This window comes from Monodon monoceros, unplaced genomic scaffold (assembly GCF_005190385.1).
Source record: "Monodon monoceros isolate NGI ecotype Baffin Bay Population unplaced genomic scaffold, NGI_Narwhal_1 Super_Scaffold_6, whole genome shotgun sequence".
NCBI lineage: Eukaryota > Metazoa > Chordata > Mammalia > Artiodactyla > Monodontidae > Monodon > Monodon monoceros.
The window spans coordinates 52,433,258-52,505,346 of NW_021703783.1; positions in this window are offsets into that span (position 1 = coordinate 52,433,258).

Consider the following 72,089-nt stretch of genomic DNA (forward strand, 5'->3'; position numbering starts at 1 on the left):
ATTGGAGGTGGCATAAACTAAGCTCTGTTTTCACTATAATGAAAATGTTTGTGCTCCCTATTAGTTATGGGCAACGCTTTTCTAGGATCCTGTGGGTCTATAGACTAGTTTAGGGGTGGCTGGTTGTCTCAACATGTACACTTAAGGGGGTTTCAGCTCGACGCTGGCTGTTTGCACTGCCGGGGTTCAGTCATGTCTGGGCTTGTTTGGCAAGCTGGTGGTGACAGGCCTCAGAAAGTTGAATTCTAATGAAGTTTTTGGTTTTGAATAGTTGAAGATAAAGGAGGCTGTGGCTGTGGTGAATGAGACAAGTAGGGAGTGGGGACAGGAAGGGAACTTGAGGGTAGTGATGCCTAAGTGAACACGTCCTCACTCTTCTGGACTTCTCAGCACAACTGGACATGCTTCCTACACTTGGAGAATTCCCACCCCCTTGGCAGCTAGGACACTGGGCTAAGACACGGGTCCCCACTAACACATACACCTGAGCAAGGTTTTGAATCACTGCAGAGAAACAAGTGACCCCTGGGGTCCACTCTGGTGAGACAGGCAGCCGGCAAATCCAGCTTCCAGAGGAGGGGTGGCTAAGGTCACACACCAGCCAAGACCAGGCACCAGCAGTGAGTCTGTGCCCAGCAGAGGCCACAGAACAGTTTCCAGCAGAGCAATTCTTCAGTGTGATTCTGGGCATTGATCCTGGCCAGGGAGCCTCCCAGCCTGCTTTCTGGCCTCTTGGGATATCCTGTATTCACTAATAAATTCCTTTTCTCCTCACACTATATCTCAATTAGCTGCAGCTGAGAACTGACAGGGACCGGTGGGGTGTTTATTTCCAGTCTAACCCAGGGACCAGGCCCGACACCTCTGGAGAAAGGAGCTGGAAACCAAAATGGCAGAAATTAGTTTAATAAGCAATTCTGTGAGACTGGGAGCATGCACGGTAGTGCTTTGTTCCCCAGGTGACAGAATTCTACACTGAGCAGGAAAATGAGCCCTCGCCCACTTTTCCTTGGAACACAGCAGAATCCAGGCACCAGGGAGACCCCAGAGAAATAGTCTTCAAACAACTTTTAGAAGTTCTAATTCTTCTTTAACGAAATCCAACACAGAAACAAACCCCCTATGAACTGGATAAAAGTGGACTGCTTTGGTCGGGGTGGGACCTGGCATCCCTACCATGGGGTGGGGGGCTTACAGATCCCTCTGCCCACTTTGCAGTCAACCTCTAGAACTCAATGATGGTGTCGGGCAGGAAGCTCACAAAGTCTGTGACACCCAGGCGACCATGGAGAATCACCTGAGATGACACCTGGCAGGTGCATGCCAGAAAGGCAGCAGTCCCAAGTGAGCAGATTTATTTCTGGGGACATCACCTAAGGGTTCCCATAAGACTGGTGGGGAGGCCACTGGGCCTTGTTTTAGGGACTCCAGGCCTTGCTTCAGAATGTGGGGACAGTTAACCAGAGGGATTTGAACATTACATAATGTAATGTCTTTTCTAACACAATCTAGTAAAACCTGGAGAAATTTTGGTTGCACACCTGTTTACTCAACTATATCTTACCAGTGGTACATTATGCATATTCAAATTACTTAACTTGCCTTAAAACTTAGTAAATTTGTTTATTAATTCATCTTTGGGGGAGAGCAATTTAAGTTGCTCACAAGTGCCTCTCTGCCTGCATCTCCAAGCGTTTTCCATACTCACTCACCTACCCCACTGATGGACCTCTGAATTCTAAATGCTTATCAGAGAGCCCTGGGCATCTCCTAGCACAAGGCTCTCCTGATCCAACCTTTGCCCACTGGATTGGCTCCCCTTACATCACCTTAGCTGCCTTTGTTAACCAAATGCCTGTGGGTATTACAGTGGAATGTGTGTGAGTGCGGGATAAATTTGGGGTTCAAATTCTTACTAGCAATGAGATTTTCAGAGAGTTGTTTAAGCTCTCTGAGCATCCGAATAGATAAAATAATACTAACCTTGTTATGAGATAAGGTACTTAAAGTAACAAGTAGGAAGTCTTGAACCTGGAAGTTATACAAAAACATTACCCACTTCTGTGAGGGCACTTACTTTCTCAGGACCACACTTAACCATTATAGGTTTGACCCCTCTCCGTGCCTGTGGTCACCCAGTCTGATAGCCAGGACCAAGTGATAGGAGATCCTATAGACTTAAAAGATTTGCTCACTTCATGTCTCTTGTCACATTTTGGTAATTCTCATAATTTCAAATTTTTCATTATTATATTTGTTGTAGTAATCAGTGCTCTCTGATGTTACTATTATCACTGTTTTGAGGCACCATGAACCACACCCATATAAGATGGTGAACTTAATCGGTAAATGTTGTGTGTGTTCTGACTGCTCCACCAACCAGCCATTCCCCCATCTCTCTCCCCTTCATCAAGCCTCCCTATTCCCTGAGACGCAACAATATTGAAATTAGGCCAATTAACAACCCTACAACACCCTCTAAGTGTTCAAGTGAAAGGAAGAGTTGTACGTCTCTCACTTTAAATCAAAAGCTAGACATGATTCAGCCTAATGAGGAAGGCATGTCAAAAGCCAAGATAGGCTGGAAGCTCTGCCTCTTGTGGCAGTTAGCCAAATTGTGAATGCAAAGGAAAAGTTCTTGAGGGAAATTAAAAGTGCTACTCCAGTGAACACACAAATGACAAGAAAGCAAAACAGCCTTATTGCTGATACGGAGGAAGTTTTAGCAGTCTAGATAGAAGATTAAACCAGGTCACAATATTTCCTTAAACCAAAGCCTAATCCAGAACAAGGTCGTAACTCTCTTCAATTCTAAGAAGGCTGAAAGGGTTGAAGAAGCTTCTGAAGAAAAGTCTGAAGCTAACAGAGGTTGGTTCATGAGGTTTAAGGAAAGAAGCTGCCTCCATAACTTACAAAGCTGGCTACACTAAACAAATTTTCAATGTAGACAAAACAGCCTTACATTGGAAGACAATGTCATCTAGGACTTTCATAGCTAGAGAGGAGAAGTCAATGCCTGGTTTCAAAGCATCAAAGGACAGGCTGACTCTCTTGTTATGGGCTAATGCAGCTGGTGATGTGAAGTTGAAGTCAATGCTCATTTACTATTCTGAAAATCCTAGAGCCCTTAAGAATTAGGTTAAATCTACTCTGCCTGTGCTCTATTAATAGAACAATGAAGCCTGCATGACAGCAAGTCTGTTTACAACATGGTTTACTGAATATTTTCAGCCCACTGTTGAGACCTACTGCTCCGAAAAAAATATTTCTTTCAAAATATTACTGCTCATTGACAATGCACCTGGTCACCCAAGGGCTCTGATAGAAATGTACAACTATTATATTAATTTTGTTTTTATGCCTTCTAACACAGCATCCATCCTGTAGCCAATGGATCAAGCAGTAATTTCACCTTTCAAGTCTTATTATTTACGAAATACATTATATAAGGCTATAGCTGCAAGCGACAGTGATTCCTCTAATGGATCTGGGCAAAGAAAATTGAAAATTTTCTAAAAAGGATTCAGCCCTAGATGTGATTAAGAATACTCATGATTCATGGGCAGAGGTCAAAACATCAACATTCACAGGAACTTAGAAGAAGCTGATTCCAATCCTCATGGAAGACTTTGAGGGATTCAAACTGCAGATATGTTGGAAATATGAAGAGAACTAGAATTAGAAATGGAGCCGGGACTTCCCTGGTGGCACAGTGGTTAAGAATCCGCCTGCCAATGCAGGGGACACGGGTTTAACCCCTCATCTGGGAAGGTCCCACATGCCATGGAGCAACTAAGCCACAACTACTGAGCCTGAGCTCTAGAGCCCACGAGCCACAACTACTGAGCCTGTGTGCCACAACTACTGAGCCCACGCACCTAGACCTGGTGCTCCACAACCAGAGAAGCCACCGCAATGAGCAGTCCGTGCACCACAACAAAGGGCAGCCCCTTGTGGGGGCAGCCAAAAATAAATAAATAAATAAATTTATAAAAAAAAAAAAAGAAGTGGAGCCTAAAGATGTGACTGCATTGCTGTAATCTCATGATACAGCTTGAACAGCTGAGGAGCTGCTTCTTATGAATGAGCAAAGAAAGTGGTTTCTTGAGATGGAATCCACTCCTGGTAAAGATGCTGTGAAGACTGCTGAAATGAAAACAAAAGATTTAGAATATTACAAAAACTTGGTTGAGAAAGCAATGGTGGGGTCTGAGAGAACTGATTCCAATTTTGAAAGAAGTTCTACTGTGGGTAAAATGCTATCAAACATCATTGCCCACTACAGAGAAATTGTTCGTGAACGGAAGAGTCAACTGGGTCAGCAGGCTTCATTGCTGTCTTATGTTAAGAAACTGCCACAACCTCCCCACCCTTCAGCAACCACCACCTGATCAGTCAACAGCCATCAACATCGAAGCAAGACCCTTCACCAGTAAAAAGACTACAACATACTGAAGGCTCGGCTAATAGCATTTTTAGCAGTGAAGTATTTTTTAATTAGGGTATGTACATTATTTTTTAGACAATGATATTTCACACTTAAGAGACTAAAGTATAGTATAAATATAACTTTTATATGCACTGGGAAACCAAAAACTCATGTGACTCGCTTTATTGCTATATTCGCTTTATTGAAGTGGTCTGGAACCAAATCTGCCATGTCTCTGAGGCATGCTTGTATATGGGAAAAAAGAGTTCCAAAACCCTACAAACAGTATAAAACCATTTTAATAAAGCTCAAAACAACTAAAACTACATGGTTATATATGTATGTGTGCTAAAATTATCAATTAAAACAGGCAAGGGAATGATACCCATAACTTACAGGATAATGGTTGCCTCTTGCGGGGAAGCAGGAGAAGGAGAGAACATGATACGAGTAATGCATTGGTAATATGTTATTTTGTTTTAGGGAGGAAGGGTCATGTGTGTATATTTTATTATTATGTTACTGTATTCTTCTGTATATGCCAAATACTGCATAATAAAAATATTTAAAGGGTGACCAATAAAGCTAGAGTAGTTAATTAAAATCAGTAGAAAACAGGCAACCTTCTAGAAATGGCACAGATTCTGTGTCCTGTTAGGGAAGGCTGCCTGAATCCAGCCTTTCACTTTCAGGTGTTGAAGACCTGCTCTTGACTAGCTATGAGAAACTGACTCATGCTCACCAAAACAAACATGAGCCAGAGGAAGACATCAGAATGCCAATGGATATGTTTATAATGAGAAGCACAACTCTCACATACTCGACAAACTCATCTAGCATGGTTAGCACATCCTTTACCTGTAGGCAAACTACACAGGAAGCCAAATTATAATCAGAAGCCTCATTACTGACTTCTCACAATAATTCTTGCTCAGAAGGGTGGGCTTACTGGTTTCAGCAACACATCATGCAACACTGAAAATAAACTGCAGCCTCACAGAACAATATGAATACATCTTAGAAACACGAGTAATACAAAAAAGATAGTTTCACCCTCATGCCTGTAGAGGCAAACCTGCTTGGGAATCAAAAGTTTGCTTTATGAGCATGGATAAGAATTCAAGGATTAGGCAAAGTCAGAATAAAACAAAGCAAAGCCTCAGCTTCCCATTGTCTGCAGTAGAGTTCAACATAGCCCAGCACACACGATGCCACTCTCACTTCTCATGCCCAACACATACACCATTCGTGGATCAGGGATTTTTTTTCCCAGGGACTGCCTCAGGATCCTTCTCAAAGCACTCCAGATAGCCACTATTAATTGGGTTGGCACATGAACTAAAAGCTATTGTTTGTAAACGTGGACTAACAGCTAAAATAAAAATTATTTATACTGTCATGAGACTTACAATCTGGCCACATACTACTCTAACTCTTTTGGCTCCATTTCGAGTGGTGTCCTCACTGCCCCCCAAAATGTTCTGTACTATTCTAACATGCTCATCTGTGCTCACTCAAGAGCCTCCTACCCACACACACACACCAACCTGAAATGTCCTTTCTTTCTTCTCTGTCCTGCTTGAATCCAACCTCTTCCATGAAGTTTCCCTGACCATCCCTGCCAGAAATGCTGTCCCTCTTCTAAAGACCTGCTATTTACATGTTTCTGGCATTCACTATCTGGCATGGGTAGCTGTGTTTTCAAGTATTTCTGTATTACAATTCATTTGGTTTTTAAGCTGCTTGAGAGAAGGACTATACTTCTTTGGATTCCCTACAAAACTAGCATGGCATCTCACATTCTTTTTTTTTTCCCCCCTGCACTTAATACCCAACCTGAAACATGAAAAAGATAAGAAAGTCCCATGTAGTCCTCTGCTCTAAAAAGAGAAGAAAGAAATGAGTAAAAAAACATTTCAGAAGATATATGTTCTAATTGCATTTTTAATTGAATTTTTCATCAGGAAAGTGGGAGGGGGTTGGGAGCAGTATGGTGAATAGCAAATTAACTAAAGCAACCAAGAGGGTAAATGGGTCAAATCCCAGAAAAATTTTGCATAATTTCCCCATTTTCTCTCTTATATGTAAAGCATTTTTAGTGAAAATATCAAGATAATACATTAAGTAAAGAGAAGTTATGCCTACTCTTTTGTATTTACAAATATTTATTACCTTTATAATGTTCACTATAGAAAATTCAAAAAAAGAAAAGGGAAAAAAAACCAAGCAGGAGTCCTCAGAAATCTCACCATCCAAAGATAACCATAGTTTGGTATATATCCTTTTATTTATTTCTAAATGCATGTATGTATTTGAAATATATACCCCTTTATGTTATAGGGTCATGTTTGCTTACAACTTGCTTTTCCACCCAGGAATCTATTATGGAAATTTTCTTACATTCAGAATATTGCTATGCATCATCCTCTCTACTACTACATTGTACTATGTTGCATGTGCATTTGTTTTCAAGTAACAGAACCCAAACATGAATTGACGTTAACAAAATAGGAGGCTAATCAGATCATGGAATCCAAGGAAAGGCTAAATAACTGAGGAAAGGGCAAGGATGCAGTGGAACCTCAGGAAAAAATTAGGAGGAGGGACTCAAACAACATTGACTTCTCTTCTCCTCATCTGTTTTCTTTCTTGGGTTCATTTCATGTTCTTTCAAAGCAGTATGGATTTCTCCACACAGTAGGAAACATTGCTCTGACTGTACTGACTATAATTTTTAGGGCACAATGTTCAAAATCTCAAGGAAGGGGCTAATTACTTAATTTCCACCCCTGTGCCAATCAGCTATTAGAATACAGCAACTCCCATAGTAGCCATGTGAATGGACAAAGGCAGGTCCTATAAGGACAGAGCTACTGAGCAGACAAAATTATAGATGTTCATCATAATTCACATAATCAATACCCTATTAACGGCCACAGAGGAGGCTTACAACTTTTTTTCAGTGTGCTAGATATTAACACATGTATTTTATGATCAATAAAAGGTTGTTAATTATTGGTGATAATGATATTATTTTTTTAAAAATTTTTATTGGAGTATAGCTGCTTTACAATGTTGTGTTAGTTTCTGCTGTACAGCAAAGTGAATCAGCTATACATATACATATATCCCCGTATCTCCTCCCTCTTGCATCTCCCTCTCACCCTCCCTTATCCCACCCCTCCAGGTGGTCACAAAGCACCAAGCTGATCTCCCTGTGCTATGTGGCCACTTCCCACTAGCTATTTTTTTTTCTTTTAGGTTGTGGTTCAGTTTTACCTTGTTGTTGTTGATTCATTTATATTTTTATTTTTTCTAATTTTATTTTATTCCGTATACTTTGTTATTGTTCTGCTCCTTTTGGCTTTTACCCTTTTTTTTTTTCCTCTGTTGTGGTTCTGTTCTACCTTGTTGTAGTTGCTTCACTTATATTTTTATTTTTCCTAATATATTTTTTATCTTTCTAATTTTATTTTATATTCTGTATTATTGTACTGCTCCTTTTTTTTCTTTTCTTTTTCCATGCCACGCAGCTTGTGGGATCTTGGTTCTCAGGCCGGGGGTCAGGCCTGAGCTCCTGAGGTGGGAACACCAAATCCAAACCACTGGACTAACAGAGAACCTCAGACCCCAGGGAATATTCATCCGAGTGAGGTCTCCCAGAGATGCTCATCTCAACACCAAGACCCAGCTCTACCCAACTGCCTGCAAACTCCAGTGCTGGATGCCTCAGGCCAAATAACCAATAAGACAGGAATACAGCCCCACCCATCAAAAAAAACGAGATGACAAAAACATATGTAACAGATGAAGAAGCAAGGTAAAAACCCACAAGACCAAATAAATGAAGAGGAAATAGGCAACCTACCTGAAAAAGAATTCAGAGTAATGATAGTAAAGATGATCCAAAATCTCAGAAATAGAATGGAGGCACGGATCGAGGAAATACAAGAAATGTTTAACAAAGATATAGAAAAACTAAAGAACAAACAAACAGGGATGAGCAACACAATAACTGAAATGAAAAATACACTAGAAGGAATTAACAGTAGAATAACTGAGTCAGAAGAACGAATAAGCTGGAAGACAGAATGGTGGAAAAACTGCTGAGAAGCAGAATAAAAAAAAAAGAATGAAAAGAATTGAGGACAGTCTCAGAGACCTCTGGGACAACACTAAACACACCAACGTTCAAATTATAGAGGTCCCAGAAAATGCAAAAGAGAAAGGGTCTGAGAAAATAAGAGATTATAGTCAAAAACTTCCCTAACATGTGAAAGGAAATAGTCATCCAAGTCCAGAAAGCACAGAGAGTCCCATACAGGATAAACCCTAGGAGAAACACACCAAGACACATATCAATCAAATCATAAAAAATTAAATTCAAAGAAACAAAATTAAAAGCAGCAAGGGAAAAGCAACAAATAACATACAAGGGAATCCCCATAATGTTATCAGCTGATTTTTCAGCAGAAACTCTGCAGGCAAAAAGGGAGTGGCAGAAAATATTTAAAGTGATGAAAGGGAAAAACCTACAACAAAGATTACTCTACCCAGCAAAGATCTCATTCAGATTCGACTGAGAAATCAAAAGCTTTACACACAAGCAAAAGCTATGAGAATTCAGCACCACCAAACCAGCTTTACAACAAATGCTAAAGGAACTTCTCTGAGTGGGAAACAAGAAAAAGATCCATAAAAACAAACCCAAATCGATAAAGAAAATGGTAATAGGAACATACATATTGATAATCACCTCGAATGTAAATGGATTAAATGCTCCAACCAAAAGGCACAGACTGGCTGAATGGATACAAAAACAAGACCTGTATATATGCTGTCTAAAAGAGACCTACTTCAGACCTAGGGACACATACAGACTGAAAGTGAGGCGATGGAAAAAGATATTCCAGGCAAATGGAAATCAAAAGAAAGCTGGAGTAGCTATACTCATATCAGATAAAATAGACTTTAAAATAAAGACTGTTACAAGAGATAAGGAAGGACACCACATAATGATCAAGGGATCAATCCAAGAAGAAAACATAACAATTATAAATATTTATGCACCCAGCATAGGAGTACCTCAATACGTAAGGCAAATGCTAACAGCCATAAAAGGGGGAATCAACAGTAACACAATAATAGTGGGGGACTTTAACACCCCACTTACACCAACAGACAGATCATCCAGACAGAAAATAAATAAGGAAATACAAGCTTTAAATGACACAATAGACCAGATAGACTTAATTGATATTTATAGGACATTCCACCTGAAAGCAGAAGAATACACTTACTTCTCAAGTGCACACGGAATGTTCTCCAGAATAGATCACATATTAGGTCACAAATCAAGCCTTGGAAAATTTAAGAAAACTGAAATTGTATGAAGCATTTTTTCCGACCACAATGCTATGAGATTAGAAATCAATTACAGGAAAAAAACTGTAAAAAACACAAACGCATGGAGGCTAAACAGTGTGTTGCTAAATAACTAAAAGATCACTGAAGAAATCAAACATAAAATTTAAAAATACCTAGAAACAAATGACAACAAGAACACGACAATCCAAAACCTATGGGAAGCAGCAAAATCAGTTCTAAGAGGGAAGTTTATAGCAATTCGAGCTCACCTCAAGAAACAAGAAAAATCTCAAATAAACAAACTAACCTTACACTGAAAGCAACCAGAAAAAGAAGAGCAAAGAAAACCCAAAGTTAGTAGAAGGAAAGAAATCATAAGGATCAGAGCAGAAATAAATGAAACAGAAACAAAGAAAACAACAGCAAAGATCAATAAAACTAAAAGTTGGTTCTTTGTGAAGATAAACAAAATTGATAAACCTTTAGCCAGACTCAGCAAGAAAAAAAGGGAGAGGACTCAAAGCAATAAAATCAGAAATTAAAAAGGAGAAATTACAACTGACCCTGCAGAAATACAAAGGATCGTAAGAGACTAATACAAGCAATTCTATGCCAATAAAATGGACTACCTCGAAGAAATGGACAAATTCTTGGAAAGGCACAACTTTCCAAGACTGAACCAGGAAGAATTAGGAAATATAAACAGACCAATCACAAGTAATGAGGTTGAAACTGTAACTAAAAATCTTCCAACAAACAAAAGTCCAGGAGCAGATGGCTTAACAGGTGAATTCTATCAAACATATAGAGAAGAGTTAACACCTATCCTTCTGAAACTATTCCAAAAAAGTGCAGAGTGAGGAACACTCCCAAACTCATTCTACAAGGCCACCATCACCCGGATACCAAAACCAGACAAAGATATCACAAAAAAAGAAAATTACAGACCAATATCACTGATGAATATAGACACAAAAATCCTCAACAAAATACTAGCAAACAGAATGTGACAACACATTGAAAAGATCATACACCATGATCAAGTGGGATTTATCCCAGGGATGCAAAGATTCTTCAATATATGCAAAACAATCAATGTGATATACCATATTAACAAATTAAAGAATAAAAACCATACGGTCATCTCAGTAAATGCAGAAAAAGCTTTTGACAAAATTCAACACCCATTTATGATAAAAACTCTCCAGAAAGTGGGCATAGAGGGAAACTACCTCAACAATAATAAAGGCCATATACGACAAACCCACAGCAAAAATCATTCTCAATGGTGAAATACTGAAAGCATTTCCTCTAGGATCAGGAACAAGACAAGGATGTCCACTCTCACCACTATTATTCAACATAGTATTGTAAGTCCTAGCCACCGCAGTCAGAGAAGAAAAAGAAATAAAAGGAATAAAAATTGGAAAAGAAGAAGTAAAACTGTCACTGTTTGCAGATGACATGATACTAAACTCAGAAAATCCTAAAGGTGCCACCAGAAAACTACTAGAACTAATCAATGAATTTGGTAAGGTTGCAGGATACAAAATTAATGCACAGAAATCTCTTGCATTCCTATACACTAACAATGAAAGATCAGAAAGAGAAATTAAGGAAACAATCCCAATTACCATCGCAACAAAAAGAAGAAAATACCTAGGAATAAACCTACCTAAGGAGGCAAAAGACCTGTACTCAGAAAGCTATAAAACACCGATGAAAGAAAACACAGATGACACAAAGAGATGGAAAGATAAACCATGCTCCTGGATTGGAAGAATCAAAATTGTGAAAATGACTATACTACCTAAAGCATCCCACAGGTTCAGTGCAATCCCTATCAAATTACTAATAGCATTTTTCACAGAATTAGAACAAAGTATTATACAATTTGTATGGAAACACAAAAGGCCCCGAATAGCCAAAGCAATCTTGAGAAAGAAAAACAGAGTTGGAGGAGTCAGGCTCCCCGACTTCAGACTACACTACAAAACTACAGTAATCAAGACACTATGGTACTGGCACAAAAACAGAAATATAGATCAATGGTACAGGATAGAAAGCCCAGAGATAAACCCACACACCTATAGTCACCTAATCTATGACAAAGGAGGCAAGAATATACAATGGAGACAAGACCTCTTCAATAAATGGTGCTGGGAAAACTGGACAGCTACATGTAAAAGAATGAAATTAGAACACTACCTAACACCATACACAAAAATAAACTCAAAATGGATTAAAGACCTAAATGTAAGACTGAACACTATAAAACTCTTAGAGGAAAACACAGGAAAAACACTCATTGACATAAATCACAGCAAGATCTTTTATGACCCACCTCCTAGAGTAATGAAAATAAAAACAAAAATAAGCAAATGGGACCTAGTGAAACTTAAAAGCTTTTGCACAGCAAAGGAAACAATAAACAAGACACCCACAGAATGGGAGAAAATATTTGTAAACAAAGCAACAAAGGATTAATCTCCAAAATATACAAACAGCTCATGGAGCTCAGTATCAAAAAAACAAACAACCCAATTGAAAAATGGGCAGAAGACCTAAATGGACATTTCGGCAAAGAAGACATACAGATGGCCAAGAGGCACATGAAAAGATGCTCAACAGTAGTAATTATTAGAGAAATGCAAATCAAAACTACAATGAGGTATCACCTCACACCGGTCAGAATGGCCATGATCAAAAAATCTACAAACAGTAAGTGCTGGTGAGGGTGTGGAGAAAAGGGAACCCTCTTGCACTGGTGGTGGGAATGTAAATTGATACAGCCACTATGGAGAACAGTATGGAGGTTCCTTAAAAAACTAAAAATAGAACTACCATATGACCCAGCAATCCCACTACTGGGCATATACCCTGAGAAAACCATAATTCAAAAAGACCCATGTACCCCAATGTTCACTGCAGCACTATTTACAAGAGCCAGGACATGGAAACAACCTAAATGTCCATCGACAGATGAATGGATAAAGAAGATGTGGCACATATATACAATGGAATATTACTCAGCCATAAAAAGAAATGAAATTGGGTCATTTGTAGAGATGTGGATGGACCTAGAGTCTGTCATATAGAGTGAAGTAAGTCAGAAAGAGAAAAACAAATATTGTATATTAATGCATATTATGTGGAATCTGGAAAAATGGTACAGATGAACCTATTTGCAGGGCAGGAATAGAAAGGCAGACATAGATAACGGACGTGTGAATGTGGAGGGGTAAGGGGAGGGTGGGATGAATTGGGAGATTAGGTTTGACATAAATACACTACCATGTGTAAAATAGCTAGTTGGAACCTGCTGTATAGCACAGGGAGCTCAGCTTGGTGCTCTGTACTGACCTAGATGGGTGGGATGCAGGGGAGGGAGGTCCAAGAGGGAGGGGATATGTGTATACATATAGCTAATTCACTTCACTGTACAGCAGAAACTAACACAGCATTGTAAAGCAATTATACTCCAATAAAGAAAATACTCATTAAAAAAAATAGAGTGGTGAGAGAGGACAGCATTAAAAAGAGACATTTAACCAGTAACCTGAAGGAGATGAGAGAGATCCATATGACTTTCTGTAGAACTCATTCCAGGCAGAGAAAACTGCAAGTATTTACAAAGCTCTGGGGTGAAAAGATGCACAGCCTGTTCTGGAAAGAGCAGGAGGCTAGTATGGTTAGCCAAGAGGCAAGATACCAGAAAAAAGGTAGAAAGGTGATAGGAGGCCAGATCGCAGGAGCCTTTCAGGCCACCACAAGGTCTTTGGCTGTTGCTGTGGGTAGTGAGAAAGCCACTAGTAGGCTTGAGCAGGGAACTAACGTGATCGAAGCTGGTGCTACCCAAATTGGGGTCCATGGGTCTGTGCCATCTGTAAGCAGTTTGTTACAGGTTGGTGACAAAACAAGTACAGAAATCAAGAATAAGCATTTAGAACTTGTTATAGGAATTTTCTTATCATTGAAATGTAATTTTATACTTGTTGAATCAAATAATAAAAGTCACATGTTTTGCATGTCTTTTTAAATTTAATTTTTCTAGTAGTTCATTTTGTACTGTATTTTACAGAGGCATCAATCTATGATGGAATGAAAATTTTTAAATAGTTCTTAATCACAGATAGTTGAGAAGTACTGCCTTAACTTGCATTTTAAAGGACTGCTCTGGCTTGCCTTGTTGAGAACAAGCAGAGATAAGCATAAAGAGAATAGCTAAGAATCTTTTGTAAGAGAGGTTTTGTGGGTTGGACCAGGATGCTAAGAGAAAAAAAAGTGGGCAAATCCTGTGTGTATTCTGATATTAGACCTTTCAGGATTTGTTAAGGCAGTGGACATGGTATATGAGAGTCAAACCTTTCCCTGAGCAAATGGAGAACAGGAGAGGAGCAAAATAGAGGAGTTCTGTTTTGAACATGTAGAATGAGATACAAATTAGACTGCCATGTAGAATGTGAATTCATGGGAGATTCAACTACATGGATATTTGGAGATTGGGTAAATACAGAGGCTCCAGCAAAGGAGTCTGAGGTGGCCACTGAAGCAGGAGGAGAACCAGGAGAATGATGTCTTATAGGGAAGTGAAGAAAACTCAAGCAAGGAGTGATCAATTATGTTAAATGCTGTTGATAGATAAATAGGATGAGGATGGAGAGATGACCAATCAATTTGAAGAAACTGGCAGTTACTAGTGACTTGGCAATTTCTACGGAGCAGGGAGCGGGGGGCAAAGGCCTATTTAGAACAGGTTCAAGAGGGAATGGGAAGAACAGAATTGTGACAGTGCACATAGATAACTTCTTCACTCAGTTTTGCTTTCAAGGTGAGCAAAGAATTAGGGATATGGCTATCACCAAAAAGACAACAAATAGCAAGTATTGGCGAGGATGGGAAGAAAAGGGAGCCCTCATGAACTGCTGGTAGGAGTGCAAAATGTTGCAGCCACTATGGAAAACAGTATGTAGGTTCCTCAAAAAATTAAAAATGGAATTGTCATTCGATCCAGCAATTCCACATCTGGGTATTTTTCCAAAGGGGAAAAAAAAAAAAAACCCACTAATTTGAAAAGATATATGCACTGCAATGTTCACAGCAGCATTATTTAAAATAGCCAAGATGTGGAAGAACCTAATTGTCCAACAACAGATGAGTGGATAAAGAGGACATGGAATATATATGTAATGCAATACTACTCAGCCACGAAAAAGAATGAAATCTTGCCATTTCTGACAACATGGATGGACCTAGAAGGTATTATGCTAAATGAAATAAGCCAAAGACAAATATCATATGATTTCACTTATATGTGGAATCTAAAAGAACAAATGAACAAACAACACAGAAACAAGCTCATTGATATAGAGAATAAACACGTAGTTGATGGGAGGGGGTCTTCCCAGATGAATATGACAAAGGAAGATAGAGACGAGAGTTAAGTTGAATGTAGATACTAAGAGATTTTAATGATGGTTTATGGACTTAATATCTCAAAGACTGTGAACTTTTTAAGGTCTAAACATATTAGTTTTCTATCACTGCTGTAACTAATTACTACTAATTTCGTGGCTTAAAGTAACATAAATTTATTACCTTACAGTTCTGTAGGCTAGAAGTCTGACACGGGTCTCACAGGGATGACATCACTCTGTCAAGCAACATCATGTCCCTTTTTGGAGGCTCTTGGGAAGAATTTGTTTCTCTGTCTTTTCCAGCTTCTGCCTTTTCCACCTCCTTCCTCCATCTTCAAAACAACAAGAAATGCCCCTCCCAACACTGTTCTACTCTGATCTCTTCTTCTGACTCCCTCTTCCACTTTTAAGGACCCTTTGTGATCACATTGGGCCCACCTGGGCAATCCAGAATACTAAGGTCAGCTGATTAGTGACCTTAATTCCACCTGCAACTGTAACTCTCTTCTGCCCTATAACATATACTCACAAGTTCCAGGCACTAGGATGTGGACATCTTTAGGTGTTTTGGTTCTGCGTCCCACAATACATGATGCCAAAGTGTCCTGTAGAAACATCACACTCTCTCCAGTAGAGTATGAAAGGGACTTATTCACCACTACTTCACTAGTTCTAGGCATTGCTTTTCTTCATTTTGTCAATTTGTCAGTGGACAATGATATCATAAATGGTCTTTATTTGCACCTATTTGATCACTAATGAGCCTAAGAACCTTTCCTATGGAAAGACTTTTATTCTTTTGCAAAGAAAATTTGTGCCCTTTGCAAAATTTTTGAAGGTCTTTTTTCTTTGCTCTTCTAAGAGCTAAAAGAGATTAATTCTGTGCCTAGCATATATGCTATAAATGGGGGGGGGCAGGGTTCCAGCTCATCATTAGTCTCTCAATTTTCTTTTCATTATTACCTAGGCAAATCTGTCAGTTATTTGGGGTGTATTTCTGGCCTCTGTGTTCTGTTTAGAAAAATATTCTCCACTATAAAGAAATAAAATTTCCCCGGATCTCTCAGTGCCCTTGTAAAAAGTCCTAAGCCTCCTGAGACATGGAAATGTATATAAGATAGGGAATGTTTATTTTCACTTTCCCTAGAAGAATTATACTCTGCACATACCCAGAGAATTAGATTCTGTAACCAATTGTCTAGTTAATTGTCCTAATCCAATGATTACAGTCTGGTCTAGGCCTCCAGGGTAGCCCTCAAGGAGTCAGAAAGATGGGAGCTCCAGGTATTTATGTTTTAAAAGGGATGAAGCCCAGACTTTGGACACATTTCTAAGTTATAAAAGCTGGGGACACCCACCGTTTCTCTGACTCTTGGAAAGACATAATTACATTCCAAAAGAATTAGAGAACCTAGGATCCTTTCTACACCTCAATAAGGAGCAAAACGTTGTTTTTTTTAATTCTCTCTCTGTCCTTTCAGGAGGGGAGGGGGACGGCTATCTCTCTCCTGTACATAAATGGAGAAAATCCATGGTAGCCTACAGCTACTCTTGTAGGACATTTGACCTGGCTTTCATCTCATCATCCCTGGGGTAAGATCTGGCATAAACGAGCTATCTCACTTATTTACTGTGAGGTAATAAGAAATCTCCCTCCTACCCAGAACACCTCCTATGCATATTCAGGTTTAAGTTAATAAAGATGAATATTAAAACCCAACAGCCACTCTATAAAAATAGCCTATCTTTTGGTAATTTATAGTTTTATTTCATATATTTAAATGTTGATCCAGCTGTACTTTATTTGGTATATGGACTGAGATTAATTCAGTTTTTTCCCTATAAATGGCTCTCCAGTTGCCATAAGCCCATTTTTGGAAATTTGCAACCTTTCCTCTGTGATTTGAAATATCAGTGAGGTGGGAAGCACAGGTAGAGACATTTCATTCCTATTTGATAATTAGGATAACCAAGGGCCAAAAGATTAAATGATGTAAGATTACCAAAAACATTGGTGGAGCCAGGACTAGATTTTTGGTTTAAAAAAATATATATTTTTTTTCTGTAGTTTCTTTCTGGCAACCACTGGCCTGTTGTACCTAAAAATAATCTAGAGTAAGAAATGATTGGAAGATGATGACATGGTGTGATATGCAGCCTCGATCAGCAGGCAGTCTTGAGGCAAAACAAAGTATCAGTAGCAATTTTTCCTTATAAAGATTTGCAGAACCAATTTCAAAGGGACTGTGTATTTCCTATCTATAAGCAGTCTCTTTCAATGGTAAAAACCTTAGGAAATTCGTAAATATGTACATAAACTATGATACTGATGCCGAAAGCTCAGCCTCTGTGCACCAGTGCCAAACCGAATCTCAGAGACAGAGTTCTGAGTAAAGCAGAAAAGAATAGCTTTATTGCTTTGCCAGGCAAAGGGGGCCACAGCGGGATCCTGCCCTCGAAACAGTGTCCCAACCCAGGAGAAGGTGATGAGGAGTTTTATAGCAGTGGTTCAATGGTGGGGTTGCTGATAAGATTAGGGTGTGTGCAGGACCTGCACTGCTCTAATCTGGTCTCAGGTAATCTTGATGAGCTTCTCTGGTTCCTTTAATGTAGCCTCAGGTGGTCTTTCTCTGGTATGAAGAATGCTGACATTTTAAAGAGCTTAAAGACATTGTTATATGTCTCCCTTGAGGTGGAACCAGGACCCTGCCCCAAGGCTGCACTATTATCTCTTAGCTGCCCCTCCCTTGTCTTTGCATCCCTTCCCTTCCTAGATTAGTAACTGTTCAAAGAATCTGCCCTTTGGAACTCAGGGAAGGTCATGGAGGCTGGAGTCAAGAAACAGGGAACAGAAAGGCTTCCATGCCCAGGAGCCCCACAGGGTCCTGCTCAGCTTCCATACCGATTTAAATAGCCAATTAAAAAAGAAAACTGTTGTCAAAAACAAAAGCTCTAACATCTTCCATATATAAAAAGTAAGCAAAACTGAATCACTTTGCTGTACACTTGAAGCTAACACAATACTGTTAATCAACTATACTTCAGTTTTTTTAAGTCAGTGATTTAAAAAATAATTAACTTATGAATTATTTTTTTCCAAGGACCATTATTCAAAACTCCTTAAGAAAATGGAATTTTCCCTGTGACCAACTTCATGCAATCATAAACACATTATTCTTTTACTTTAATCCTTAAAAATATGTCTCACAGATCAGATGACTTGTTTACATCATTTCTTTCAGGACTCCTATGATTGCAATTGAAATAGGAAAAAAGTACCATGAAAATGTTCCCGCTCCAAGCTGAATGCAAAGTTTGTGGGGGACACCAACAAAGCAGAAACTGAGATACATGTGGACCTGGAAATCCCACCATCTGCTGAAGGTCTCTAGCAACATGAGTTTTGGATATATGGAGACCACCATCCATGTGTGCCTCTATCCTGCTGACTTAACTTTAACTCATAACATGTAAGCATATCTGGTAAGTTTTTGCTTTCTTTTTCTATTTTTTCAGACAACCTTATAACAACATTAAAAAATATCAGATTAAATGGGAAAAGGGCATACATACCACCCTTACAACATCTTATTCCTTTTTGTTTTCAATTAATTCAACCTGTCATTGAATGCTCATTTTGTGTTTCATACTTATTTATGTGTATATATTTTATATAGTTGTAATTTTAGAGTATAAAGGAATAAAAATGTTTTACTCATTTTCATTTAACATTACTTTGAACATTACATTTTCCACACAGTTCTGCTTTTTATTTTATCATAAATTCAGGGGTGATAAAATAGTCCATTCCATTATAATGTATAATTTGCTTGTTTCCCTTTTGTGTTTATTTAAATTATTCTCAGGTTTTTACTAATGTAAGAAGTGTTATAGCATGAATTAAGCGTATTAGCCTACACAATTCTGAATAGTTAACTCAGAATAACTCTCCAGAAATGATATCAAAGGGTCAAAAGTTCTACACATTTTCTGGCTCTTAATACTGCATTATTTCCAAGGCCTCACACCTATTTGCATAGCAGCCAACAAAGTATGAATACACCCATTTCCCTGGCAAATCACTGACTTTGGATTTTAAAATTAACTCTTGAAATTTAAAAAAAATTCTTCATTGTCTCAATTAATCACCTTTTTAAAAATTACTGGCAAATTTGAATGCTTTCACAAATATCTGTTTATTTTCCAAACTTAATTTTCCATGTCATTTTTTCCATGTATCTATTGGGATACTGTTGGATTTCTTATAAAGTTGTATAAGCTTTTCACATACCACAGAGCAGAGGTTCTCACCTTTGGCATTATTGATATTTGGGGCTAAATAATTCTCTGTGGTGGGGCTGTCCTGTGATTGTGGAATGCTGAACAAGTCTCTACCAACTAGATGCCGGTAGCACCCCCCCAAAAGTTGTGACAACCAAAAGTGTTTCCAGAAGTTGCCAGATGTCCCCAGGAGGCAAAATTGCCCCATGAAGCACTGCTATAAATCAACAGAAATAGCTATCAATTACTAGTCACTACCTATCTGACACTGGTCTAAGTGCTTTATTTATATTCACACATCTCATATCTACAACAATGCTACAAGTCCCCCTTTACAAAAGGAGAAACTGAGGCCCAATGAATTAAATAACTTGAACATGTTCACACATGTGGTAGAGGTAGGATTTCTGTCTGACTTCAAGGCTCATGCTTTAACCACCACTCCTGGACCTCTCCCTTCCCATTACAGGCTTCCATTTCTCTATTCTATCAAATCCTCTTTGTGTTAGTTTTAATTTTATAAACAATTTTACATAATCAAAACTGTCCATATATTTCCCTGTGATTTCTTTTTTGCTTTAATTCTCTCAAAAGCATCCATCTCTTTGACATATCTTTCTACTTTAAAAATTCTTAATGTTTTACTCTCCTATGTCTTATTTTGGCACATAGTTCTAACTTAATTTTTCTCCATATTACTATTTATTATAATATTTAATAAACTTTTCTATAGTCTAATTCAATCATATATGTACTACTATACATTAAATTGATTAGCTCTCTATTACACTTCACTAAACACAAATAATTTTAGTGTTTCTATTACACTGTTTAAATATAATTGTTATTACAAATTTTACTATCTGTTAGGAGTGATCTTCTCCCATTATTTTTCTTTCTTTCTTTTTTTTTTTTTTTGGAATATTCCTTGACATTTTCTTGTTTAATTTCTAATGCAATTCAAAAACTAGTTCTGAAAAGAATGATGTTAAAATTTTGCTTGACATTAAAGCTATGAACTAACTGGGTGGAAAACTGTCATCTTTATAAGATTGAGTCTTATTACCCAAAAGTACTGGGTATTTTTAACAAAATAAAGAAAATAAAATAATGGTGTTCACATAATACACGAAATGAAAGTGGGTATTATTCTACCAAGAAAATTTAACATCCACAGTGACTCCAAACATACAAATGCCCTGACTTAGAAACCTGAGTTCCAAACATTCATTTGCAAGTTGACTTTTTAGATCTCAAAATTTTTAGATCTCGAAAAAAAGAGTATTATATAAATATTAATTGGGTTCCAAAAGAACCTCTCTCTTAACATAAGGAAATACCCATAGAGGACCATTACTCTCTGAAATGGGTAACATTTGGAGGTTTCCAGAAATGAGAGTCGCATCTTGAGATGGGGGGGCCCCTGAGGTTCAGCTTCTGTTGCCCCTGAGAATTCCATAGGCGCTGCCTTAGCCAGACACAGTTTAGAGACCTGTACCCCCCAGAATCAAATCCAAGAGCAGAGGTCTAATAGCGCTTCTCTTACACTCTTGGCCCCTTTTAGACCAGGACATCACACTGGAGAAGTCTGACAAGGTTTCATAAGCTTTTTATTTGTCCCATATTATATTTGTTATCCTCCAACTTCTCCCTATTGGGAACAGGGTAACTCTTAAAATGAAGAGAGATTTTCATTGGAGCAACTATGCTCTTTCACAGCATGGTGAGAAGAGGCTGAGGGGCAGGTGAAGAACCTCTGGAGGCCCAGGAAATGGTGGTCTCCACCAAAGATGGAAAAGTTGATGAGCCTGTGGCAAGAAAGGATAATGATACTATCTCATAGGGTCGGGGTAGCAATCAAGCCAGTTAGTATATGCAAACAGCACTGAGAACAGAGCTTGACACATAACTGGGGTTTCATAAAGTTAGCTGGAGTTACTTAGGAGTAATCATGAGGCCTGAGGACAGAAATATCTCCTTGATTTTCCCCACTAAGATAACTGAAATTAATTTGTACTCAGCCTTTAAGCTGACCCAGAGGAATTGTGACTTCTTAAACTAGAGGAAAGGAAAGGCAAACTAACTCAAATGTACTGATGTGTTGAGCTCTGTAGTTGGGACTGATATGCATTAGCTCATTTATTTTCTATGACTTGACCTCCCTAAAAAGGCTCATCTTATCTGATCTCTGAAGCTTAGCAGGATCAGTCCTACCTGGCCCTTGATGGGAAGTCAATCTTACAGGAAGGCTATATGAGTTAGTGGTCAAGTGTAGCAGTGTGGCCATCAGCAAGTTACTAAACCTCTCTGCCTCAATTTCTTCATCTGAAAAATGGGGCTAACAATAGTACCCACTTCGGAGTACCATTGTTACTTCAGGAGGTTCTTTTTAGGAGTAAGTGAAACAATATACATGCCTGACACACAGTCAAGAGCCAGTCAGGCTTAGCTATTATTTCCATTATCATCATTCCTACAATTCCAGGAGTTGGAAATCATTATTTCCATTGATAGAAGAGGCAATAGGTTCAGAAAAGTTAAATAAATTAATAAAGTTACATAGCCACTAGGAAAATAAAGCTAGTATTTTATCCCCAAACTGATTTTAATATCCAGGTCTTTTTCTATTTTTCTCTTTTTTAACTTGAAGCTTCCTTAAGGGAGGACTTGCAGGAAGATGTGAGAGCTGCTTGCAGATGCTTTAAAGGTAGGCTCACAGATGGGTGGGACTAGGCTTTCTTTGTTGCCTTCAAAAACAGATCTGTATCCCAGAAGCAGAAGCTGCAGAGAAGCTCTTTTGGGTTTATTATAAAGAAGAAACTTTTTACCAAAAGGAAAGAAGCTCAAAAGCAGATTGGTCTCTTTAAAGGGGCAGTAAATCCTACGACTTCCCTAACCTCTTCACCTCTGTCGGTATGCAGAAATTAGATGGGCAGCTTGTTGAGGACACTGCAGAAGAGATTTACGTATAATCTATGTCAAAGAGTGTTCTGCCTATGTTCTCTTCTAGGAGCTTTATGGTTTCAGGTCTTACATTTAGGTGGAAATGTAAACTGGTGCCACCATTGTGTAAAACAGGATGGAGGTTCCTCAGAAATCTAAAAATAGAACTACCATATGAACCAGCAACTCCACCTTTGGGTATATAAACGGAAAAAGCAAAAACACTAATTCAAAAAGAGACATGCCCCCCAATGTTCATAGCAGCACTATTTACAATAGTCTAGATACGGCAGCAACCCAAGTGTGCACAAAAGATGAATGGATAGACATGTTGTATACATATACAATGGAATATTGCTCAGCCATAAAAAGAATGAAATTCTGCCATTTGCAGCAATATGAATGGACCTAGAGAATATTATGCTTAGTGAAATGTCATACAGAGAAAGCCGAATACTGTATGATATCACTTGTATGCTGAATCTAAAAAATAAAACAAACAAATGTATACAGCAAAACAGAAACAGATTCACAGATAAAGAAAACAAACTAGTGGTTACCAGTGGGGAGAGGGAAGGAAGGAGGGGCAAGTCAGGGGTATGGGATTAAGAGATACAAACTATCATATATGAAATAGATAAGCAACAAGAATATATTATATAGGATAAGGAATTATAGCCATTATCTTATAATAACTTTTAATGGAGTATAATCTGTAAAAATACTGAATCACTATGCTGTATACCTGAAACTAATATAATATTGTAAACTAACTATACTTCAATAAAAAAGAAGAGATTCATGTAACTGCTTCCAGTGTTCCCTGATCTCCTCCTGTCCTCGGCAGTATCTTGGGGACAACACTACACCAATACCCCCTCTTTCCCCTATTTCAAGGGAAAGTGGATGGACCTCTTGACCAGCATCTAGGACCAAGGATGAGGGAGGCTTTCCTGGAATCTCCAGGAAGAGATAAATATTTCTCCTTTGCTCACTTTAGATCATTTTTACACATCACTATCAGGTGAACGACTCACTATATCTAAATATCCAAGGGTCCTCTAGCTCATGTATGGAAGTCTTTACAGCTCTAGTCTCATGAGCACAGCTTCAGAACCTTTCTTGCACCTCCTAAAGCTCTGGCTCTTACTGCTGGGAAATCTAGGGGAAGGAAGCCCTGGATCTCAAGACCAGTCTACTCCTGTACTTGTTCTCTCTCCAGCTCCTCCCCAGGATCTCGTGGCCAACTCTGCTGCAGGTGCAGAGAACACCACCAGGTCAGGCAGAGCTGACCTCAGGGAATGACTATTGTGAGCCCTGGGGAAGCTGCACTACGGTCTGGGGCAAAATGGGGGCAGGAAGAAAATGACCCACTACACAGCTCTGTTAATCTTTGTCATCAATGCCCCAAAGCAATACTTCTGAAGCCCAGATTCTTACAAAGCTGTTACATTAATGTGGCATTTTATTCTTAACAAAGCATTTCCCAATATTTCCTGTCTTACCCCTCTTCACCCACGCAAGTATTATTACAGATAAAGTATCTATCAATTATGATTAGTTGAAATAAATATAAGAGAAAACTTAACCAATAATAGTTTAATCAAAATATGATTGTATTTTTATCTAAAGTAAACAGGAAGCCTAGGAATGCAAGGCTGATCTGGTGGCTCCACTGACATCAGGGACCCAGACTCTTTCTGCTTCCTCATTTTCAGTGGGTGGTTTCCATCCACAAGGTGACCTCATGGTAACCTAATGGCTGCAGGAGTTCCAGCCATAACAATCTTGCTCTGGGTAGGAGGAGGAAGAAAGGAGAAAGGGTCTATCTCCAAACTGAGTTACTTTCATTTAGACATTCCCCATTAGCCACTCCCACCTGCAAGGAAGGCTAAGAAATGTCCTTTAAATTTTTTTAAAAATCTGGACACAAATCTATCCCTATCAATAGGTGTCTATTACTAAGGAAGGAGGGGAGAATGATTATTGACTAGGAAAATAGTGGTCTCTAACCAAGGAAACTGAGGCTAATTGGGATTAAATTATTTGGTCAGGGTAACATAACTAGTTAGTTTCTTATATAGGTCCTAAGAAATCTTTAAAACTCTCTCCTGTTACTGAACAACCCTCAGGGATATACTGGCCTCATATTCTATATAAATGAAACCCTTATATACCTTAAGGTGGTGCACTGCACGACTTGTATTGGGTTGGCCAAAAAGTTCATTGAGGTTTTTCATAACATCTTACAGAAAAACCCGAACGAACTTTTTGGCCAATCCAATACCATCATAGATGGCGACGTGACTCTTCCTTCTACACTTCGTAAAATTTTGTGTGTAATACCTCTCACCTCCGCCCCCCAGGAATCCATCTTTCCCTGTTCTAATCAGTTGGAGCCGAATATTCAGCGCTGCATATTTTATTAGAGAAGTTAGGGCACTGTCCATTTGTTGGAAGCCCTCTTTCTGCCCAGGGGCAATAAGTCCTCTTCAGGTTTCTGCACACCTGGTCAGGGACTTCCCTGATTAGGAATAAAAATGGGAAGAGGCTACCATCTTTTCACTTCCTCTAAATGGATGAAAAAGTCATAAAGTTTGCACTGCTGGTGTATTTTCTTTAATTGTATGAAAAAAGTATATGTTATGGTAAGTGAAATAAGTCAGAGAAAGAACGACAAATATCATATGATTTCACTCATATGAAAAATAAAACAAAACAAAAAAAAATCAGTGAACAAACCAAACCAAACAAAAACAAACACGTAGATACAGAGAACAGAGTAGTGATTACCAGAGGGGAAGGGGTAGGGGTGGGGTGAAATCAGTAAAGGGGACCAACCGTACGGTGATGGTTGGAAAACTAAATTTTTGGTGGTGAGTGCACTGTAGGATATACAGAAATAGAAATATAATGCTGTACACATAAAACATATAATTCTATAAACCAGTGTTACTTAAATAAAAAATAAATGTTAAGAAAAGAAAAGAGCGTGGGGAGGTTTGGAGAGTTCAGAAAAGTGTGAATATAAGTTTGTCCCACTCCCAATTCCACGTTGGTCACTCACCCCATGCCTGCCAAAAAGAAAAAAAAAAAGTATATACATATATATATATATATTTAACACTGGTTTTTAAGGGTCTCATTTGTTTACTAGAAGCTATCCATTTTAGGCACTACAGGGCTTTTGCTAATATTAATAGAGTAATACTTTCACTTTCATCCAGGTATAATCCTCATGTGTATTTTCCCTTATTTAGAACCCTGAAGGATGGGAGGAAACCGCTAATAATACCATTTTATTATAAATAAAAGGAACTGAGTTTGGAATCTTATTTTTAAAAATGAATCATTATATTTTATGGCTATATATCATAACAGAATACTTTAAAAGTAAATAAATATATTCCTGAAACAGTTCCTATTCTCTACTTTCCCTAGAAGTTGAATTTAAGAAGGGGAAATATTGATTAAAGATTCAGGATTGGGTTGGGTTACTGGAGGTTTCATTGAACAAACTCATAAATGCAATAAACTGGGATCTCACTTTCCTGATAGAATAGGACATGGGTATACTTTCCTAAGTATAGAATTCTATTTTTGAAGATGCTATCACTACAGCCTGAAGTCAGGAAATGAGGAGTCTTCCTGTGGCCATCCTGAGGTCTTTCAGTAAACTGAAAGTAACTGAGTGAAAAGGAATCTCCAAGAGAGGCCAGGGGAGTACCGCCAGCCCACCACTACACAGAAGTTCAAAGCTAAGTCAACTCAGAAAAAACTGCTCAACCACAGGGCGGATGTGCTGCTTTTCACACCTGAGCTATTTATTTGAAAAGCAAAGGCAGTAATTGTTTTGAAGGCTTCACAATGTTAGGATTACTCCGGAAGAAAAGAGGAGATAAAGAAACACTAAGCTTCCCCTTCCAGTGTCTTCCTTGCTCACTTGTTTCTCCCAGGCAGATTCTTTAAACCTTATTTCCTTAACAGGAACTATAAAATTAAGATAATCATTGTTAACCTTTAGGGGTATTCATTTAATTAATGGTTACTATTACATCTATTGTGAAAACAGGAAGAACTCCCTGGGAAGTGAATGCAAGTTCCACATGGATAAATGACAAGAGTATTAATTGGCTTAACATACCACTAAGGCTTTAATTCCAAAAGTCTGTTAAATACATGAGTAATAAGAGATTCTAAAGAGAATCAGACTGTGCTTCAAAAAGCCAAAGTAGTATAATCAATTAAGACTAAAAAAATAAGCCAAGTAAGTGAAAAAAAAAAAGAAATATCCAAATGTCCCTTGATATGTTGGTGTCATCACGTTTTCACTTTCACTACGTCTCCTTACTTATTGCCTAAGAACTAATGTAAAAAATCTTTAAGGTCATTCCCAAACTGCATGCCGTTTAGAAAGGGCAGACGTCTGCTAAAGTATCTACGCAGTTTGGATAAGGCTTAAAATTTACTCAAAATATTTCTCTTGAAAGCATACTTGCATGAGAAGTCACTGGAAAAAATGGTCTGGAAGGGCTGTTGGGGCATAAACTATCACAGGACAGTTTTAGCACCATTTAGCTGCTGCTTGCAACCACACTGATGAGAATGGAAATTCTATACATTCAGTTAAATGATTTGCATACTGGAGCAGTACACAAATACTGGAACAGAGGCCAAACTTAGGTCTCTTACATTTCCCACACTCTTCTCTGAACTCCCGTCTCACTTATGGTCAATACCACATAGCTCACTGCTTAGTCATGCAGTCCTCTACTGTTTGGGTCTCCAAGCAGATTGGAAGCTCCATATGTGACAGGGACCACTGTTATATTAATCATGTGTCTCCCACAATGCCTTTTATAGAAGTAGCCATGCTTACATGCATTCATTCATCCATTCATTCACCTACTGTATACTGGGAGACTATATGCGCCAGAATCCATTCTACAGATATGCTGAGGATATGGACTGTACAAAATCTCTACTCTTCTAGGGCTTAAATTTGAATGAGATGGGACAGTAAACAAACAAGAAAAATACCAGAGGTGAAAAATATGATAGAGAAAATGAAAATAGGGTTCATATAGAGAGAAACTGAGCAGCTACACTGAATTGGGGGATCAGCAACCTCTCTGAGAAGGTGCTATCTAACAGAGAACTGAATGACCAAGGACCTAATGATGAACTGGGTTGGCAGGTAGTATGGAACCAGCAGAGGCCCTGTGTGGCTAGAGCACAGTGAGAGAGGAGGAGTATGATATGAAATGAGGTGGGAGAAAAGCAGGGAAGAGTTTATGATTTTGGAAACCACAGTTATGAACGCTTCTGGTTCAAAAAAAAAAAAAAATGTTCGGCATTTAGAATAATGTGGAACCCACATTTACTCTAAATGCAGGGCTTTACCCAGGAAAATAACATGACCCAATTTACTCTTTTTTTTTTTTTTTTTGCGGTATGCAGGCCTCTCACTGCTGTGGCCTCTCCCATTGCGGAGCACAGGCTCCAGACGCGCAGGCTCAGCGGCCATGGCTCACGGGCCCAGCCACTCCGCGGCATGTGGGATCCTCCCGGACCGGGGCACGAACCCGTGTCCCCTGCATTGGCAGGCGGACTCTCAACCACTGCGCCACCAGGGAAGCCCCAATTTACATTTTTAAAAGATTGTTCTAGTTACTGTATGCAATAGAAAGCAAAAAATGAAAGAGTAATTAGGTTATTATAATAATTCATGAGAAAGATTATGTTACTTGGATGAGGGAGGAATTAGAGCTAGAAAAATATAGATTGAGGAGATATTTTAGGGGTATCTTCAACAGGATTTTCTGATGAACTGAGTTGGAGGAATGATGAAAAGAAAGAAATCAAGGATTACTCAGATTTTTGGCTTAAGTAAATGAATAAATGATGATGATTTTTACTGGGATGGATGAGGAACAGGTGTGCAGGTGAGAGCAGAAGGGGAATCAAGAGTTCTCTTTAGTTTGAAATGCTAATTGAAGATGTCCAAGTTGAAAGGTCCAGGCAGCTGAATATAGACGTCTTGAAAAAGGTTGGTAAGAGGTTATATATCTGGGACTCATAAGCCCACCCATGGTATCTAAACCATGGGGCTGAGTGAGATCACACCCAGTGGTTAGGTAGAGAAGCTAAGAGGGACCTGCTTAGAGGTTAGGAGCCCTTCCAACCGTATATTTGCTGCCTCCGAGAGACTCACTTCAGATCTAGAGACACATACAGACTGAAAGTGAGGGGATGGGAAAAGATATTCCACATAAATGGAAATCAAAAGAAAGCCAGAGTTGCAATACTTATATCAGACAAAATAGACTTTAAAATAAAGACTGTTGGGAATTCCCTGGTGGTCCAGTGGTTAGGACTCCATGCTTCCACTGCAGGGGGCATGGGTTTGATCCCTCGTCAGGAAACTGAGATCCTGCAAGCTGAGTGGTGCAAAATAAATTAATTAATTAAAATAAAAATACTTTTTTTAATTTAAAATTTTTAATTAAAAAAGTGTAATTAAATTTTAAATTAAAAAATAAAATAAAGACTGTTACAAGAGACAAAGAAGGACACTACATAATGATCAAAGGATCAATCCAAAAAAGAAGATAACAATTGTAAACATATATACACCCAATATGGAAGACACCTCAATATATAAGTCAAACGTTAACAGACATAAAAGGAGAAATCGACAATAACACAATAATAGTGGGGGACTTTAGCACCCCACTTACATCAATGAACAGATCATCCAGACAGAAAATCAGTAAGAAAACATAGGCCTTAAATGACACATTAGATGAGATGGACTTAATTGATGTTTACAGAGCATTCTATCTGAAAACAGCAAAATACACTTTCTTTTCAAGTATACATGGAACATCCTCCAGGACAGATCAAATGCTGGGCCACAAAATAAGCCTTGATAAATTTAAGAAAACTGAAGTCATGTGAAGCATCTTTTCCAACCATGCCAGAAGGCTAGAAATCAACTACAAGGAAAAAACTGCAAGAAAACACAAACACATGGAGGCTAAACAATATGCTATTATACAACCAATGGATCACTGAAGAAATCAAAGAGGAAATCAAAAAATACCCAGTAATAAATGAAAATGAAAACACAATGATCCAAAACCTGTGGAATGCAGCAGAAGTAGTTCTGAGGGAAGTTTATAGCGATAAAAGCTTACCTAAGGAAATGAGAAAAATCTCAAATAAACAACCTAACCTTAGACCTCAAGCAACTAGACAAAGAAGAATAAACAAAACCCAAAGTTAGTAGAAGGAAAGAAATCATAAAGGTTACAGCAGAAATAAATGAAATAGAGACTAAAAAAAACACTGTAGAAAAGATCAATGAAACTAAAAGCTGGTTCTTTGAGCAGATAAACAAAATTGATAAACCTTTAGCCAAACTCATGAAGAAAAAAAGGGAGAGGGCCCAAATTAATAAAATCAGAAATGAAAAAGGAGGAGTCACAACCAACACTACAGAAATACAAAGGGTCATAAGGGACTACTACGAGCAACTATATGCCAATAAAATGGACAACCTAGAAGAAATGGACAAATTCTTCAAAAGGTACCATCTGCCAAGATTGAACCAGGAAGAAATAGAACATATGAACAGACTAATTACCAGTACTGAAATTGAAACAGTAATTTAAAAACTTCCAACAAGCAGAAGTCCAGGACTAGATGACTTCACAGGTGAATTCTACCAAACATTTAGAAAAGAGTTAACACCTATCCTTCTGAAACTATTCCAAAAAATTGCAGAGGAAGGAACACCCCCAAACTCATTCCATGAGTCCACCATCACTCTGATACCAAAACCAGACAAAGATATCACACAAAAAAAGAAAATTACAGGCCAATATCACCGATGAACATAGATGCAAAAATCCTCAACAAAATACTAGCAAACCAACTCCAACAATACATTAAAGCGATCATATAACATGATCGAGTGGAATTCACCCCAAGTATGCAAGGATTTTTCAATATCCACAAATGAATCGATGTGATACACCACTTTAACAAATTGAAGAATAAAAACCATATGATTATCTCAATAGATGCAGAAGAAGTTTTTGATAAAATTCAACATCCATTTATGATTAAAAACTCTCTAGAAAGTGTGTGTGTGTGTATATATGTATATATGTATTTATATGTATATATATGTATGTAACTGAATCACTTTGCTGTACACTTGAAATTAATACAACATGGTAAATTAACTATACCTCAATAAAAAAGAAAAGAATTAGTATTGTTACAGCAGGCAGACAGCCAGATATGAGCAGAGAAATGGGGGCAGGGGCCAGGTGGCAGGAAATCACACAGCTTGTAAACAGTGGGGGGTCCATGGGCGGACAAAGAAAAGCAGGAACCTCCAGACCAACAGGAAACCACACATTTTGGGTGATAAGTGTCCTGGAAGCAGACAAAGAAAGGTGAGGAAAGGTGGGAATCTCCTGCATCGGAATGTAGCCTGTTGCTCATTATGCTCTCATTACAATAAAATTAGCCTTGCAGATAAGAAGTACCCATCGTGCACCAACACCATGACACTTCTGATCTAAGCTAAATAAGGACAAAAATCCCTCCTCCCCTCAGGAAGATGGAGATGCGTTGAAAATCAGGGACTATAACCCCCCAAACTCCTAATTCCCCAGTGAATATTCCACCCCTTCATTTGTATGCCCCTCATAACGGGCTTGCCAAAGAAACCCAGGGTAATAGCTCCTCACCTGTCTGTCCACTCTCCCTCTGAGAGCATATTCTTGCTTAAATAAATCCTCAATTCACTTTCTTAACCTCTCTGCCTCGGCTCCAAATTCTTTCCATAAGGAGGCAAGAACATTAAATTCACTGGGAACAGTATCAGATTCCCTCCCCCTTTTAGCAGAAAAGGACACTGATTAATAAGTGGTGGTTTGCTATTTGCACCAAGACATTCGGCATAAGAAACTCTGATCAAAGTCACTGAGTACTGGAAGAATGAACACTCACTGGATTTCTGTCTTAGTAAATACATGTTTCTCATATTTCACAAATTGGACTATAAATGATCACATTATTATTAAACAGAAAATTGAAATGATACCTGCTTAAAAAAGACTTCTGTAATTGCCTTGACCTATGAAATGCAAGAATGAAAAAGCTCATTGGGATCTTAATGTGGTTCCTTTAATAAATTTTATTTGTAATAAATATAAGAAAGCCAAGAAAGAGTGGATGGGTGGGGATAATGGAGTCACTGCCTATGTGAGAAAGTAAAATGCATATTTTTTAAAAGCTTATCTTCTAATTACATAAGAAATATAACATATTGTGATTATTAAAAAAGCAAATATAAAACTAAAGCCCACCTTGACAACACCCCTCAACCTTAGGCCTGTCCCTAGAAGTAGCCATCTTACCAGTTTTGTGTTAACTCCTTGAGTATTTTGCCTGTGTGTCTGTGTTTGTGCCTGTGTGTGCATGTGTATGTGTATATGTGTGTATGCATGTGTGTCACAGATTCTGTTTTGCCCTGCCCAGATCCTCTTTTCTGTTGCTGCCAGAGCTGGCTGAAAGTAACTCAGAGCTTCCTTTTTCTCTAGAGAAATGCCCTTGGCCAAAAGAGAGCTGTGACTAGCCCCCATACCCCTAGGGTCTGGGGGTAGGCCACATATGGTCAACAATGGAATGACCCAGGGATACAAAATAGCTGCAAGGTGGGAACCACCTTGGTGCAATCTGTGCTCCAGAGCACCACTGCAGACTGAGCTGGTCTCCACCAAGACCACATTCCTGCTTTGACTTCCTTCCCTTGTCCTACCCTGCTTTTCTCACTCCCCCTATCCTGGGAGTACTTTTCCAAAAAACTGCTTGAAGAAGAATCACTATCTCAGGCTCTGCTTCTATGGGATCCAACTAAGACAGTGTATTCTATATATCCATATATGCACATGAGAGCAAGTTTTACATAAATGTTAACATAATGTGCATATGCATAATGTAGCTTTCTTAAATAACAATTCTCTTGGAAAGCTGTTGTATCAATATGCACAGACTTATTCCATTGTTTTTAACTGAAATACAATATTACATTGTAGGGAAAAAGATAATTTCTCAAACTTAAAAAATGTTCCAATGCCATAAATGAATGTCATCATTGTTGGTTACATTTCCTTGATTACCAGAAGCAGAGTCATCTTGTATGTTTACGGTCCACTTGTAGCTCCTCTTCTGTGAATCATTTTCATATCCTTTGCCTATTTTTCAATTGTACAGTTTGTCTTTCCCATACATATTAGCATTGGTTCTTTACAAATTTGTCTTGGATAGGTTGCAAACACTTTTTCCTAGTTATCACTGTCTTTTATGGGGTTTTTGTGTGTGTGTGCATGCAGTCTTTCATGTTATTCAGGAGTTTGGTAATTTGTTGAAAAAATTATATTTTATTCTTAATGGACTTATGTACTGTGATTTTCTTTAAGAAGATCACCATAAAGTCATAAACATATCCTCCTATGTTTTCTCCTAGTATTTTAAAGATTTTAGAGTTATTCATTTAATCCACCTGGATTTTTTTTTATGACTGGCATTTACGTGTTATAATTTTATTGAATTTATTTTATTTTTATTTTATTTTACTTTTTTTATTTTTATTTTTTGGCTGCATTGGGTCTTCGTTGCTGTGCCCAGGCTTTCTCTAGTTGTGGCGAGCAGGGGCTACTCTTCGTTTCAGTGCGCGGGCTTCTCGTTGTGATGGCTTCTCTTGTTGCAGAGCACCAGCTCTATGGCGCACGGGCTTCAGTAGTTGTGGCTCTCAGGCTCAGTAGTTATGGCTCTCCGGCCCAGCAATTGTGGTGCATGGGCTTAATTGCTCAACGGCATGTGGGAATCTTCCTGGACCAGGGATCAAACCTGTGTCCCCTGCATTGGCAGGCAGATTCTCCACCACTGCGCCACCAGGGAAGTCCCTCATTCCTGGACTCTTAATCCCATTCCCATTGATCTTTTTTTTTTTTCTTAGTTGAATACCAGATTATATTTACTACCATAGGTTTGCTAAATATTTTGTTTCCTGGTGGGGTATGAACTTTTTTGTTCATTTTGTTTGTTTTTTTTAGTTTCCTTGGCTATTCTTTGTGCATTCATTCTCCCACATTAATTTTAGAATTAGCTTAGGTAATTTCTTTTAGGATTTTGACTGGGATTGTATTGAATTTATAATGTAATTTGGGTAGAAGTGACAGCTTTAAAATATAGTTGATCCTTGAACAACCCAGGAGTTAGGGGCTTAGACCCCTGTGCAGTGGAAAAACAGGTACTGTTGTCCCGTGGTATCTGCTGGGGATTGGATCCAGGACCTGCTGCAGATACCAAAATCCGCACATGATCAAGTCCCATAGTTGGTCCTCCAAATCCATGGTTCTGCATCCTCAGATTCAACCAACCACAGATCATGTAGTACTGTATTTATTGAAAAACATCTATATATAACTTTACAGTCAGCCCTCCATGTCCATGGTTCTGCATCCACAGATTCAACCAACCATGGATGGTGTAGTACCTTAGTATGCACTTGGTGAAAAATATCCATGTATAAGTGGATCCATGCAATTCAAACCCACGTCATTCAAGGGTCAGCTGTACTGAGTTTTCCCATGCTCAAATACTGTATACAGTTGTTTATTTTTAATACATCAGGTATTCTTTTATACTCTTCAGTAAATTTTTATTAGTTTTTCCATAAATATCTTGAATATTCCTTATTGGGTTTATTCCTAAATATTTAATATTTTTCCTGCAATTATAAATAAAATATTTTTTCTAATACATTTTTTTTCTCTTTTTTTTTTCTAATACATTTTTAATTGGTCATTGCTGGCATTTTTAAAAGCTGGAGATTTTTATGTGTTGATCCACACCCCTTTTTAATCTTTCCAATTAGTTCTAATAATTTTTTTTTAATAAATTTATTTTATTTATTTATTTTTGGCTGTGTTGGGTCTTCGCTGCTGTGCGCGGGCTTTCTCTAGTTGTGGCAAGCAGGGGCTACTCTTTGTTGCAGTGCACGGGCTTCTCATTGCGGTGGCTTCTCTTTTTGCAGAGCACAGGCTCTAGGCACACAGGCTTCAGTAGTTGTGGCACGTGGTCTCAGTAGTTTTGGCTCGTGGGCTCTAGAGCGCAGGCTCAGTAGTTGTGGTACACGGGCTTAGTTGCTCCGCGGCATGTGGGATCTTCCTGGACCAGGGCTCGAACCCATGTCCCCTGCATTGGCAGGCGAATTCTTAACCACTGCGCCACCGGGAAAACCCAGTTCTAATAATTTTTGTATTGGTTTCTTGGAGTTTTTACATAGACTATCAGACATGTTACGTAAATAACAATGTCTTGTGTCTTTCTTGATGACAGCTACATCTCTTGTATATTTTTGCTTTGGTATTACACTGAACAGGGCTCCAGTAAAGTATTAAGCAGTAACTGTGATACAAGGCATCTTGACATTGTTTCTAACTATAATAAAAATGCTTCAAATGTGGCATCATGGAGCATAATGCTAATTGTAAGTTTCTGGTATACCCTTCAAGAATTTTCTTCTAAGTTTGCTACAAAGTTTTGACTTACCAACATTAAATTAATGTTGAAGATTAACAAATACTTGCTCAATATTAATTTAAAGGGGTTTCCTCCCTTCATCTAGTTAATGTAAAGAATTTCACTAGTAATTTTTTTCTTTTGACGAAAGAGTTAATATAATTTATTAATTCATCAGTGATTTTTTTCAAGACCTTAACATGGCATTTATGGTCTATTTAAGTGGTTACCCAAAACACTGCATTCCCAAAACGGCAAATAATTATCTAATCCATGTAGATATTTATGTATTAATCATTACCTACCCCTTCTTCCTTATTGCCCTGCAGGACTTTTCCAAATTCCCCTTTTGGAATAGGTACACAGTTTATTATAGGAAATACTTTCCCAGCAGGCAAGTGATTAGAACACAGAGCTCAAGTTAATTAACATTTTAACTTAAAAATTTTATTTTTAAGCTTCCCATCAACTTGTTAAAAAAACTGTGCATACTATATTTACTTATTTAATAAAGCTAATGAGTAATAACATTTAGAAGAAGCATAAACATTTTGCTTATCATGCTGAACACAGGCAGTAAATTCAAGATCAATTAGAAATCTACATTCTCAATAGCTTAGTCTTTGGAAATGAACAATTCTGATATCTGGTAAAGATTTCCAATTTCATCCAAATGGGTTGGTGTCTGAAGTATCATTGTTGAGACATCTGCTGGCCAACCTGAGGGTCTTCCTTTATTCCCCAGTCAGTCTGTTCTTTCGTTTTAGATGTTCTTTCTGAGAAACATTTCCTTACTTCCTGAAATGTATCTTTTAGACATTAATAAAGAGTGGTCTATTGATGGTAAACTCTCTCAGCTTTTCTTGAAAATGTCTCTATTTCACTTTTATTCTAAAAATATAATTTTGCTTTCTTACAGCACTTTTAAAGATATTACTCCATTTCTTCCGGCTTCCACTATTGCTCTTGAAAAATCATCTGTAAGTGTATTGATCATTTGTAAGCAATTTGTCTTTTCTCTTCACCTGACTTTAAGATATTTGCTTTAAACACTGGAATGCTCAGGCCTTTAGACGCCTTCTCTTGTCACTCCTTCTCTTAGATATCTCAGCCAGTCTTATGGCTATATATACCACTTACATGATAATGACTTCCAAAATTATATCTTCAACCCAGACCTCTCTCTTTAGTTCCAAAATTATATCTTCGACCCAGACCTCTCTCTTTAGCTCCAGACTGGCATAACCAATTGTCTAAAAAAACACCTCCTCTTAAAACATCTCAAACATAACATGCCCAAGTCTGGTCACAAGATTTTCACTTTTTTCCAAACATGTTTCTTCAGCAGTCAGTCTCCCCTATCTCAGTAAATGGCAACACTATTTTTCCATTGTCTTAGAACGAAAGGTAACCATCTTCTTTAGACCTCAGATTCAGTTCTTCAGAAATTCCACCAGCTCTACATTCAAAATAGTACAAAAAATCCATGTCTTGCCACCACCAATGCTTTACGCTACCATCTTTTTCTTGGCTTATTACAGTAGCTTCTTACTTATTCTCCCTGTTTTTATACTTGGCCTTTGTCCAATTAGTATATTTTCAACATAGTAACCAGAATGATGCTGTTTTCTGTGAATCACATAATATCACTCGTCTACTTAATAGCCTCTAGTGGGCTTTTCATTTGACTCTGAATAAAAGCCAAAATCATTTCAATGGTCTACAAGGCTCTTACATGATCTGGCCCCTTCTACTTCTCTGATTTTATCTCTTATTTCTCTTCCCCTTAATCATTAGGATCTAGCCACAGTGATGTCCTTGCTATTCGTCTATCACACAAAGCATGTTTTCTCCTCAGGGCCTTTGCACATGACTTTGCTCCTCAGATAATCACATGGCTCACTCCCTCACCTCTTCCAGGTCCTTAGTCAATTTTCAGTTTCTCAAGGAGACTTTCCCTGATAACTATATTTAAAATTACAACTACTACCCCTCCAGAATTCTCTACCTCCCTTCTCAGTCAAATACTTTGCATAGCATTTAGACATACCATCAGACAAACCATATATTTTATGTATTTATTTAGTGCCTAATACCCCCTCCTCTACCACGTGCACACTAGAGTGTAAGCTCCACGCAGTCAGGGGTTTGTCTTGTCTTGTCTTTCCTTCTTTCTTTTCATTGTTATATTCTTAGTGCTATAAAATTAGCTGGCACATAATAAGTGTTCGGCTCAATAAGTGTTTGTTCAATGAATGAATAAATTATGTTTTGCAGCTTCTCTACAATGTTTCTAATCATGGATTTTAAAAACTGAATCCTTTTTCAGATAACTGAATGCAATCTGTATTTTATCAAGACCACCAGATGATTCATATGGACATTAAAACCTGAGAAGCACTTTTCTAAGATGTATGCCTATGAGTATAATTTCTGGGTCACAGAATATGAATAGCTTTACAAAATAGTGCTGAATTGCTTTTCAAAGTGATTATGCTACTTGCTTCAATAAAATGTTAATACACATTTTCTCTAACAGTACCATCAGACTTCTTAAGTTTTTCCAAATTAGTAGATGTAAAATGATATCTCACTACAGTTCTAACTTGCCTTTTCAGATTACTGATGACATTAAGCACCCATCCCCACCCCCCGCATAGATGTATTTACCTCAAATATTCCTTCTTCTGTAAAATACCTACTTTGGGGGCTTCCCTGGTGGCACAGTAGATAGGAATCTGCCTGCCAACACAGAGGACATGGGTTGGTTCCTTGGTCCAGGAAGATACCACATGTTGCGAAGCAACTAGGCCCGTGCACCGCAACTGCTGAGCCTGCACTCTAGAGCCCGCGAGCCACAGCTACTGAAGCCCATGCGCCTAGAGCCCATGCTCCACAACAGGAGAGGCCGCCGCAGTGAGAAGACCACGCACTGCAATGAAGAGTGGCCCCCTCTCTCCACAACTAGAGAAAGCCCACGCGCAGCAACAAAGATCCAACGCAGCCAAAAGTAAATAAAATTTTTTAAAAATACCTACTTTTTTCTTGCACTCATTCACTAAATGGGCAGTTATTTCCTTACCACTTTAGGTGCTTTATGTATTTGAGATACTAAAGCTTTGTTGGTAATACTGTAGCTAGCAGCTTTTCCCCAGTTGTAGTCTATCCTTTTACTTTCTTATGGACTCTTTGATGAACAGAAGTTCTTAATTTTAATGTAGTCAAATATATGATTCCCTTTTTAATATTTAATCCTTTTATTTAAGAATTTTAAGATTTGAGAAATTCTTTCATACCACACAATGATAAAAGTTTCTCTTATATTTTCTTATAAAAAGCTTAAAGCATTGTTTTTCACACTTAAGCCCTAATTTCACCTGGAAAAGAACTGTATGTGTAGTATGTGCTAGGTACCCAATTCCTTATTTAAGCAATTATCCCAGCACCATTTCTTGAACATCCCCTCCTTTCCCCAGTGATCTGAAATGCCACCTCTGTAATATATCAAGTTTCCACATATACTTTGGTTTGTTGCTAGACATTCTCTGCTGTTGGTCTGTATTACCATGTACAAATACCACTGCCTTAATTATTACACAGTTGATCCTTGAATTACATGGATTGAACTGCACGGATCCACTTACATGTGAATTTTCAATAAACATGTACTATAGTACTACACCATCCATGGTTGGTTAAATCCAAGGATGCAGAATTGTGGATATGCAGGGCCAACTGTAAAGTTACACATGGATTTTCAACTTCAGGGAGGGTCAGCACCCTTAATCCCTATGTTGTTCAAGGCTCAGATGTATATTCATAAGTCATGATGCCTTATAACCTACCTAGTTATTGTTCTTCAGCAGTGTTTTGGTTTTTCTTGGCCTTAATTTGCCATATTCATTTTAGAATCTGTCAAGATCCATTTTACAAAAATATGTGAGATACTGAGTGAATTTCATTGATTCTATAGATTAATTCAGGAGGGACTGACTTTAAAGTGGTGAGTCTTCTTGTCTCTAACTGTTTAAAAACAGAGTATATTGCTCCATTTGTTTAATTCTTTTAAATATCTTTCAATATAAGGTTTTATAACTTTCTCAAACAGGCTTTTTGTATTTTATTGTAATACACTTTCAGATGGTCTTTGTACCTCTGACTTTCACCTGCTTGTCTCTTCTGTCCATTAATATCCAATCAATCTTCCTAAAATGAATTTACCACACTAACCACAGACTCAAAATTCTATGGTGACTACCTATTGCCTATGGAATCAAACACAAACTTCTCAGGCTGAGATTTAAGTGGCTCCGTTTAGCCAGCCAACATCATATTTGCTAGGGCTCTTTTCCATTTGTTTACTTAGGATGGGATTACAGTGTAGAAGTGAAGAGCTCATTTAGCTCACAGAATCTAACAAAATTAGAGCCAAGCCCTGACTCTATCACTTACTGACTTATGGCTTAGATGAAGCGACTTAGCTCCCTGAGTTCCTCCAAACAAGAAAAATATGGACAATCATAGCACAGGATGTTGTGAAGAATAAATGAGACAGTGCATATGTAGCAGTTGTGATTTACTAGCATTAATTGCTATTATTATATTAATGTTACTATCGATACATTAAAAACAAACAGATAATGGCATATCTTCTCTGAGTGAATAACCATCATCATGACTACATTTAACTCATTTTGCTTATTAAAGTGTTTTTTCTGCATATTTTTTAATGCTGAGCTGAACCTGGAAGAGGAAATGGTCATACTCTAGATGGGATTGTCCCCCCTACGGGATAGGTGGTGAAGATAGGAAACTGTGAAGGGGTAGGCAGAAGGTGTGGAGACTAAACTAGCTTATGAATGGCCCCTGATATGCAGGCAGCCAGTATCCCCAAATCATAATTACAAAGGGACATGCATGACAAATGCAGAAGCAGTCCAAACTGACTTAAACATGAAAAGAGAAGCCAAGAGTAACCCACTGGTCACCAGAAAGCAGGAGTCACCATAACGCTAAGAGCCAAGGGAGTGGTGACATTGCTGTTTTAGGGTCTACATTTAAAAGAATGTTCCCTCCAGTGTTGAGGGCTGGTAATGGTTACACAGGTTGCCAAGCTCCCTTCCAAGCCAGAATGGGTTCAGAATAGGGTTCCCAAAAAGGAAACTGGAGTACCATTTTTTTCTTTAAAATGGCAATAGCTCAGTCATTCATATCTAGCAATCCTAGCAGGGGCAGATAAAAGACAGTAGCTTCTGTGAATACCAAAACTCGTCATTTCCCTGATTAGCATATGGCTCAGAAAAAAAATCACGAAGCCCTAATACTATCTTCTTTTTAGTAATAACCTTAGACACATAGCCATTACTATTTTGATGATATGCTATATGATGTGACACATCATATGAAATTACATTATGTATGACATGTGATAGTCAGTTGACAATGATGTTCCAGGAAATCTGTCCACATGTAACAGGAATTCCCACTAGCGGCAAAAGTTGAATCCAGACCTAGAGAAATAGAGCTTTCAAGGACTAATCAAGGCCCTGTAGTTCTAGTCCCTAGGGGATTTGGGATTTATGATGGACCTCAAGTCATAGAAGGGACCTGAGCCACCAGACAAGAGAGGTAATACAGACTAGGATCAAGGAAGAAGCGTAAGTCCACACTCTGGGCTTACTTAACATGAGGTTAAGTCATCTTGTGACTCAAAGACTATGAAAGCATTCAGGGCTCATCTCTGATACAGGGATACACTAACACAGTGGATACAGGGTCTGATTAGCGAAATAGAAACATTCTCCTTAGATAATGATGTTACTGGGTTTGACATTTAAGATACTATTAGTAGAGGTGAGTGAACACGTGTAGGACAATCATTTACTTATTTCTTTTTCTCTGTTTGCTTTATGAGGGAGAAGAGTGGAGTACCTTTGGAGCGTCAGAGGAATGATCTGCAGATGATCTCAAGGAAGCCAGGGGTGGTGGCCAAGCACACAGGCAAGACGTAAGCTCTAAACAGAAAGGTAAAAACCTTGTTGTCACAAAGGCTAGTTAAGCATCACTTCATAAATCAATCTTGTCACTAGGACTAGGGACACGCAGAAGCTGGTCAAGGACTACAGCCAACATCATATGTACAATGGTGACATTCTATCCGGGCATAGATAATGACAATTTCTCCTATTTGTCTGCGAGTCAGAGGACTAAAACTGAAACCTACATGGATTCTTGGTCCTTAGATGGGAACTTAAAACCACATTTAAAACATGGAGGAATTTCATATCATTTCTGCTAAAATGTCAGTAAATACAGTCCAAATCAATGGCCCCCCCAATGACTGAGGTTGGGGATTTTCCTCTGCACCTTACTGTGACCATTTATCAGTAATATGACAAACCTCAAGCAAAAAAAAAAACACGTAATGGGTTTTAAAAAATCCCACCAGGACATTTGTTTTCTTCATATTTTACCTGGCCCTCATATATTGTTTCTATGACAGCAACTCAGTGGCAATTTGCTGGGGCACTGGTTGTAATTTTTCCCTCTTGCAACTTAAGGCCAAAGCACTGTGGTGGGACCTACTGAGAAGTCTGCTTCCTGTCAGTGCACAGTTTGCTACAAGCAACCCTTTTTCTGGGCTGCCAGGGCCTGTGGTCTGAACTGTGTGACACTAACATTCAATTACGGTAAGATGTCTATTTAATAACTGACATTTCCAGTAAACTTGTTGTGGGTTCCATATGCCTTAAGGCAATTAGAAAAATTTCAGAGGATACTAAGAAATATTAATACTTTATTGACAAAATTTACGTTCCTCTTCTGATTTATTCTGACCAAAAATATTAAGGATTTTCCTTGGAGCTGCTTCAGACATAGCTAGGATAGATGTGATAAGACTTTAGTGATCAAACCCTGGGAGTGAAAAAGCTGAGCACCATTTCTGCAGGACAGGAAATATTTTCAGCTGATGACTGCAGGTCCGGAGAAGCACCTGAGAAGTCCTTTTAGGTTTTCTATGGTCTGGTGACAAATACACGTCCTCTCATGCTTATCCTCACTTTTAAGTAAACCATGGTGGCTCCTAGCAACACTCTGCCCTCCAGTCATCTGCACAGCTCAAAAGCAAATAATTCCATGAGTTCTCCAGTTAAGGTAATCAATGGGATTTGCCTCCTCGGGAACTAATGTTAAGTTTTTCCGAAACCTTATCAGGTTCTGTATATAGGTACTTATCTAGTTAACAAGATAATTAGAAATACTATCATGTAAGCTCTGAGTTTTCTTGGATAGGAAGTTTGAATTATTTTTCTCTTCTTTTAAACATCTTGAAGAGGAGAAAAGTTGTCTCTTCTTCCAGCTTTGATGGGATCAGCCGAGGAATACATTTTAAATCAGAACTACTCACCGGACTCCATGGATCTCGGTTTCAAAAAGTCAAATGTCAAGCTAGAAGGCGGGTTTGGGGAATTCAACAAACACTCATACATTTTTCTACTCTGCTCCAGACATACAGAGCTGATAACATTAAACAAAAAGTCCACTAGATGCATAAAACTTTGTGGGTAAATTATGGAGTTTCAATATTGTTTTCATCTGATCAATCAGGAATAGCATATTATATTACATATCAATTCACAGTTCACTATCGAATATTTTATTTTATTTTTTGCTCAAGACTCCCCATTGGGTAAGCAAGGCACATATTTCCAACCCCACTGCACAGACTGGAAAAAAAATTTGCAGAGTTTAGTGACTAGACCAAGGTCAGACATCTAGCAATTAAGGAACAGGGGTAGATCAGAGGCCTCAGTCTCTCTGACTATACCAAAGATGAAAGATGCAGCCCTTAGGTCATTTAATATATAATTTGTAAAAATCTGAAACGTCTTTTCAGTGAGCCATCTTTCGTGTAAAGAAAGAATCATCTACATCTAATCTCTTAAAAGAACAGACTAAAATGGCCTATGCTCCATATGGCTGTACAACTATACTCAATCCACTTTGATAGGGCTTTCAGTCCCTACACTACACTGAAAATGTTCTCAACAAAGTCTGTGACAACCTTCCAATTCAATGAACACTTTTTTGACCTGACCTTACTTGAATTCTTGGTGCCATTTATCACTCACTCACTCATGAAATTCTCTCTTTCTTGGCACCTTTGTCCCTGTGTTTTCTTAAGATGGGCAGCCTGTGGCAATTGAAAAATCATTGGATCTGAAATATCACATACACTTGGCTTATAATTCCAGCACTGTCACTTACTAGTTTGAGGTCTTGGGAAAATTAACCATAACAAGCCTCATTAAAAATAATTAATGTTACCAAAATCACAGGACAGTTTGAGAATCAGAGATAACATATGAAAGCCTCTAGTCTTAGCCCATCAAAAGGCACTCAATGGATGGAGGCTCCTTCTCAGTCTATTTTTGTTGGGCTCTTTCAGTGACCACCCAGATATTAATATCATCAGGGTTCTGATATATTTCAAACCTCTGCTCTTTTCACTCTCTATACCACTGCTGTCCAACAGGACTTTCTATGATGATGGAAATGTTCTATAATCTGTGCTTATCCAATATGATAGCCATAAGTCACATGCAGCCTTTGAGCACTGAAATGTGGCTAGTACAACTGAGAAACTGAATTTTTAACTTTACTTAATTTTAATTAGTTCAAGGTTAAATTTAAATAATCACATGTGACCAGTGGCTACTTATAGGATAGTGCAGCTATATATTTTCCCTTGGTAGCTTCATACCACCCCATGACTTCAGCCACCACCTTTATACAAAGAATTCTCAGCTTTATATTCCAGCCTTGATTTCCACCTGCCTATTAGACTAACTGGGCATCTCACAGGTGCTTATAATTCAACGTGTTCACAACTGAACTCATCACGTTTTCCTTCAAACTTTCTCCTGCTCTTAGTCCTTGCATCTCAATGAAAGCACCATAGTCCATTTATGTATCCTAGCCATGAACTTGTAATTACAACAGACAGTCCCTTTCTCCACCAAGCCTCCATGTATAGTCAGCCTACAATCATTCACATATGTTAAATAACTTCTTCTCTCAATATGTGCTGTCATAGGCTTAATACAAGCCTTCATTACTTCTGACTGAGAAAATATAATGGAGTTCTAATTTGCTGATGTGCTTCCAGTCACACCTCTCACCGTGCCTTCAATCATCCTCCACATGGCTGCCAGAGTGTTCATTCAGTGATATGATCTTGTCTTGCACTTACTCAAAACCTGTCAGTGGTTCCTAGATCTAAGGAGATTCACATCATCTGCCCTATCTCTAGCTCTCCAGGCTCATGTCCTATTACACACCCCAGAGGAAGAGGAGAGAAAGAAAGGGGACAAAGAAATAATGGCTGAAAACTTCCCTAACAGGGAAATGAAACAGACATCTAAACCCAGGAAGCACAGGGAAAGAAACAGACCTCCAAATCCAGGAAGCACAGAGGGTACCACACAAGAAGAATCTAAAGAGATCCACACCAAGACACACTATAACTGAATTGTCAAAAGATAAAAACAAAGAGAGAATCTTAAGGCATCAAGAGAAAAGCAACTTGTTATGTACAAGGGATCCCCATAAGACTAACAGAAAATTTTTCAGTAGAAACCTTGCAGGCCAGAAGGGAGTAAAATGATATATTCAAGTGGTAAGAAAAAAAAAAATTAACAGTCAAGAATACTCTATCTAGTAAAGTTGTCCCTCAGAATTGAAAAAGAGATAAAGAACTTCCCAAACAAAAGCTGAAATAATTCATTATTAGACCAATCTTACAAAGGAATGTTAAAGGTGTTCTTCAAGATTAAACAAAAGAATGTTAATTAGTAACATGAAAACATATTAAAGTACAAAACTCACTGGTAAAGGTAAATATTAGTTTAAGTTCAGAATACTCTGAAATGACACTGAAATGACAGAGGGTAAATCAGTTATAACTTTACCATGGAGGTTAAAAGACAAAAATGTTAAAAATAACTATAACTACAATAATTTGCTAATGGTGCACATGATAAAAATATGTAAATTATGACATGAAAAACAAAAAATGGAAGGGATAGTACAATACAGAGCTTTTGGATGTGTCTGAAGTTAAATTTTATCAGCTTTAAATAGACTATTGTAACAACAAGATGTTTTATGTAACCACAAAGCAAAAACCTATAGCAGATACATAAAAGATTAAGAGAAAGGAATCAAAGCAAAGACCTACAGTATATAGGTAACCAAAAAGCAAAAGCCTATAGTAGATAAGTAAAAGATTAAGAGAAAGGAATCAAAGTGTATCACGACTAAAAGTCATTAAATTACAAAGGAAGAGAGCAAGAGAGGAAGAAAGAAAAAAAGAAACTACAAAATGACCAGGAAACTATGAACAAAATGGTAATAGTAAGTCCATACCTATCAATAATTACTTTATATGTAAATGGACTAAATTTTCCAATCAAAATACACAGAGTAGACATATGGATTAAAAAAACAATACCAAACTATATGCTGTCTGTAAGAGACTCACTTTAACTTCAAGGACACATATAGGCTGAAAGAGAAGGGATGAAAAAAGATATTCCAAGCAAATGGAAACCAAAAGAAAGCTGGGATAGCTACACTTATTTCAGACAAAATAGACTTCAAGACAAATACTGTAATAGGAGACAATGAAAGTTGCTATATAATGATGACAAGGTCAATTCAGCAAGAGGATACAACATTTGTAAATATTTATGTGCCCAACATAGAAGCACCTTACTATATAAAGCAAATATTAACAGACCTGAGAGAGACATACACAGCAATAAAATAATAGTAGGGAACTTCCACACCCCACTTTCAACAATGAATAGATCATCCAGACAGAAAACCATTAAGGAAACATTGGACTTAAATGACATGTTAGACCAGAGGCACTTAAGAGACAGTTACACAACATTCAATCCAAAAGCAGCAGAACACACATTCTTCTCAAGCACACATGGAACATTCTCCAGGACAGATCATATGCTAGGCCATAAAACAAGTCTTAATAAATTTAAAAGACTGAAATCATATGAAGCATCTTTTAGACCACATAGGTAGGAAACTAGAAATCAGTTGCAAGTGGAAAACTGAAAAATATAAAAACATATGGAGATTAAACAACATGCTTCTTAACAACCAATGGTTCAAAGAAGAAATTAAAAAATACCTTGAGACAAATGAAAATGGAAAGACAACAGACCAAAGCATATGGGATGCAGCAAAATCAATTCTAAGAGGGAAATCTGTAGTGATAAATGCCTACCTTAAGAAACAGAAAAGATCTCAAATAAATAAGCTAACTTTAAACCTCAAGGAACTAAAAGAACAAATTAAGCCCAAAGTTAATAGAAGAAAGAAAATAACAAACTAGGGTGGAAATAGATAAAGACTAGAGAAACAATAGAAAAGATAAATAAAACTAAGAGCTGCTTTTTTTTAAAAGATAAAATTGAAAAACCTTTAGCTAGACTAAGAAAAAAAGAGAGAGGACTCAATAAATTCAGAAATGAAAGAGGAGACATTACAGTTGAAAACACAGAAATACTATGGATCATAAGAAAGTACTATGAATAATTATATGCCAACAACTTAGATAACCTAGAAGAAATGGATAGATTTCTGGAAACATACAACCTATCAAGACTGAAACATTAAGAAATAGAAAATCTGGACAGACCAATTACTAGTAAGGAAATTGAATCAGTGATCAAAAACCTCCCAACAGTATTTGTCTTTCTCTGTCTGACTAATTTCATTTAGCAAAATACTGTCTTGATCCAACCATGTTGTTGCAAATGGAAGAATTTCATTCTTTTTATGGCTGAATAATATACCATTGTATTATATACCACATCTTGTTTATCCACTCATCTGTTCATAAGCAAGTAGGTTGCTTCCATAGCTCGGCTATTGTAAATAATGCTGCTACGAACATTGGAATGCATGTATCTTTCCTAGTTAGCGTTTTCATTTTCTTCAGATATATACCCATAAATGGAACTGCTGGATCATATGGTAGTTCTGTTTTTGGTTTTTTGAGGAACCTCCATAGTGCCTCCAACTGTTTTTCATAGTGCCTGCACCAATTTGTAATCCCACTAACAGTGTACAAAGGCTCCCTTTTCTCCACATCCTCGCCAATATTTGTTATTTGTAGACTTTTTGACAATAGCCATTTTGACAGCTGTAGGTTGATATCTCACTGTAGTTTTGATTTGCATTTCTCTATTAATTGGTAATGTTGAGCATTTTTCCAATGCCTGTTGGCCATCTGTATATCTTCTTTGGAAAAATGTCTATTCAGGTCTTCTGCTCGTTTTTAATTGGCTTCTTTGTTTTTGTGATACTGAGTTGTATGAGCTGTTTATAAATTTTAGATATTAACCCTTTATCAGTAATATCATTTGCAAATATTTTCTCCCATTCAGTAGGTTATGTATAAAATAAGCAACAAGGATATACAATATAGCCTGTGGAAATATAGCCATTATTTTATAATAACTTTAAATGGAGTATAATCTATAAAAATACTGAATCATTATATTGTACACCCCAAACTAATATAATATTGTAAACTAACTATACTTCAATTAAAGAAAAACCTCCTAACAAAGAAAAGTCTAGGACCAGATGACTTCGCTGGTGAATTCTACCAAACATTTAAATAAAAATACCAATCCTTCTCAAACTATCCCAAAAAATAGAAGAAAGAATATTTCCATGCTGATTTTACAAGGTCAGTATTATGCTAATACCAAAGCTGCACAAGAACATTACAAGAAAAGAAAATTACAGGCCAATATCCTTGATAAACATAGATGCAAAAATTTCAGCAAAATATTAGCAAATCAAGTGCAACAGCATATTAAAAGCACCATACACCATGATCAAGTGGGATTTATTCCAGGGATGCAAGGATGGTTCAACATCTGCTAATCAATCAATGTGGTACACCACATTAACAAAATTAAGAATAAAAATCATATGACTATCTCATTAGATGCAGAGAAGCACTTCACAAAATTCAACTTCTTTTCATAATAAAAACTCTCAACAAATTCGGTATAGACAAGACAGAATGTACCTCAAAAATAAATATCATATATGACAGACCCACAGCTCACATCATATTCAATGGTAAAACGCTGAAAGCTTTTCCTCCAAGATCAGGAAGAAGATAAGGATGCCCATTCTCACCACTTTTATTCAACATGGTACTAGAACACCTCACCAGGGAAATAAGGCAAGAAAAAGAAAAAAAATTAAAAAGTTTAAAAACCAAAAGGAAAAGAAAAAAAAGCATCCAAATCAGAAAGGAAAAAGGAAAAGTGTCTCTATTTTCAGATAACATGATATTATATGTAGAAAACTCTAACAACTCCACTAAAACCTGTTAAAATAAATGAATTCAGTAAAGTTGCAGAACAAAAAATCAATATAAAAAAATCAGTTTCAATCCTATGCACTAACAACAAACTATCAGAAACAGAAATTAAGAAAACAATCCCATTTACAACTGCATTAAAAAGCATAAAATACTTAGGAATAAATTTAACCAGGGAGATGAAAGATCTGTATACTAAAACTATAAAACATTGATAAAAAAAACTTAAAGAAGATACAAATAAATGTAAAGACACGTGTGTTCATGAACTGGAAGAATTAATATTGTTAAACTGTCCATACAACCCAATGATTCAATGCAATTGCTATCAAAATTCCAATGGCATTTCTCATGGAAACAGAAAAAAAACTAAACTAAGATTCATATGGAACTACAAAAGACACCAAATAGCCAAACCAATCTTTTGAAAGAAGAACAAAGCTTGAAGCATCACACTTCCTGGTTTCAAACTATACTACAAAACTACAGTAATCAAATAGTATGGCATTTGGCCATAAAAACAGACACATGGATAAATGGAACAAAATATGGAGCCCAGAAATAAATCCATGCATATATGGTCAATTAATTTATGACAAAAGCACCAAGAATATACAATGGGGAAAAGGCAGGCTTTTCAATAAATGGGTATTGAGAAAATTGGATATCTACTTGTAAAAGAATGAAACTGGACACAAAACCTTTTATTATACACAAAAATCAACTCAAAATTAATTAAAGAATGGAAAATAAGACCTGAAACCATAAAACGCCTGGAAGAAAACACATGGGGTAAGCTCCTTGACACTAGTCTTGGATTTGACATTAACAGCACAGGCAACAAAAGCAAAACTAAACAAGTGTGACTCTATCAAAGTAAAACACTCCTGCACAGCAAGGAAACCATCAACAAAATGAAAAGTCAACCTATGGAATTCACAATAACCTAGACATGGAAACAATCAATGTGCTCATCAATGGATGACTGGATAAAGAAAATGTGATAAATGCCTTTTAAAAGAAGGAAATCCTGTCATTTGTGACAGGAAATCCTGTCATTGTGACAACATAAATGAACCTAGAGGGTACTATGCTGAGAAATGAGAACAAAAAATTACATGGAGACTAAACAACATGCTACTAAAGAACCAATGGGTCAATGAAAAAAATCAAAGAGGAAATTTAAAAATACCTTGAGACAAATGACAATGAAAACACAACCATACAAAATATCTGGGATGCAGCAAAAGCAGTTCTTAGAGGGAAGTTCATAATGATACAGGCCTTCCTCAAAAAACAAGAAAAATCTTAAATAAACAACCTAACTCACCATCTAAACAAATTAGAAAAAGAACAACAAAACCTAAAGTCAGCAGAAGGAAAGAAACAATAAAGATCAGAAAGGAAATAAATAAAATAGAGATTAAAAAAATAGAAAAAAAATCAATAAAACCAAGAGTTTGTTCTTTAAAAATGTAAACAAAATTGACAAACTTCTGGCCAGGCTCACCAAGAAGAAAAGAGAGGACCCAAATAAACAAAATAAGAATTGAAAGATGACAAACAACAACCAATACTGAAGATATACAAAAAAACCATAAGCAAATACAATGAATAATTATATGCCAACAAATGCAACAACCTACAAGAAATGCACAAATTTCTAAAACATACAGCTCACCAAAACTGAATCAAGAAGAAATAAGTAATTTGAACAGACTGATCACTAGAAGTGAAATAGAATCTGTAAAAAAAAACAAAACTCCCTGCAAAAAAAGTCCAGGACCATGTGACTTCACTAAGAAATTCTACCAAACATACGAAGAACTTACACCAATCCTTCTCAAACTCTTCCAAAAGACTAAAGAGGGAACATTACCAAAGTCATTCTATGAAGCCACCATCACCCTGATACCAAAACCAGACAAATACCAAAAAAGAAAATTACAGGCCATAGCTTTGATGAATATAGATGCAAAAATTCTCAACAAAATATTAGCAAACCGAATCCAACAACACACAAAAAAGATCATACAGCCACGATCAAGGTGGATTCATCCCAGGATCACAAGGATGATTCGACATACACAAATCAATCAATGTGACACACCACATTAAGAAAAGAAAGGAGGGCTTCCCTGGTGGCGCAGTGGTTGAGAGTCTGCCTGCCGATGCAGGGGACATGGGTTCGTGCCCCGGTCTGGGAAGATCCCACATGCCGCGGAGCTGCTAGGCCCGTGAGCCATGGCTGCTGAGCCTGCGCGTCCGCAGCCTGTGCTCCGCAACAGGAGAGGCCACAGCAGTGAGAGGCCTGTGTACCGCAAAAAAAAAAGAAAAGACAAAAACCACACAATCATCTCAATAGATGCAGAAAAAGCATTTGATAAAATTCAACATCCATTCATGATAAAAACTCTTACCGAAGTGGGTGTAGAGGGAACATATCTCAACATAATGAAAGCTATTTATGACAAACCCACAGCCAACATAGTAATGGTAAAAAGCTGAAAGCCTTCCCACCAAAATGTGGAACAGTACAAGGATGCCCACTCTCACCACTTCTATTCAACATTATATTGGAAGTCCTAGCCACAGCAATCAGACAAGAAAAATAAAAGGTATCCAAATTGGAAGGAAAGAGGTAAAACTGTCATTACATGCAGATGACATGATACTGTATATAGAAAACCCTAAAGACTCCACACAAAAACTACTAGAATTGATAAACAAATTAGGCAAGGTGGCAGGATACAAGATTAACATACAGAAGTCAGTCGCATTTGTTTACACTAACAATGAAATATCAGAAAGGGAAAGTAAAAAAACAAAACAAAACAAAAAAACCTTTTAAAATTGCATCAAAAAAATAAAATAAAATACTTAGGGCTAAATCTGACCAAGAAGGTGAAAGATTTACATGCCGAGAACTATACTGATAAAGAAAACTGAAGATGATTCAAAGAAATGGAAATAGATCCCATGTTCTTGGATTGGAAGAATTAATCTTTTTTTAAATGGCCATACTACCCAAAGCAACCCACAGATTTAATTCAATCTCTATCAAATTACCCATGACATTTTTCACAGAACTAGAACAAATAATCCTAACAGTTATATGGAACCATAAAAGACCCAGAATTGCCACAGCAATCCTGAGGAAAAAGAACAAAGCTGGAGGCATAACCCTTCCAGACTTCAAACGATACTACAAAGCTACAGTAATCAAAACAGCATGGTACTGGCACAAAAACAGATATATGGATCAATGGAACAGAACAGAGAGCCCAGAAATAAATCCACACACCTATGGTCAATTAATCTTCAACAAAGGAGGCAAGAATATACAATGGAGTGTACTATGCTAAGTGAAATAAACCAGAAGAGAATGACAAATATACTGTGTGAAATCACCTACACGTAAAATCTAAAGAAAAAAAAGAATGGTAGTTGCCAGGGGCTGGGGGATGGGGGAACAGGGAGGGGTGAGGTTGGTAAAAAGGTACAAACTTTCAGTTTCAGTTATAAGAAGAATAAGGTCTTAAGATCTAATGTGCACATGGTGACCATAGCTGATAATATTGTACTGTATAACTGAAATTTGCCAAGAGAAGAGAACTTATGTTCTCACAAAAAAAAAGAGAGAGAAATAAATATGTGAGGTGATGATAGATGTATTGATTAACTCAATGGTGGAAATCCTTTCACAATATGTGTGTGTGTGTGTGTGTGTATATATATATCAAATTATCACACAGTACACTTTAAATATATTATAATTTTATTTGTCAATTATATCTCAATAAAGCAGAATAAAAATGTTAATGTCAGGCAAGAATGAATTCAGGAAATGGACACTTTATAGTAATAATAGGTAAATGCATTCCACAATGAAAATGTGAACCTAATGTTTTTGTGATAAACAGCACTGAATCAACATTTCTAAAGCAAAAATTGCAAAATATAAGGAAACGTAGAAATGCAGTATTTATGAGTTTAATTGACTTATCTCAGGCTTCGATAACTCAAATGAACCAAAATTAAGAAAAGATATGGAGTACTTAATAACAATTAAGAAGGTAGATCCTAATATGAAAGATTATGGGTTTCTGTCAAGCACCCTTAATAATTTGGAAAGTTTGACCATATATCATTAGACCATGTATTAGTTTCTCAGGGCTGTCAGAAGAAAGTACTACAAACTACGCGGCTTTAAAAAAACACAAATTTATTCTTTCACAGCTCTGGAGTTTAGAAGTCCAAAATCAAAGCATCATCAGGACCATAATTTCCTCTAGGACTCTAGAGGAGGATCCTATCTTGCCTCTCTCTAGCTTCTGGTGGTTGCCAGCAATCCTCAGTGTTCCTTGCCTTGGGAGTGCATCACTCGAAACTCTTTATTATCACATGGTATTTTTCCTGTGTGTCTCTCTGTCCAAATATTCCTCTTCTTAAAAGAAGATCCTGGGGGCTTCCCTGGTGGCACAGTGGCTGAGAGTCCACCTGCCGATGCAGGGGACACGGATTCGTGCCCCGGTCCGGGAAGATCCCACATGCCGCGGAGCGGCTGGGCCCGTGAGCCATGGCCGCTAAGCCTGCGGGTCCAGAGCCTGTGCTCCACAACGGGAGAGGCCACAACAGTGAGAGGCCCACGTACCCCCCCCCACAAAAAAAAAAAAAAAGGAGACCCTGGTGGTCCAGAGGTTGGGACTCCGCACTCCCAGTGCAGAGGGCCTGGGTTTGATCCCTGGTCAGGGAACTAGATCCTGCATGCCTTAACTAAAGATCCCACATGCTGAAACTGAAAGATTCCATACACCACAACAAAGATCCCACATGCAACTAAGACCCAGTGCAGCCAAGTAAATAAAAATAATTTTTTTTTAAAGAAGGACACCAGTCATTGGATTAGGCCAACCTTAATCTAGAATGACCTCATTTCAACTTGATTACATTTTCAAAGACCTTATTTCCAAATAAGGTCACATTAACAGATACCGGCGGTTAGAATGTCAACATATCTTTTCAAAGGACATAATTCAACCTACAACAGTCCAGACAGGAAGCCTCAGTACCAAAAGTAGAAAGAGTTTAGATCATATTCTTTGATCACAATTCAGGAAAATTAGAAACCAATAACAAAAAAATTTTTTTTAAATCTTTGTCACATGAAAATTTTAGAATATCTCTCAGCTCATGAGGAACTCAAATGAAAATTTAATGGAAATTAAATCCAACATTAGAGAATACCTAAAAATAATAAGTGAAAGTTTAATGTATCCATAAGTCAGAGGAAAATTCATAGCCTAAAATACAAAAAATTACTAGACAAGAACAACAAAAAAAAGAATCTAGAAAGGAACCTCAAAATAGTCCTCAGATAAACAGAAGAAAATAAATACCAAAAATAAAATCCAAAATTAATGAATCAGAAAACAGGAAAGTATTTGAGCTAATAAATACATTTAAAAACTGGTTCCTTGAAAAATGAATTAAAATATATAAACCATGCATTCCCTAAACAATTAGAGAGGGAGAAAAGAAAACTGAAAGATAGCCACAGTCGCAGGTTAGAATCATAAGATAATTTGGTCAACTTTACGTGTATAAGTTCAATAACAAAGAACTGGATGGTTTCTAAATAACTAAAAAGTTCCCAAATTGACCCCAGAAGAGATATAAAATCAAATAAGTCAATTACTGTAGCAAAGTATTGAAACTGCCAAAGTGTACTCTTTAAAAGTCACTGGGAACATAAAGCTTTATGGGTAAATTCTATAATAATTTTAAATGATAGCTGATTAGAATACTTAAACTGCTCCAGAGCATAGAGAAGGAAAAAAAAATTCCAAATTATTTCTGTAAAATCAGCAAAAGAGTGAAACCAAATACAACAAAAATGCTACAAAAAAAAAAACTAGAGACAATGTCACTTATGATTGTTATGCAAAAAAAATCCAAAAATCCAAAAATAGTGAACGCTGGAAACTATTCTGCAGCATATTAAGAGTATATACCACAAAAAAAGTGGTTATCATTATTATAATAATAACTCTAAAGTTCTAAACATCTTTGGCTCTAGGAAAGAATGGTTCTACTCCACAACTCCACATACGCATTGTGAGAGCACACTGATGGTGGGATCAAACTCTGGTCACTCCACTATGGTTCAATCTCAGTGAAAGAAGTTGTTGCATCATTATTGTGTCTATCTTCAACCTAATATTAATAACAAAACTTCCAGATGGGAAGTCCTGTAGTGGAATGGCTAAGATCATCGCTCAGGATTCAGAGACTGACTGGGGTCAAATCCTGGCTCCACCACCACTACCTGTGCAACCTTAGGCATATTATGTCCACAACATACCTTCTACCTAATCTCCTGATACACGTCCTTTCTCCCTTCCATGAGTGTTATACTTTGAGTAACTCTCAGCGACTTTTGCTCACCCATTATTCAAACTTAGTTGATGATTAAAACATAAGAGCTTCCATATTAGCTTGGGACTTTCTGGACTGAGAAAAAGAAGAGTATAGATATTTTTACCGTAACGCTAGAAAACAATTCATTAAGTCCTCCTTTTCTTATTCCCTCTCCTTGCATCTTCCTCATTTCTTCTTGCTTCTTGCTGTCTATCTCATTCTGTCTGTCTCTCTCCCTTTCTCTGTCTCTTTCTTTCCCTCTGTCTCTCTTACACACGCACTATCCTAGGCAATATACATGTGTCATTTTTCAAGGTGCCTTGCTGGGGTAAAATTATTTCTAGATAAATTAAGCCATATGTGATGCCTAGACTCAACTTGATCTAGGATTGGTGGAAACTTAGTATGCATCTGAGGCTAGACAACCTGCTTAAGTGATTTACAGATGTATTTCAGTTAAGACCCTGAGCTTCCTCCAATAAAGTCACAGATAACCTTGGGGCTACCCCAAATTAGAAGTAACTGGATGAAAATCTCATACAAGGAAATCTGTAAAACTTCCTTGCTCCAGGTATAAATATTATATCAAATGTTCTCCCAGATATGGATTTAAGACAGGATTTTGTTAATCCTAAAATGTCATGGCATGCCCATCAGTCTAATATTCTTGTGTGTTGAGCTAAAATAATATTTATGGATTAAATTCCTTTTTTGAGAATTATGTTTCATTTGGGGCATTACTGAGGACTTAAGCTCAGGATACAGCCTCTCAGATATCTCTGAGGGATTGTCTGCTGAATTAAATTATTTAAATAAATTATGTTGTAGCTTAAGATCAGATATATTCAAAGGGCACACTGATAAATGTTAAAACTTAAAAAAACTTTGTTGGAAGAAATCTTAAAATGCTAAATAAATGAAGCAAATAAGCATTTTTAAATGATTATAGAAGGTAAAAGAAAGGACAGAAGAGACTCAACTCATTTGTACCAATAATTATAATGCCTAACATTTGTTTAAGCATATTACATAGATTATCTATTTTGATCTTATAGTAAGTCTATGTTGAGGTTAATAATCTCAGCATCCACAATGTGCAGATAAGGAAACAGACTGAGGTAAATTAAGAAACTCATCTGAAGTCATCCAGCTGGGAATACATGGGACTGGGATCCAAACCTGTGCATAGTTATCCCAGACGGAGCTTGTGAGCTCAGGCTTGGATTCCTGGGCTGGAGAGGTGTTCATGCCATCCACATCATAGAAGACATGGAGGGTGTGAAGCGTAAGCTTCCTCATCTTTGCCATATTGCCCTTTAATGTATCTATACATGTGCTTATTTATTATATATGCACCTCCTCCTCCACTTCCGTCCATAGAGCTAACCGTTAAACATGTGTTCTTGACCCATCTCTTCCTCTACTTGGCATCTTTCTATAACCTCTTGTACCTTTATCTTCTCTGTCTTCCTCTCCAATGACTTTCCCTTAAATTACAAAATGTGAAAGCCACTGCCATCACTGGAGAAAACCGGCTTCTCTGTATATAGACTATACAATCTCTTGACTTCTATTTATAACCAAACACCATGAAACAATATCCTGCAGTTATTTTCTCTATCTCACTATCTACTGACCCTCAACCCTTCATCTTGCTTCAGCATTCACAGGCCCTCTAAAATTGCTCCTAATAAAATCTAACAAAAACCTTCTACCTGCCTGCATAGTCCAATGGACTTCAGGACTTATTTCACTTTACTAACATATTTGATATCACTGCCAATTCCTTCCTTCTTGATATCCTCTCACCTCTTCCCTTCAATGCCACCTCTCTTTCTTCCCTTCTCTGCCCGCTTAGCTGGCCATTCTTCTCAAACACTGGAGCCTCTAGTTTCCATTCTTGAATTTCTTTTCCTACTCATTGTGTTTTCCTTGAATTTTATCTCTTTCTTATGGCATTTCTAGGTCTGAATTTCCAATGGCCATTGGCCTCACCACCGCAATGTTCCAAAAGATACTCAAACAATATGGCCCAAATGGAACTAACTGTCCTCCCACCCTGAATTTTCAAGGATTCCCTATGGTTTAACTATGTCCAATCACTTAAGTGAAGCCAAAAACTGGAGTCAATCTTGATTCTTTCCTCTGCTTTACTCCTTAGTTCCTACTGGTCATGAAAACTATGTTAATCCCAGTTGCCAGATAACTTTGGAATTCATAAGCCCTTTTCTCTCCTCATTGTTACACCTTAATTCAAGGCTGAACCTGGACTACTGCAACAGCCTATAATTATTTTCCTAAACTTCTGTGTCATGCTTCTTAAATCAATTCTGCATGTAATTGCCAAAATGGTATTTCTAAAACACAAATCTGATCATGTGTGGTAAGCTGAAAAATGGCTCCCCCAAAGATGTCCATATCCTAGTCCCTGAAACCTGGTGATTACGTTACTTTACGAGGAAAAAGGGACTTTGCAGATGTGACTGAGTTAAGAATCTTGAGATAGGGAGATTATCCTGTAGTATCTGCAAGAGTCCAATGTAATCACAAAGATCCCTAAAAGAGGGAGGTAAAGGGTCAAAGTGTATAGTAGGAGATGTGATAACAGAAGCAAGAGGGTAGAGTGATGCAAAGAAGTGGTCAAGAACCAAGGAATGCAGGTGGATTCCAGAAGCTGAATAAGGCAAGGAAACAGATTCTTTCCTAGAAACTCCAGAAAGAACCCAGCCCTACTGACACTTTGAGTTAGCCCAGTAAGGCTGATTTTGGACTTATGATCTCCATAACTGTAAGATAACAAATTTCTTTTGTCTTAAGCCATTAAGCATATGGTAATCTTTTACAGCAGCTGTAGGAAACACAAATTCATGCCACTTCTTTTCTTGAAATTATCAGATGGGGTCTCATTGCCTACAGGATAAATTCCAGACATCTTAAACTGCATTCAAGAATTTTCATAATCTAACCACTGGAGACATTTTTAGCCTCCTATTCTATGTCTGCCCTCTAGGGACTCTCAACTTATAAGGACCAGATTTCTTTTCAAAACGTGAGCCACATGGTCTGATTTGGTTGATGTGAACAATGGACAGAAATCCTGAATAGCCAAGATGTATCCACTACAATCAGGTGAGAAAGGAAATATTTTGCCATTCTCCAAGTCATCTTATTGTAACAATTCCTGTACTTGTACATATTGTCTCCTTTAACCAGATGTCTTCTTCCCATTTTCTCCCTGCTGAACTCTTCAACACTCAGCTTAATCACTGCCTCTACTGTGAATCTTCACTGATGTCCCCTGGCAGAATGAGTCATTTTCTCTATGCTCCTATAGCTCTCTGATCATACATTTAATATGATATTTTATCATATCTTGCTGAAAGCTAATAATATAATGATATATTTATGAATTTGTCTTTCCCATTCAACTGTTTGCTTCTGTGGTGGTCTCCAAAGATGGCCTTCAATGAACCACATCTTCTGGTGGTCTTGCCTGTAGCCCTCTCCCATGATGAACCTTGGTTGGCCAGTGATATGTTGTAGCCAACTCACATCAGTTCTTGAGAGCCAGCTGTGCACATCTCTTCCCAACTTTGTGTTCAGTGATGTCACATTGGTGGCTTGAAATCAGCCAAGGTGGGAAGATTTACACTAGGAAAATCAGTAAACACTATAAATTAGTGGGAGTTTTTTATTCGTTTAGAGAGCTGATTTCCCAGCACACCTCGGTTTATGATTCACAGAAACAAAGAGAATGCAATGGAAATGATGCTTTGTCAATTCTGAGATTAGCTTCTAAGGGGACTGGCAAATTCCATGTCCTTTCTCTTGAATGCTGATTTTTGCCATCATGTAGAGAGATCAGTTACCTGATAGTAGGACACTGAATAGGCCATGTGGAAAGGAAGAAGCCTTGAGATTATACGTAAAAGGAGAAGAGCCCAGTCATCCCAGCATCCCAAAGAAGCCTCCAGATGACTCCAGCCACAGACACCATTTCACTGCAATCACATGAGGGACATAAACCAAGACCAGCAGTAGAACAACCAGGTCACCAACAGAATTATGAGAAATGAGAAATGGTTGCTATTGTTTAAGCCAACAAATTTGGGAATGGTTGGTTAGAATAATTATTAACTTAAACAGCTTCCTATGTCGAGATTCATATTTCACTCACCTGTATATCCTGGATACCTGGATAGGTACCCAATGAATACACGCTGGGTAAACAGTGGATATTGTCTCCTTTCTTGCAATACTTTCTTAAAGCAATACCTACCCATCTATTCCACTATGATGGGAAAATTTGCCCCTTCATAATAGTATAACACTGTACAACAATATTTAGAGAAAGAAAATTCCTTTTCAACAAAAATAGATCTTTACTAAACAAACACTGCAACCCCTTTCAAAAGCTTACTATCAATACTCCATTCAAACAGTCCTTCAAAACTGGCTATTATGTCTACCTTCTCCTCACCCTGATGAGTATCAAAAGTCTCTGCTCTCCTACCTGACTTTCTTGAGGGTCTTCCTCCCATGATGACATCAAGGCAAAATTCCTGGAGGGAGCTGATATCTGAGATGTCTGAGATACGTATAAAAGAAAGCCTGTGATTTTAATCTGCTAAGGAACTTAGGTGTGGTTGCAGTTCAGCTTCTGTTCTGACTATGCAGTTCTTGGGAAATGACAAAAATCTTATTTTGAATTCTGAACCTGTTTCTTTATTCCACAACAAAATCTGTTTCTCTTTTATCTATATGTCATTTGGTTACTTCTTGTACTTTTTGCTCTTTACCTTTGTTCTAGTCTCTTGTTTTTCATGCCTACATATGTTTCTTCTTGTATATGCTATGCTCCCTACCCCTATAACTTACCTACGATAAATTAGCCATTTTGCAAGATGCATTACACACATTATCCCATATAATCCTCTTACCTATCCCATGAGCTACACATTATCATTTTCAATTTACAGATAAGAAAATCTAAGATCATAGAGATAGGTAACTGGTTCAAAATATCACAGCCAACAGTAGAGCCAGATGTGCAGCTGGGTCCAGATGTACTCAGATCTATACAGCTCTAAAACACAAGAAGTGGGAGATCAGGGAAAGAGTTAAGAATAAAATTAACTCATATTTTTTTTAAAAAGAGAGGCGATTGAAAAAAACAGCAGAGGTATATTTTGCATGAATAAACACAGAAACTTGTTAAACACTGTACAGATAGAGTTACCCAAGAAAAATGTTTCAATTTCCACTTCTACTCTGGGGTTACAGGAGAAATCTATTTTTCTCCTTTTCTTAGAACCCTTACTCTGCAGGATCAAAATCACTACATAGTGAACACATAAGTGAGAAACTGTGCTTCTAACTGCATTGTTGTGATTGGCATAAAATTCTGTAGCACAGCCATTCCTTAGATGCCAGGTCACGGGATCCAATAAGCCCACTTGGAAATTCCACATCCAGAGACCGACAGTGTTCTGTATTGAAGCGTGATGGTGAGTTCCTTTGTCCCCAACCTTGGCTGCTGCTCCACCACACAACAGGGACCTGCAAACAGTCTTTGTCAAACTCACTTTGTGGACCCCACAACCGGCAGAGCCCTGGCCTAGAGTCATTCAGGTGTCTAGATGATACAGACATCTGGACAACTTGTTGAAGAAGCAGTGATCAGAACTTTTTGGTGAGCTGAATAACCACCAAATGAGAAACTGGACTCAAAAATGTTTCAGGAGGGTACAACTTTACCTTTGCTATTCATTTTTAGAAGGTAGTTACATATTATGACAAAGCCAATGTACAAACTTACATGGAATTCTAACGTATGAATAATAATAATGCCATTAAGTATTTGAATGATTATCACGTCAGGAACTTCACATACATCATCTAACTTCATCGTCACAACACTTCAGTGCAGTCGGTATTACTATATACCCATTTCACAGTAGAAAACTCAGGCTCTGAGATGTTTGGTGTTTTTCCTAATCATTAGTTGGTAAGTAAGAGAGTCGGGACATGCACTCCAGTCGTTTGATTAAAGAGGCAGAAAGATATGGTGATTTTAAAAAGCAGAATTCTGGATCCAGACTACGTGCACAAAAATCCCAGCTCTGCCCCACACTAGCCGTATGACCTTGGTTAAATCACTGTCTCAGTTTCCTCATCTGTAAGATAGGGATCATCGTAGTATCTACCTCATATTATTATTTTATTTTATTGTTATTGTAAGCATTGGATTAGTTCATATACATAAAACACAGTGCCTGGCATATACACTATATAAGCATTACCAATTATTATTACTGATTCCAAATCCACTGATGTTCTACTTCTTCTCTATCCCCCCCACTCCCGTGTGTGTGTGTGTGTGTGTGTGTGTGTGTGTGTGTATTCTAACATCTAGACTGGAGGTGGAAGGTAGGACTGAGAGAGAAGAGAGGACTGGAGATGGCAGCAGAGAGCTTCTAGTAGGTATGTGTAGGCTCTGACCTAATTGATGACTAAAGGAAACTTGGTGCAGCTCTGAAGGCAGGAGAGTAAGAAATCCCTAAGCTCTGCAGTCCTGTTTTGGGGCTAAACCAATATAACATCTCTCAACCAGGAAACAGAATCTCCATCTATTGTGTAGCTCTTTGCTGAGGCTACTCAATCCATTCACAGTTGATCACAATGAGATCTCCAGGGGCTCTGAAAGAACTAATTACATTTCAGGTCACAAAGTCAATTTTCTGACCTCCTAAGCTTAATATCTATGCTCTGTCTTGAACCCTTTACCCATTTGTGTGTATAGAAATCTTCGTCTATATTACTTATTATTTTAGGTTATGTATCTAAACAAAATTAAGAAAAAGGATTTAACATTTTAAGCCCCTCATGCTTATTTCCAAACTGCTTTCCAGGAAAGCTGTGCCAATTCACACTGGTTCAGCCACCCCCACCCACCACAAAGCATCATGATTCAAAAAGGAGAAATCTTTGCTAGAGACAAAGGAACACATGCATCTGGCTGATTTAACTTGTGTTTCTTTTCTTACTACTGAGGTCAACTTTTTTTTAATCCAGAAACTGTGTTATTTATTTTAGCAGTATTTTATGCCTTTAGTACACTATTTCTGTCGGGAGATTCTGCTTTATTTAATGATTTCTGCAAGATCTTTATATAGGAATAACATTATGTCATGGTTAGTTTAGTGGAATAATGCTCTCCCAGTAAGTTGTTTGGCTATTAATTTACTTTTTAAACACCTTTAAACAGAAGTTTGGAAGTCTTCTCATAAAAACTCAGAAATTATTTTACACTTCACTACATCAAACTGAGGTATTTAAGAAACATATCACTCTTATTTATTTTCTTTTGGTTAAAATATATATTTCTTAAAAGAATACACAGGAATGTAAGTTTTACCAGAATATCAGCTCTTTGGGAAAACAGATCTGACCTATTGTGTTCCCAGCACTTATAACTGTTCCTAGCACATAGTAGGTATTCTATTTGTTGTACAAATAAGAGCATCATTATCTCAAAATTTGCATAAAAGCAGCAAATCAGACTCCCAAAGATTTTCCAAGAATCAAAGATAATTACTGCTAACATGCAAGATCTACAGTGATAATACCTGGTGTTCTGGCTGAAGTACATTTTATTGTTAGAATATTAGAATGTATACACTTGGACCTTTTGTTTTCTATTTTCACAGCATAGATAAATGAAAATTCTGCATGTCATCTGAGATTTGCCTGATGAAAATACTTCAAAAATATATCTCCCCTTCCAATTGGTCTTTACCATCACCACTCGAGTCTAAGCCAGCATCATCTTAACCTACATTCCTGCAATGACCTCTCAACTGTCCCCTGCTTCCTCTTTTGACCTCTTCCTATACCTCCCCAATCCATCCTCACTGTGCTCAGCCATGCTGGCTGGCTTCATTTCAGGTCCCTGAATAGGCCTGGTCTATTCCACCTGGGGCCTCCCCACTGCCTGCTGCCACTACCCAGATGGCTCTTGCACACCCCCGCCTGGCCAAACCAGTCATCTCATCACTTTCTGAGTGTCACCTTCTCTGATAACCTACGCCTCCCCATCAACACACCAACAGGCTATATTAGGTCTTAGACTCTTCAGTCTAAGACTGTGCTACACTGTACTCATAGAGCGTTCTTCACAGTTGTAATTATATAGTTACTTGTGTAATTCTTTGCTTTACCTCTCTCTCCCCAACTAGGTAGTAAGTTCATGGACACAGGGCTTGGCCTGTTTTGGTCGTCACTACATCTCCACCACCTACCACAGAGCCTGGCACCTATGTGGCACTCAACAATACAAGCTGAGTAAATGAATGAATAAGAACAGCTGAAGGTCATCTTCTCCCTCACATGCCTAGGCCACAGGGATACTTCCCTTTTTGACCATTCAGTAGCATTCTTGTTTATGACGCTTAATTTTGTCCTGGATGATGTATTGTGCTGTAATTCATAAATATTTCTTGTTTTTATTTTTCTAAGCTGATCCTTTGCTTTGAGGGTAGGATCTGGCCTCCAGCTACTTCTAGAATCCAATTTCTGTTCATGTTCCCTTCACTGCCCTATAGATTCACTGGCCTCCTAGCTGGTTCTTAGACATTCTTGACTCACCCTTACTCAGAGACTTTGCATTTGCTCTTCTCATTTAGAACACTCCTCCCCCAGATATTACAATGATTCCCTCCTAGTTCATTCAGCTTCTTCTCAAAGGTCACCTCCTCAGATAGACTGCATCCTCTCTAATAACTGATCCTGCTTGGTTGTTCTTCCCAGCTCTCATCACTACCTTGCATTACAGAACACATTCACACACCTGTCTACTATCTGGCTCCCTCACCAGAATACAGGCTATGAGGAAATAAGAATTTGATTCACACCAGATACCTCCCACAGGATGGGGCATACAATATTTATTATACACCTGGCATATAAATATCTATTAAATGACTGAATACCAGCTCCATTGAGAGTCCAAAACTCCAGCGCAGATCAAAATGAGCATGAGTAAATTTCAGCTGGCTTAAGAAGCTATTCCTGAATCCTTCCTTCAGCTTCCTATCTCAGGGAAGGAGGTAGGCACTGCTTAACCGATAGATTGCTTCTGATGTAAAGAGGCAACTAAAGGAAAGGAGAAAGATGATGAAAAAGAAGTTGGAGTATAGTAAAGGAGAGAAGTCAACTGAACTGGATGACAAAGGAAAATACGATAATTGCAAGCATTTGAAATCCTTTCAGCAGCTACCTGACAGCCAGAAAGTCAAAGTTCTGAGTTGCTCTTCCCTTTGATAAATGTGGCTCTGAATGAAATGTAACCTCTCTGTGCTGGCAAATCATCTCAGTGCTCATGTATTTGATGAGACATATCACGTAAGGATATATCTCATCTCAGAGGAAACTCCAAGAATAAAAAGAAAGAGAGAAAGAATTATAGATGGTAACGCAAAAGAAATTAGATGCCGGGGGAGAAACATTTATAAAAGTCTCAAAATGAAAGTAAGAGAATATTTCCTCTGTTGAACATAATTGATATTACATCATAAATGGGCTAATCCATCCAGAGCTCCCAAAAGGAAAAGAGACTGAGATGTTTCCACACTGAAAACCACCCAAGAATCTGCAACTTCAGATTTGTATATATACAAAAATACAAATAAGGTGTGGGTGGTAAGGCCCTTTTATAATACAGCAGTTAGAACTGTGGTGGATTGGAATGGTGGGAGGTTTTCTGTTGTTTGATGGTCTGACTGAGAAGCAAGTCCTCAAAAGTACAGTTCTTCCTCTGTACTTGATCGCCCGATATGAGATTAAAATTATGTTGGCAGTCTAATATTCAGTTCTTGGGGAGATAACAGCCATGTCTATAAAAATATCAAGTACAGTCTCAGAATCCATGATTATCTGAAATAGACTGGCTTCTATCACTAGCCATTTAACTAACTTACATATCCAAAAATTAACTCTTCTCAGAAATGAAGTCTTAAAATTTCCTTTTCTTCCTTGATAAACAAAAGCTCCAGGCTACAGAAATCTCAAAATAAAACTGACAAAAAGTTTTCTTTGTTAATATGAGGTTGATATTTACACCACAAACAAGACTTGGAGAAGAAAAAGAAGTCTGTATAAACTGAAATCATAACTAAAGAAAACACAGAGTATGGAGAAGGAAAGCAGAGAAAACACTATATTAAATATGACTGGCATCTATGCACTTGTCTTTTCATTCATCTTTCACTCTGAATAACCTAACCATCAATTAGTAAAAAAAAAAAAAGAAAAAAAATAGCATACATTAATTATGCTCAGTGTACAACAACAACAAATACTCAGTGTACAACAAGAAAACTCTTTTTTATACAACAACAAACTCAAAACACATAATTTAACCTCTGGTCTAATTTGAGAAGCCCATGTAATTGGATGCACGGACTTTTTCATTGGTCCCTGGACCGCCAAAAGTTTTCTCAGTCCACGTCTTCTCTCTTCCTGCTTTTCCCTTGCTAAAATGAAACTTACTGAGGCAAAGAAAAAGAAAGGAACACAGGAGATCAAAGGGTACATTTCTTCTTCTCTGATATTTTTAAATGAGCTATGAAATTTTGCTTACAAATGGCCTTTATAATCCCTACCATGATTTGGAAAAGTGGAAAGCAGAATAATGAAAAAAATATACCAGTGTTAAAGCCTAATAAAACACATTGATGACTATGTTATCATTTTATGAATTAGATTCTCTTGAGCAGAATTTAGCATTTCCATCCTGGAGATTTACATCATTGTGAATTCTTGAAAAAAAAAACAGTATTAGAATACTTGAAAGATATTTACGGGTATATCATGATGTGCATAAGCTTAAGTGAGAAACATTCAAATCACTTCATGATCTCCTGGTTGTTCATCCTATAATTAATGTTTGCAAGATTTTGTTTTGCATAGTATTAGTCTGTTCGGGCTACTGTAACAAAATACCACAGACTGGGTGGCTTAAACAACAGAAATTCATATCTCCACTTCTAGAGGCTGAGAAGTCCAAAATTAAGGTGCTGCTATTTACAATAGCCAGGTCATGGAAGCAACCTAAATGCCCATCAGCAGATGAATGGATAAAGAAGATGTGGTACATATATACAATGTAATATATCAAAAGGAACGAAATTGGGTCATTTGTAGAGACGTGGATGGACCTAGAGACCGTCATACAGAATGAAGTAAGTCAGAAAGAGAAAAACAAATATCATGTATTAACACATGTATGTGGAATCTAGAAAAATGGTACAGATGAACCGGTTTGTGAGGCAGAAATGACACAGATGTAGAGAACAAACGTATGGACACCAAGGGGGGAAGCAGGGTGGAGGGGTTGATGGTGGTGGGATGAATTGGGAGATTGGAATTGACATATATACACTAATATGTATAAAACAGATAACTAATAAGAACCTGCTGTATAAAAAATAAATAAATAAAATTTAAAAAAAAACAAAATTAAGGTGCTGGCAAGAGAGGTCTCATTCTGAGGCCTCTTCTCTTGGCAGGTAGGTTCCTGCCATCTTGACATGCATTCACATGACCTCTTCTTTGTGCGTGCATGGAGAAAGAGCGATATCTCTGGTGTCTCTTCTTATAATGGCACTAATCCCATCAGACCAGGGCCCCACTCTCCTGATCTCATCTAATCCTAATTAGATAAATGACAAAGATGAAGGAATAAAAGTTTCTATTTCCTCCCAAAGGCCCCATCTCCAAATACTATCACATTGAGGGTAAGGGCTTCGACACATGAGTTTTGGGCACACAAACATTCAATCCATAATATGCACCATGAGGCACATATGCCATCTTGTTCTTCTAGTCACTATATAACATATATTCTAAGAATACAAACTCCAAGGTCCAAATAATTTAGATTAGCAAAAATACGTGTATAGGTAAATGTCTAGTCCAGTTCCTTCATACAATTTAATAAACACTGATTAAATGATGAATACTGTATGGTCATTTTGCAGGTTTTCACACCAGAAAACCACAGAAGTAAAGTTTTGCTCCAGGTCAAAAAGCTGGTTAGTGACAAGGTCAGGTCTGCTGATTACCAGTCCAGTGCTCTTTACAATAAACCACACCATCCCTCACTGGGATGAATGCATTTCTACATGTCAGTCAACAGAACATATCATAACCCTGGGTCACATTAGATTTTGAGGGGTGAGACCTAGGATCTCCACTACTGACCTCTTAGAGCAGACAGCTCACTCTGAAAGAAAAGAAGTCAAGAAACTGATCCCTACCCCAAGACACTACAGAGGGTTACACTGGCAGACGTGCCCAGTGCAACTGGAGAGGACGGTGAGCAAGTTCCTTAAAACCAATTAAAAGCTCATATCTGCTGTTGGAAGGTCCAGGAACAAGCTTGTTTTGAGTAGAACGGGAAACACATAGTTGTCCAAGTTCCAAAGAGCCCATAAGCCATTTTTTTTTTTTTTTTTTTTTTTTTTTTTTTTTTTTGCGGTACGCGGGCCTCTCACTGCTGTGGCCTCTCCCGCCGCGGAGCACAGGCTCCAGACGCGCAGGCTCAGCGGCCATGGCTCACGGGCCCAGCCACCCCGCAGCATGTGGGATCCTCCTGGACCGGGGCACGAACCCGCGTCCCCTGCATCGGCAGGCGGACTCTCAACCACTGCGCCACCAGGGAAGCCCCCATAAGCCATTTTAAATGGAGACGGACACCAGACTCAATAGGGCTGACTGGCACTGGGAGAAGTTCCTGAGAGCCTCTGATATAAAAAGACTGAGGGCATCTTCCAAGGGCTTGCAAAAGGCATGGGCAAGACCTGAAATGAGGGAGGGTGCCAGAGCAGATGCCTGGTCAGCCTAGCAACCTGAGAACACTGGTCTCAGTTTTTTCTTTCAGAGCACTTGTCTTAACTGCACTTCATTAGTTACGTAATTATATGGTTAGACTCTGTCTTCCCAGCCAGATTATAACCCTGTGAGGTAAGGAGTGGTTTCTATTATCTTCAAATTTTTCCCAGCACCTAGACTAGTATCTGATCTATTGTAACTGCTCAATAAATGGTGTTCACTTGAGGAAAAGGAGTATCAACTACCTTTGCTAATACCCTTGGGATGAAGACTACACAAGGCATGGAGGCTAGAAAGAGGAAACAGAAACTTAGTCTTTCATTACATTCTTCCTGGAGCAATTTGTCTCAAAATATGATGAAGCTGGAAACCCTGAAATGGGTAAAACCTTGAGTAGTAATAATAATAATAATAATAATAATACAAAACTCTAATTTGCATCTTTATAGCTCTTGATTCTTCCCAAATAACATCATATTCTTATTATGATTTGCTTTTCATGATATAACTGTTCCCATTTTAAGATGAAGAGCTGAACCTCAGGGAGATTATAACTTGTCATGCATCACAAATCTAATAAACATGGAACCAGGATTCAAATGCAGGTTTCACAATTCCACATCCAATATTCTTTCTACTTGAAGTACTTTAAAATAATTAAGTTATTAGTAAATGCTGATGTCTGAAATAAATGGAAGAAATAACCATCTTAAAATTATCAAGCTCCTCTGTCTTCTAGACTAGTGATCTGAATTTATCTTTGTGGCAGACAGTCCTCTTGTTCTGGGAGAAGGAAAAAAACTTAAGAGGGGTTCTACGGTTATGCAAATAGGGAGCAAACCCACCTTTCTTGGGGAAGACTGGAACGTAGTAAAACATCCCTAAGGTCCACATGACCTTTTTTCACTCTATATTTACTGATTACCTCTGTGTGCTGGTCACTGTTTAGAATAAGACACTGTGGACTACATAACAATGTCAACTGGGAGTGTCCTTTGACAGATCTTTATGCTTGTGAATTACGTTTCAGAGAATGAAACGTTTCCTCCCCCAGTAAGCATTTTGTCAGCTCTATTTAATCTATATCCTCCTTGGGTCTCCTTGCAAGGTGGGTTGTGTTGATGTTTGAGTTCCTTATAGGAACTGGGATGTTGGGAGAAAGAGACCTACATGAGGAAGTGCAGGCTTGAAGCTCCCTTCCTACTGTGATGAAGGAAAGACCATGGAAAGGACACTGATGGTGTCTGGGACCATGTGACCCAGGCAAGCAGACACAGTCCCACTGACAACTTTATTTAGGAACAGTCCACAAGCTAGGAAGCATTAATGTCTGATTCAGGTGTTCTGATGATTTGGGGTAGCTGGAGGTTAAAACCTACACCCTGGCAAGTCAAGGTAGCACTTTTCCTTAAGTTAATGGATATTCCCAGTCAGCTGTTGTGGACAGACAGTAATTCCAGTATAGAGAGTGTGACTGGGGTTCAGGGCTTTAGACAGAATGTGGGGAAGTCTGTTTCCTGTCTCTGGGGCCGAGGGGGAATCTGCAGTGTTTCTAATGCTTGGGACCTTCTTGTAGGTGGGGTGATGGAGAGGAGCTGGTCTCTGCCAGGTGGAGGCCAACTGGAAGCTAAGCAGTTCTGAGGGCTCTAAGAAAAGCCACAGCTAGAAGAGGTGATTTAAATTTGACTACTTATGTGTCTAATCTCAGTTGTGTTATAGGGAATTATGGAAGGGCCTGCCTCACCGTTCAGACAGGCTGGCAAACAGGAAAGCAGAGGACAGGAGGAGAGTCTGAGGATGGTCCCCAAGAGGTGACAGGTGTGATCAGAGCAGCCCAAAATATTTTTCAGAGTTAAGAAGATGTCTCTATTTTGGGGTCATACTGGTGAGGCCTCAGACATGGGGGCTGAAGCTCTCTGCCCCCAACGACCCGCACCCTTCACAATGCACAAGAACAGGCCCACGGAAAACAGATTCCAATAACTCTGAGACAGGGTCAACAAAAGACTTTACAGATGATTAAATGTCGTGTCTGGAATACTAAATTATGACATTGGAGTAATTCACTTACCCTCAACTGTCTCTCCTTCCTAATTATTCGCTCCATGGCCCCAAGACACTCTGACAGGCTTTGTTTTAAAGAAACCCTGGGTCTCACCAGGATCAAGGCCCAGCCTAGCCCACAGCAGCTCACACAAACCTGCTTCTCCCTCCCGGTCCTTGAGCAGGGATCAACCACCTGAAATCCATCACATGTAAAAAGATTGTAGTCCTTTCTTGATACTCCTAATTTAATCACAATTTAGTGCACATTTTCAGAGTAAATGGACAAACTTTCATCTTCTATTTTGTACGTACAAAAAAATCAGGAAGAGGTAGAGAAATTGCATTTGCTGAACATTAAGCACAAGCCATTTATTTCTATTTAAATGGCACTAACCCCTTGGTAGCATTTCATGGTTAAGAGCATAGACTTAAGTCAGGCCTGGGTTTGAATGTCCTGCTCCACCACGATGCCCTAGTATCCTCAGGATAGTTACTTCTTATCCCCAAACCTAAGCTGCCCTGATTGCAAAATGGACATGACAATAGCACCTGCCTCAGAGGGTGGTTGTAAGGAGTGACTTATTTAATGCACGTAAACACTTAGAAAAATGTCTGGCATGTGGTTAAGTGCTCAGTAAATATTATTATTCAAATTACGGCATTTCTAAACTATTGCCGAATTCAGATGCTAATGACCAGGGCATCTCGAAAGACACACTTAGAAAGGAAACAACTAGTTAGATTCTGAACAGTACCTTAATTGTGTTTTAACTTCATCACTTGCCACTTCCATTTATTGCTTTTTTGGCAGCATGCTGGAAGATGAACCACAGTGCACTCTAACACCCACACCCCAGCAGCTCTCTAAATCAGATGTTCTTAAATGAGTCAGCACACACCCAAGCATCTTGATCACTCATCTGATGTACACAGGTTGCAGGTTCCCAAGCAGACTCTGGCTGCTGCTCCCGTAAACATTTGCTGGCAGCACGACAAGGATGCATTGCGGGGCGGGGTGGGGGTGGGGGGCGGGCAGTTACACACAAGTACACCCTTCCCCAGGATTCAGGATTTGTCATGTACAGGAGCTGAGCTGCTGGCTGCACGGTCCCTGTGTCTGCTACAAAATAAGCTGAAGAGGCAAGGGTGGTGCAGGAACAGGTTGCCCCGAGCTGCCTGGAGGAAGCATCTTCTGCCCACATTCTGCCTCGCGGTAACCAGCGCTCCAAGTCCCACAGCTTCATGACCACCAACTTCACACAATTAGCTTAGCTATATATAAAACCGTTTCTGTCTGCTCCTCCCTGTATTTTTCTCCTTGAGAAACTGAAATTGACACTTAATAAAATTGTGGATGAAGATATATGAGGAGAGTGCTGGGAAGGCCATGGGAAAAATTTGGTGGGGAATCAGAAGATCTGACTTATATTCCTTGGGCGTGTTACTTACCTCTCTGCACGTCAGTCTTCTCACAAGTAAAATGAAAACAGAAAACAGCCCATCTACCACACAGGGATCACAATTTCTCAGTACTCTGAAAAGCTAAAAACAAAACAAAACTCCAATGCCAGACAAAGTAACATGTAAAATCTCAATTAATGGAAAACTCAAGCAAGAAAGTGCCTTTATTTTCAAATCTAAGTCTGTTTCTAGCCTTTTATCAAAACTTTTCTAAAATACATTCACCCACTGAATAAGTACATTATAATGACAATTTTTGTTTTGAGAATTTGGGATCCTGAAGCCAATCAAGGGCATTAAACAGTACATGTCTTTTGTAGTCATTTGCTATTTCAAAATAAAATTCTCGAAAAACCTCTTATCTGTGGGTTTCCAGTTGGAGTTTATATGTCAGGTAATAAAGTTGTTTTGCTTTGTTCTCCTGGAATGATACTGAGTTCAATTCTTGCTTTCCACATGCAAAGGTTAACCTAAAGGAGCACCTCCATCTCTGGTTACAAAGGGAGAGGTCTGGGAAGCTCAAGAAGTAGGGTTCTAGTCAGGACTATAAAGTGAATAGTGATGAAATCAGGTTTAAGAATGAGTTTAGAAAATTTGACTTAAACTTTCAAAAAGGTGCTTTTTGAAAAGAATGAATGTTAAAGACCTGCATTAGGATTTTAAAAAATAATTATACACATCTTAGAAAGAAACTGGTTTGCCTAGGATTAAGAGAGAGAGAGAGAGATGCTAGCTGACCATGCTTAAAATGAGCCACCAATATACATAATGCACTTGCCAAAAAGCAGCTCTTCCCTAG